Genomic DNA, 72089 nt, shown 5'->3' on the forward strand with positions numbered 1-72089 from the left:
CCTGCTCTAGGACAACCTGCTTTAGCAGGGGACTGGACTAGATGATCTCCAGAGGTCCCTTCCAACCCTCACAATTCCATGATTCTGGGATTCTGTAACAAAACTACAGTCACTGAGCACCCTAGTAACGATTACCAACAAATGTCTGGTCAGAACAGAGCTATTATTAATGCATCAGCAAATTACTTGGAAGCATCACACAGAGATTTACTCTCGTTCGTTGACAGTGTTGGTACTTTTTGATTAAACATCTCCTTTGGAAGTGATAAGGTGGTACATTTAAATAAAATACACTGCTTATCTATGAGCTGCTATAGGAGAGCTGCAATTTACTCCTGAGCAAATTTTATACATAATAAAACATATTGCTAGAGAGGCAAAGGAAGCAGCTTTCTGTTACCTTTGATGCTGAACAAATCTTCTTCTGGAACTTAATAACCTTGATGTTAACAAACTAAATTGGAAAAAAATTCCAAAACCTCATGAATGTGTAACACTTGGGGCATCTAGAATACGCTAAACTTTTCAACATCCCCATTGCTTTGCTAGGAGTTTCAAAGAGATTGTATCTCTGGGGGAGTCCTACTGAATGTGAAGTAAAAAATCATAGAATCATCTAGGTTGGAAAAGACCTTTAAGATCATCGAGTCCAACTGTTCACATAACACTGCCAAGTCCACCACTAAACATGTCCCTAAGTGCCACATCTACACATTTATTTTTTTTTAAATGCCTCTAGGCATGGCGATTCCACCGTGCCCCTGGGCAGCCTGTTCCAATGCTTGACAACCCTTTCACTGAAGAAATATTTCCTAATATCTCCCCTGGTGCAAATTGAGGCCATTTCATCTTGTCCTATCACTTGCTACTTGGGAGAAGAGACCCACACCCACCTCGCTGCAACCTCCTTGCAGGGAGCTGTAGAGAGTGATAAGGTCTCCCCTGAGTTTCCTTTTCTCCAGGCTAAACAGCCCCAGGTCCCTCAGCTGCTCCTCATGGGACTTGTGCTCCAGACCCTTCACCAGCCTCATTGCCCTTCCCTGGACACGCTCCAGCACCTCTACATCCTCCTGCAGTGAGGGGCCAAACCTGGACACAGGACTCAAGGTGCGGCCTCGCCAGTGCCGAGCACAGGGGGACCATCACTGCCCTAGTCCTGCTGGCCACACTGTTTCAGACACAAGCCAGGATGCTGTTGGCCTTCTTGGCCACCTGGGCACACCGCTGGCTCATGTTCAGCCAGAATGTTGCTTCTTGCCTTTATCTAGTGTGCACATCCCTCCCAAAGCAGAAGACACTTAGCAGTAAAGACAACTGAGCCTTGCTGTATAAAAGAGATTCTCAGGAATGAGAAATGTGAAAACTTTTTCCATATCTTTCACATCAGTTACTAAAGCGTGGCTGATAAAGATAATTGTATTCCAGTCTACCTGAGGAAGACAATATTTCATTTATACTTAGAGAATACCCTATAGGTGGGGTTTTTTTAAAATATATTTGGAAATTAAATTTTACAATTGGGAGAGTGAGGCAGATAGACAGGGCTTAAAAGCCCCTACAAGGGACTGCTCGAGAGCTGTCCTTAAGAACAACTTCCACTTTTGGAAGCCACTTTGCATTTGCATGCTGTTTATCTTTCAGCATTTCAGCAGGTAAGAAAAACCTGGTCGAGTTGATAGCTTAGTTTTCCAGACTGCATACCAACCAACCACAATTCAGAGCAAAGTTGTTTATTCATGCTAGAACTGTGTCCGGTAGTGATTTGCATGTTAAGCGAGAATCAGAGACACACAAATCAACTAGTGTGAAGTCAGAACAGAGTTAGTAAAAGAATCCAGGAGCCCGCTTGCAGTCCTCCGTTCTAAGCAATGGAAAATACTTTCAACTAAAGGATGAACTTTTTATTCTGATTAATACAATGGGGTCACAATACCTTGAAAGCACTGCAGCAACATTTAGAAAGCAGTACTGGGAAATAGTCTGAACAGAGATAAAATCTTGATAAGTGGAGAAGCAGAAAAGAGTATATTACAAAAAGAAAAAAAGCCAAGGATATAGAGACTGTTGATTAACATAGGAACTTATTTGTCTGAACTTTCACATCTCCCTTCAGTCTCCAGTGCTTTTTGCTGTGTTTCTTTCTTTTGCCCTTTAGGATGCCAGTTACAGTTGCTCAGATTAAAAGAAGCTCGGAGGTAAGAGAAAGGGAATGGTGTGACTACTGTCAGTGTTCTGCTAAATTTCTGACATCCTGGGTCACAGTGATTAATTCTGCAGCTGTAAAATGTCAGCAACTTTACCGATGTCAGTAAAAATACCTATGGGATTAGGTAGCATCTAGCATTATAAAGAACATTACATCTCCATTCTAGCTTTTTCAAATACACACGTTGGGTAGCCAGAGCATGTCACACTGAATATCTATATATGACATTGATCTACCGATTTCAATATTCAGTTCTTGGTATCACATCTCTCTAGTAATTATAATTTACCTGGATTTTTTGTGCAATTATTTCTGTTACTGTATTCATATTTGTTTACTGGAAGACAGTCTGGAATATCAAAACCATAGTAAGCCTTAGCAGAAGAAAGTACAAGGAATTAACATATCAGTAACTGCTGAAAAAAGCATGTTGAAACGTTTGGGAAGGTCACCAAATGACACAGTTATAATATCGTAGCACATTTGCACACCTAACATGGAACAAAATGCATGGTACCTTCTATGCCTTTTTACCTTCTGTGATGCTGGATTTAATCTCAAGTACGGTGAAAAGACTCTAAATAGATCACTGTATCATGGTCTTGAGCAAACCAAAATGAGATCATTGTTTTACTATGTGACTCCAATAAGAAACTGCAAATGCTACACTGCCCTTGACAGAAGATTTAACCTTTTCAGAATCATAAGCAACAACCAAGTTTCCTTCCTTTTTCCAGGAGGGAGTAAACTTTTATTATCCTATTATGTTAATGGCTACAGCAAAGCAGTCCAATATTGAAGTGCCATTGTGTAACCACATTTCTAGTCGTCCACCTTGATCTCTCCTACAGGGTGTATGGCAGCTCTGCAGAGTTCACTTCCCTTCCAGGTTGTGATGTTTGTGACGCATGGTTTATAACCCCAGTATGGGACCTTGTACAGCTGGGGCTTAGGAGTCAGCTGAGCTTTTACAAAACGTAAGCAATTATATTAGCCCTTAAAATTGGCTAGGGCTTGATCAAATTGTTTGAACGATTTAGGCACAGAAAAATGCACAACTTCCTTCTTTACAACCTAATTAGCAGCACTGCAGAAATGCATGCACATTGTTTGCACCAGCACATACTAATATATATTAACAATAAATTCTGAAAAGCACTTATTTTTGAAGGGGAACCAGAACAGATTCATTCTCAGCAACAACAAGAAAAATTAATCAGCAATTTATTGAGTAAAAAAGATGTTGTACTGAATAACAATTACTTGTATAATGCTATTGCTTTTTTCCTATTTTTTTTAAATTTTAACTACCTTTTAAAAATAAAGAAGCACACAGGTCTCACACCTAAATATCACTTTAACCAAAGATCCCAGAGTCAAATTCAGTTACATGTCAGACATTCTGCTGTGGCTTGGACTACTCTGTTTTCTCCTTCTCTTTATTCAGTTTCACTTCTAAATGCTAGGGACCCTGACATGAAATAATAAAAAATAAATATTAGGGTGGCATGAAAAATGGAATTTCAAAATATTCTGCACAAGAAAAAATTTAAAATTTTATTTGGACAGTTAAGAAGTATTCTTAGGTCTGTCCTGGCACCCAAGAGGCTGCACATCTAGAAAATTGTTATTAAATAGCATTTCCTGGCCAAAGGTTTTTCAAGACCCTTCTGTCCAGCTCAAGTATGTCATGAAGCCCAGCTGTGTTTGGGTTGCACAGGACTGACTGCAAAAGACTGTTGCCACCCTGGAGTTTTAGTTGTCTTCAGTTTCTTCAAAACAAGTTTTCCTTGCAGTTCTGGAAGAGCATTGCTTAGACAGTTAGAACTACACACGTTATCTGTTTCAACCAAACTCAACCTTGATTTGAACCATTAGTTTGCCCAACACCACATATTGTCCGGCAAACCAAACCCCCACCCTTCACTCTTACCTCCACCTCTGCCACCAGCAGTGCTCCACTTCCACGCTTATACCACAGTCCGAGTTGCCTTGGGTCATAGCTGTGTCGGAAAGATTTCCTGAATTTTCCTAGCAGAACTGATCACTTGGTTTATTGGTTCCCACCAATGGGCTTTGGAAGGACCTTCTGACACTACATTCATCTGAGCCCTGGAAAGCTGAAGTTAAATCATGCCAAGTTCCTGGAAACTGAAAAATTCCAGCTGGAATTTAAGCAGTAATGCCTCAGAGCTAGTCAAACCACTCTGTGGCAAAATCAGAAACACTCATATATGGAACACTAATAAATCACATTCTTCATAATTTAAAGATACATGTCCATTAATTGTTAGCTCACCTTCTGGAACTCTTAAAGCTTTCCTCCTATGAAGATATTTTACTACTTAGAACTTCTAATTCTCATAGAGTCAAAATAATTAAAGTGATAATACTCTGTTAACAAGAAAGTACAACAATGGCTGTGAAGTTGGTAACTCAGTTTTTAGAGCTCACTGCTCCATTTTCATGTTACCTTCCCTGATCCCTGTCTCTTCAGGCTCATCAGGGGCAGAATCAAAAAGTTTTTGTGTGTAGCACAAACAGTACAGATTCTGCATACAGAATCAAGGGAAGGTGAAAACAGGAAGCAATCTTCCTGTCTGTTCCGTGGACATCCCAGCAGCACTCTGACCCACACTCAGCTAACATTACTTGCAAAGTTCTCAAAACCAGGTGAAGCAATAACAAGGACTACTGGCCTTCTAAATTGCCAACATGAACTAAGAAATGAGCGACCTAAATACCTAAGTTCCTGGTATTTGCTGTGAGGAGCAAGTGTAAAATTTCTCTGTGTTATACGCAAGGCTATTTCGCTCTGTAGTTCCATTTACTCTTCGAGTAAGAGACTGTACAATAAATTCCCCAAAAACAACTCAAAGCTGTAACCTTTCCGATTTGAAAGACCATCTGCTAACTGCACCAGAGAACTTGAATGTAACTAGAGGGTAGAAAACAGGGAAAGGATATGAAAGATGGAAAAGTAGCAGAACTTGGAGTTTCTCTATGGATTGTTCTGTGACAGTGTAGGAAAAAGAGAACTTCTCCTTGGTAGGCAGACAGATGCCATGACCATTCCTAAACACACACCATTTCTATGGTGATTTTTGAATGAAACAGGGATAAACACTAGATAAACATTAGGAAGTAGCGCACTCCCAGCGTACTCTAAACCGTCCTGGGGAATGACACTGCAAAATGAATGAGATAGTACGGGAACAGCTTCCCTGTCAGATTATTTGGGATCCAGAGGGAATTCTGAACAAAGCATCACACTATATTACAAGATTTCCAGGCTGCAGGACCAGTTGTTCATACATTCCACAGCACTACTTAAGACTACTCTTCAGTACCCAAGCCCATCCACTGCAAATTAGTGTTTTTGACAGTACTTGGATGTCTGCAAAGTGGCGTCGGGGGGGAAAAAAAGAGATTAGGAAATAACTGACAAGAAGCCAAATGCTGCAAAAAGCCAAAAAAACAAATATCAGAGTTTGCATTAGAAGTGATAATTACAAAGCAAAGTTTCAATCCAATTTGAAATGCACACACTTAGAAGAAGATGGAACAAAGGATATATAAACAAGATTGACTTTATTTTTATTTAAATTTTACATACAATAGCTTCTATTCCAGCTACTGGGGCCAAATAAGTCTTGCAGAACAGAACATTTTTAATTCATTACAGCTAAAAATGCAGAGAGAATCTCTGAGAACAGTCTACACCTGTTAACCTTGAAAAGTATATTAGGAACCACAGTAAGGAAGAAGCATATAAAAAGGTATTTTAAAACATGGGCTCATCTGTAATAATGTGGTTACAGATTCTCCAAAAATCCTCCCATTATCAACATTTTTATGCTTCTTTCAACTACAAATTACCCATTATAGCAGACAATATAGCTTAAAAAACAGAAATAAGCAGTCTTGCAAGTAGCTTGGCAGGGTCAGTGTCAGTAAGTGAAATGTCACAGAATACTGGAAACATTCATGATGGAACCCACATATTTCCATGCGTATCAGGGGCATTAGTGTAAGGAATATTCCAAATCCATGGCTGATCTGTAAACCAAAACAAAAACATGCTCACGATAAATTCAGTTATTAAATGTAAAATTTTGATCCTCTTCCTCCCCCACTCCCTTTGGAGGAAGAGGAAGGTCAAAATTCCCAGTGATTTTCACATAACCCCATGTGCAATTTCAGTTTACTGAAATTCTTATTCAGCTATTTTTTAAAAGGTTACAGTTTTCAAAGGGCTTTGCTTCCCCCCCAAGTATTATTTTAAATATAATTTTCATAACCCAACATACTCCCCCACCAGCTATAAAAGAATGGTATTTCAGACAGTATACAAAGAACAGTAATGCAGCCACATTTGGTTTGGCCCACAGGCAGCAAGTTTTGACTACGTATCTCTTAACCAAATGCAATTATAAATAAGTGCTGTAACGTATTAATATTTCTCACACGGACAGCAAGAATTCAGTATCTAAGAATGACATTGTCTGAACTCTGAAATGTTCAAATTCACACCTCACTTCTTCAAACATTACATCTTTAGATGAATAACACGTTTGCAGCTGACATTTCCCTCCCTCCACTTCTCAGAATACAGAAACTATTCCCACTTTTGGGAAGGAGAAAAGGCAATGCAGCACAAGACAACTGCTTGCTCTGCAACCTGCTCTAGGCTCTTCCTACCATGTACATCTTGCAGAAAAGCAGCTGGTCTATGAAGCCAAACTATTATTCTTCCAACCCAAACATTCTATGATTCTGTGATTCTCTCAGGCTATTCCTACTGGAATACAGAGAAAACTCCTTAAATTCTTTCAGTGATTTTTCTCCAATAAGTTTATATAAATCTAGCCTTGCTTCTTTTCTCCATCTACAAAATGAGCCCTGAAGGAAGACAGTGACATTAATCTGTACGATGCAGAGATTAAACCGAAAGTACTGAGGATGATGAGTTGTTCATTTATCAAAACCAAGCTACTCATCTACATGATACATGTATACATGTATACATGACACACTTGCTAAAGAAGATTTGCTACATGCTTGTCAATCGAAATTTTAGATAAGCTACTGATGATTACTGTTGTCCAATTTTAAGTTTACAGGATCCAATGCCAGCTCTCACAGTATATGAAGTGAGAATTACTGTAGCAAGAAGAGGAGAGTAAGAAAGTGACAGAAGCAGTAGTGAAGGGATGTACACACAAATTACACAACAGCGCACTACAAGTACCGCCAATTAAACATGGGGCAGGGAAAGCATTCCTACCAAGTCCTATTAACTTGCTAACAGAGTGCGTTTAATTCTAGTACTGTAGTTCCATATGTTGTACTGAAACATATCCCAACTATGCAAAAGTTGTACAAAAGTGTCTGTTCACAGTAGTAAGAGGGTAATAGGAAAATGCTTTAAATTACAACAAAAGTGAATCTGCTTGACTTGAAGAAAGACTTTCAGTTTAGAGTTTATGAAGGCTGATAGGGATTTTACAAGTCACAGGAATGTGATCACCAGAGAAAGAACAGCCTGTGCCACAAATGCCATCTTTCATATAATGTTATTGTAAGAGGACAATAAAAATAAACATCTGTGCTTTCCCCTGATCTAAAATCATCAGCTTCTAGGTGGAACAAGTAGTTGGCTAGCCTTTGGTTACAGTGAATTGGTGACCTCCAAGCGCAAAACAATAAAAGGCATCAGAAACTGGAAGAAACTATAGCACTTAACTCAGTGTACTGCCAAAAAATGTCTCTAGGTTTCTGGGTCAATTGCATGAATGATCTCTTAAAACCCAAACCAAAACAAAAAAAATGAGTAGCACCATTATTTTCCTAAGCTGCTCCTATCAGTCTCCTGCTTGACAGCCATGGGGTTTTTTTTTTTATTTTAGGTGGATACCTTACTGCATAGTAAACATTAACAGTTATAAGAATGGGTAAAGAATAGAGCAAGTGCTGGAAAAAGCATTGAGGATTTCGAGCACACATTGAGATTTGATCATTGACCTCCATCTATGACATCTGAATAAATCCAGTCCCACTGAAGCATTGGAATCTGTCGCTTGGAGTACATTATGCAGCTTGGACCTATCCATCTTTGTTACCATCTGCAGTAACCATTTAATTCAGCAAAACATACATACAGGCAGAGGAAGACGTGGATGTACAGGAATTATTTCAGTCAACCCTTAAAGCACTCTGAGAGGCTTCAATACTTACTTTAGTTCTTTTTTATTGTGGCTATCTTAATAAAATTTTTTAAGGTAGCTATTAACATACTTGGAACTTTGTTCTATTAATGGAAATGCTATTGTTTTTGTGAAACAGTGGATATTATTTTAATAAGATGTGTAAAACTATTGCTGAAACAAATTATAATTCAGTCATTTTTAAAGTGTCAGATGCATTTAAAAATTATTTATCACTTTTAATAGGAGCTATATCAGCAAAAGAAAGACAATGACTGTGTAAAAATACTGTATGAGCACAGCTACTTACTGTTGCACACTAAAATGATAGCCAAACATTTGAAAATTAAATCCTTGGGGGGGGGGGGGGGGGGGGGGGTAACTTCCCTATTTAGAACCCTGCTATATGTATTTGTAAAGCATCCTCAATGTACCTATCCTCTACACATTTCAAATTCAGCTCCTCATTTCTGATAATGCTAATGCCAAGAAGATGCAGTTGAGACAAAATGTGGGTATCTAGTGACCCAGTACCACTGCTTCCTTCTTGCCTCATAAGCAGCAGAACTCTAGCACTAGTTAGCACACAGTAAAATGAACGGGGCCATTCCTACCCCATTGCTACTTTAAGTTTATCTGAAATCTCAGACAAAGCACTGTTTCAGTTATACTCTGGCAGACTTTTGAAGATTCTTCCACAACCGAATAGACTATCACATTTCATATAAAGATAAAGAAGCCCTGAAGAACAAGACAAGTTATTTTTCAAGTACACCTGATTAATCACTCAAAGAATGCCCCACATTTGGAGATCATGTTACAGAATATGAAATCATGAGCTGACAATGGTACAAGAAGGTTATTTTGCAAATTTTAACAATAGTATTTTATAAATGCAGTATATTGTGTAGGTCAAAAACACCCTAGCAAGCTATCTCAAAATTTCATGTTCTCGTAAGTATGACAGATGGCAGTATGGTATGTACAGCCAAAACCTGAAAAGGCTATGAATTACAGGAACATGCCACTGAATAGTAAAGTATAAAACACAATTAAAGCATCTCCGTGATCCTCTTCCTACAGTTTAAAATGCAAGTGTCTTTTGCATTGTGAGTGGAGATCTGGATGAGAGCTATTCCTGGCTGATTTCTAAACACGGACACTGGAGTCTTACATCATCTTTCACAATATTTCATGAGTCTCCCAAATGAAAAACAGCTTTGAAGTAAAAAGTGTTCACCTATATAGAAAGGTTACTCATGAATAACTGGAGTTCTTCAAGTCATTCTACATATACATTGTAATGCAGCAAACTTGCTGCCTGCTGCATGAGGCTGGAAAGCTCTCCCTTTCAGCGCTTGCAGAAGGTGCACACCATACTTCAGTCTCTTTTCTCCCCTCCCTTTGGATAAGCATGGCATATAGAAAGGAACTCATCTTGTTCCTCTCAATGCAAAAATCATACTTGAAAGATCTCAAAGAAAGGGGAAAGGCAGACAGGGTGTAAATGTAGGGTCTATAATAATATTCACAAACAAGGTCAGGACAACGACCACTTATTGGGGAAAAAAAAAAAAGAAAACAAAACCCAGTACTACAATTTAAAAGCAGCATTTGCTTTGTTTCTCAAAGCATTGATATGATGACAAACACACACACACACACACAAAGACCTTTGCACTTTTCTGATGCCTTTCTCAAGCTGTTCTATAATACATTAGTACATCAAAGGGATTTTTTAAGTTTCAAGTTCCTCCCATATAGATGACTTCTGTATGGGAGCGTACAAAGCAGATGATTTCCTTTACAGTCAGTAAACTGTGTAATATTTAAACCACAATTTAAGTGATAATCCATGACTACAGCAAGCAGCTTGCACCTCTTCCTATGCAAAGGTGCAAAAAAAACCCAAAACCCTGGGGCTGTATCTCTTTGTGTAATGTAAGTCTGTTCTAAGAAACTTCTCAATAGGTTGAAACAAAAATGATAGGGGGAATCAGTTCTCCAAACACTCTAAAAAAAATACTGTGCTTTCATGAGAGGATCAGGTTTTTGATCTTTGCAATTAAATTATTTCCACACACTAAGGAACTGTTTTTCTTTCACTTTGTTACATTATACAATTCTGTAACATTAAGTGTGTCTGGTCCAAGATTTGAATTTGCATGTGTACAGGAAAAAACAGCGTATTTTGGTATACCTCAGTTCTACTTAGAACTTCAACATGGCAAATATATGGCCCTGCACCTGACCATCTATTCACCGTTCCACTTGCTTCTCTTCCCTCCTGCTCCTAATAGGATTTTTCTGATTATATGAAAGTGATGTGTACTTTGTTTTCCCATGGTTAGAGGATCTAAGTTCATGGAAAATCCCCCCGAGCCTTTTCTCCTTCAATTATAGGGATCAGTCAATATGGTTTCTTTAGGGAAAAGATAATTACTTGCATTTCTGCTTCTCAAGACTTTAAAAATACAGTTATCAACTACCAAAGTCTCTGGAGTGATATAAATAGGTTTATTTTGATAAAGACAGATTACAGATTATTTTATGAGTCCATCCCATAACATGGAAATTCTTTAAACAGCTTTTCCACCAGGAGACTGAGGAACTGAAGCAGAATATTCAGGAACGAGATGTGAAAAGGCACAGGGCAGCTGTCTTTGCTTCCATTGCCAAAGCCTAAACAACTTGAATTCTGACATTTGTTCCTATCATGGGAGAAAGCTGAGATCCAAAAGCTGAACTACAGACAAATGAGTTCTCTACAGAAGTAAGTTTTCCATGCAAATAGTGAAAAAACTTATTTGGAAAAAAATCTTAACATTTAGTTGAAACATGCATAAAACTCACTGCCACAGTAGGTTAAATGGAAGACAACGTATGTAACACATTTGAGAGTGCACATGGATTCTACTTTTTAATCATTGTTTTAAATTTTCAACAAATTTACGTATGAACTTTTAGAAGAGCCTTCCAAAAATCATCAGTCAACATTAGTTAACAAGCAGACAGTGCATACGTGTCCCAGAGCACAATTGTTAGTTGCAATGTATCCTTCCCCTTTAGTTAGCTAGCAACCCTGGCACAACCCCTGCCACCACTCCCCCAAACATAAACAGTACTTCAATGGGCAGTGTGTTTTATACTAAATAAAACAGTTTAATAGATCACAGAATCATAGAATGTTTTGGGTTGGAAGGGACCTTAAAGATCATCTACTCCCAACCCCCCGCCATGGGCAGGAACGTGTTTCACTAGATGCTGTTGCTCAAAGCCCCATCCAACCATACGATACATTTGATTGTATTATCATTCCTATATTGAGCCAGTATTTTTTCTCTGGGAAAACTGAAATAGCAGTTAAGAATTCTTTAGGTAAGTAGCAAGGTCTTAAAGCAGAAAAATCATCTTTGCAAGTTACAAAAGTAACATTTAACATATTGAACAAGTGAATGTCTGTATGCAGCCGGTGCTATACTCAAGGTCTGGCTTCTATAATCATGGATCTACCTGTGACAAGCCAGGTTTCTTGGGAGCTGATGGGATTCACCTGACACCAACTGGGGCAAGAGCCTCTTTGCCAACAAGCTGGTCAGACTTGTAAGTAAAGGTTTAATCTAGACTCCTCAGTGGTGGAAGGGGATGGAGTTTTAAGCAACACAGAAGGGCCAGGGGACTGCTGATGCCTTAGGAAACAACAGGGAAACACCTGTGAAATGCTGCAAAGGGATTATGGCTTGTTCCTCTAAAAGGGTGACACAGTCAACAGCCCAGCTGAAGGGCCTCTATATGAATGCCACAGCATGGATAACGAACAGGAGCTGGAAGCCACTGTGCAGCTAGAAAGCTGCAATGTAATCAATATCACTGAAACTTGGTGGGATGAATCACATGACTGGAGCACTGCAATCAATGGCTATAAACTGTTCAGAAGGGACAGGCAAGGAAGAAAGGGAGGGGGCTTGCTCTCAGTGTAGAAAAAAGTAAACTGACTGCACAGAGCTGTGTTTGAAAAACAGCGCTGGGTTGACAGCTTATGGGTAAAAAAATCATAGGACAAGCCAACAAAGAAAAACACATCATTATTTACTACAGGTCGCCTGACTAAAGAGGATGCTACTGAAACATTCTTACTTCAACTACAGGAAGCACCATGCTTGCAGACTCTGATCGTGCTGGGGGACTTCAGTCACCCTGAAATGATGTGTCTTTACTTTTATTTACTATATAAGACTCTATAAATAGTCTATTTACTTCACAGCTTTTAAAAATTCTTTCTCCCCACATCATTCGTTAGTTCAAAAATCTACAGAAAGATTTAAATTGCAATAAACACCATCTTTCCTGAACTCTTTGTTACTCTCTATTATTTCAAACTCTGCTGCAGATGACAACTTTTCTAGATCATGGCTTCTCGAAGAAGTTAGTTACAATCTTTTAGCATTACTCAGTGTATTTTTAGGTTTTCAAGCCTTAGGTTTTCATTACCTCATAGCAGCACTTACTTATCACTTTCCTGATCTGAATGTTCTAGAGTCTCAGAAGCTGAGAAGGTTGAAATTTTTACCATCTCAGCAAGTGTTATGAAATATATCCCCTCTGCCCCTCCAAGGAGGATTCTAACACAGATCTTCAAGAAAATGGAAGTCTGAAACTATGAAATACAGAATAGAACAAATAGAACTCTTCTTTCTTCTGATTTGCAGCAATTCTTTTACATTTGCTCTACAGTATTTCTTTCACACCCCATTTTTTCCTGACACCTGCTCTTTTCTAAACATTCCTCTTTCAACACTCCTTCCCCCATTAGTTCTGCTGAAGAATATTTTGATTCCATAAAGAATATCTATTTTCCTAATGCATACAAGAATCCCAGAAGAGGAATGAAAAAATATTTAGGTTGCTGACTCAAACCTTAAACAACAATACAGAAAAAATTTGAACCACAAGACTCTGTAGTTGCTTGCTTTGAAGTCACAAGCAGAACGTGGGACTGATATAATCTCAAATGGAGTCATGCCACAAAAATGTTAAAGCTTTGGAACATCGCAGTGTTCAAATGACTCAAGAGTTACTCAAATTAGTTTACTCCATATATAACACACCTACTTTTCTTCTGAAGTCATGCCTTACCTTTGCTTCCATACTGTTCTGGTGGCAGGTCATAAGGTACAGGAAAATATTTTGCTGAATCATTACTTTCTGAATGCATTTTCCCTCTCACATGAAAGTAACCTTTGTCCAATCCCTATGAAGGAAGTGAAACATACAGAAGACAGACTTATTAGTTTTTGAGGAAAAAGACAAACTTAATCCACAATAGATTCTTTCTCAGTAAGACTTACTTTAGTAAACAAAATGTTTTGGCTCTGTTACTTAGATTAGATACTTTAGCATCTTCCTGTCCTAAGAACTCAGCTTCTATTAGTGCTACTATTTTAGGCTCTTCTCTTTCTTTTACATTCATGTGTGTGGCCCCACAGTCCCACTGGATATACTTCGTTTTCTCTGTCCCTTACGCATATATCTATCTATTTACATGTTCAATAGGTAAACACACTTGTGACTTTGTGTAAGCAATTCTATATAAGCTGCACAAGTCTTTGCTAGTACAGTATGGGCAGCATATCTCGATACAACAAGATGTTGCTTCTTTTGCATAAACTCTTATGGATGTTGGAATCAAATTTTAATTATTAAACAAAACATTAATACCTTTGGTGTTTAATATTTAACTAAAGGGAAAAGCTTTAAAAAAATTCTCTTTGTTGTTCAGTTTCATCCTGACCATATTAGTTAGATATTCTGCATCTTTCATGAACTGAATTAAAACTCAACTTGTGATACAGACACATGACTTCAGACTTAAGCTTTTTAGATAACTTGGACAACACCATCCATGTACACTAAAAAAATTTAATGAGGATTTGACACTGCTTGAGTAAAGGTTTCAAAGACTACGCTCATATTGGAATGACAGTGAACTTCAAACAAGGTTAAGAACTACCAAAAAAAAGCTGTAATGCAAGGCAATACAAGGGAAGATAGACTTAAAGCTATTAAAATAACTTTGGCAGACGATATTGCTTAGCCACTTCTCCAGAGAAATTGGATCCCATTCATCAGTTGTAATGAGCTATATAAAAGCAAATCTCTAACACTGAGATTTCCAATGGCCTATTGTCAATCAAGTACAATTAGATTAGAATAAACTGAAAGTTTAAAGGCTATCAAGCTTTTATTATTTATTTCTAAGACATTACTGAACAACCATACTTTTCTTTCTAAATTCATAGAATCATACAATAGTTTGGGTTGGAAGGGACCCTTAAAGGTCATCTAGTACAAACCCCCTGCAATGAGCAGGGACATCTTCAACTACATCAGGTTGCTCAGAGCCCCATCCAACCTGACCTTGAACCTCTCCAGGGATGGAGCAGCTGCCACCTCTCTGGACAACCTGTGGCAGTGTTTCACCACCCTCATCATAAAAAAATTCTTCCTTATATCTAGTCTGAGTCTACCTCTTTTAGTTTAAGGCCATGACCCCTTGTCCTGTTGGTAACAGGCTCTGCTAAGAAGTCTTGTTCCCATCTTTTTTGTAAGGCCCCCTGAAGTCTTGAAAGGCTGCTCTAAGGTCTCCCTGGAACCCTCTCTTCCCCAGGCTGAACAACCCCACCTCTCTCAGCCTGTCCTCATAGAAGCGGTGCTCCAGCCCTCCAATCATTTTTTGCAGCCCTGCTCTGGACCCACTCCAACAGCTCCGCGTCTTTGTCGTACTGAGGTCCCCAGAGCTGGACACAGTAGTCCAGATGGGGTCTCACCAGAGCAGAGGGGCAGAATCACCTCTGTCAGCCTGCTGGCCACACTTCTTTTGGCCTTCTGGGCTGTGAGCGCACATTGCTGGCTCATACCCAAATATTAACTTATACTTTATCCCAGCTGTACGATCCATCAGTCCAAATTTTACTGGATTACTGTAGCACAAGCAAGCTTCTTATTCACCACTAAATAATCCCATTTGAATAAAACGGGATACACACTGGCTGAATTGATAGTCACATCTATATATGGTACTTTTACCATACTGTAAATTCTTCTTTATTGAAGTTTTACTTCATCAAATGCTAACACTGTAAGCTAGAGGAAGCAACATTCATATGACCACAAAAAGCACAGGTTACAAAGCAGCCTTACACTTACACCCTTTTCTTTCATGCCCAAGAAGCACAGTAACAGAAAATAGGCAGAGCTGCCAAAGACAACATCAAGCTGTATTACAGCAGTACTAGCAAGTCAGTTCAAGAAACTCCTTTAGAATATAGATGCTTCTTTTGTCTCATGACCCAAAGTAATGGGAAGCTACTGGTTATAATCTACGAAAAAATGTGTATTATATCAAAGACTAGGTAAAAGCCACTGCCTTTTAAATGAAAGAATAGGGGAAACAAACAAGGTCCATGCTAAAGGACTGTATGAATGAAAAGCCATTTTAAACTTCCCCTTCTTATGCCATTAAAGTCAGTGGAATTTTGATTAATTTATTAAAATCAAATCAGGCTACAATCTTCTGTAGAGCTTAGCCTTTAAGTAACAAGCAACATCTTCAAAACAAACCAATGCAAAGATAAGATTATTTTTAAAAGCTCATAAATATCTATGGGTTTGAAATTGACTGAATAGAAAGATAAAAAATTAATAACTTCAGGGAAAAATGGAACAATCTAGTTGTACAGCTTTACTTCCAATTAATTTGAACCACTGATAGAAATTTCATGTAAAAATGCAAATAACCACACTTATGTCTGTAGTGGAAAGAACATGAAATATGCCAAGGATACTACAGCTCAGAAAGAACTGAAACTGTGTAAGTGGTGGTAAGAACTTTCTTTGCAACTCATAGTAGTCAGGTTTCAGCTGGTGGAACGTCTGGGTGGTGTGCAGTCCTAGATACTACTCATAAGGTCATTTTTATGTTGCAGATAAAGTGGCTTGTATGAGGTTTGATAGCCCCAAGCACCTGTGAGCTTTTCCCTTGTTTTCCACATGCTGCTATGAGAGAAATGTGGAATGGTAAAGAAGGCTTCTCTGCTGTATTGAGTTGGTTCTTATTCCATTATGAACTTCATATGCATGCCTGATCAAGGCCACCAAAGCTACACAGCTGTTACCTGGCACAATCTGAGTGAAATTTGTATAATCATTGCTATCAAAACACATAGTGTAGAACACCACCTACTCAGGCCTCTACATACATACATAGTAATCTCAGTTTAAGTATCAAGAACATGCATGCCGTTCTGAAGTTCATGGCAGTGGCTGATTTTCCACACAAGACAAAAAGAAAATCCCCACCACTTGTAGACATTTTCCATCTTATTTTCCTCCCTGTTATCCATCTTTTTTCCAGACCCATAATGTTTTCATTTCTGCTTCACTTCTTCTGTCCCCTGTTACTACTTCAGTGTATTTCTTTGCAGGCATTTTGCTTCCTTCTCTTGCCTTCCTCTTCCTTGTTCTTCCTCAGTAGCCACTAGTTATATTTTCCTCTTCTCTGAGCATATTATTTCTTTTCTGATGCTGTCCTCCAACCCCACTTGTCTCATCAATTGATCCCTAAACTGTTTTATTTGTCTGTCAGAATTTAACCTGTAGAGATCTTCCATTCAGGAAATGCTATTCTAAGATACTTAGTTTTCCTTAAAACATCCTGGAGTGAGAGTCTAGGTTATGAAATACGTTCTTTAATAAGGCCCTCCAAGGAGATTCACATGCTTTTAAAAATAACTCATGTCTCTATCTGCACACAGAAATTACAAGTCACACATTTTGCCTGTTTTGAGCATTTCCTAAGTGTTCACAGCTCTCATTGCTGTTTCCAAAAGCAAACCAGCAGGCTCTTGCCTAAAAAAAAAAAAAAAAAAAAAAAAAAAAATAATTCTGCCTGCCTCAAATTTTCCTCAGCCTTATTCTATTCTTTCAGAATTTTTCCCTCTGCAGCTATATTTTGTTCTTTAACTGCTGCTCACAGCAATACGTTTTGAAATGTCGATACAAATTTCTCAGTTGGGAAAGTATATTTTTTTTTGTACTTATGAAACTTCAGATGCTGTTGTGGGTTCTATTAGTGCCTTAGCATCATACATTGTAAAAGCAGGCACTGGGAGGATGAATAGAAAAAGTAGAACAGCTTTTAAAATTCTGCTTTCCAACCATTTTTGCCCCAAACCAAGGCACACCGCAGACTATAGGAAAGCATCACACAAGAGAGGCAAGAATGGCTATCCCTACATCAGTGGGAATTAATACTGATATCACTACAGTATTTTGTTACTACTGAAGTAACTCCTATAGGAAGCAGCCAATAATTCCACTGGATGATTATGGGACTATCCTTTCCCATGCTAGTAAACATAAAAAAGCCTGCTCTTCAGCAAAACTATTTAAAAACTTAGTAGTTTAGGCAGTAAAGAATTAAGGATGCACACAAACTTTGCAGTGACCATGCTCTTCTGGCCAGGAGAGTATACAATGAAATCCTTCCTCAACATTGAGGCGCATTTATTCAGAACAGTTTTACTCAATTTTATCAGAGCATTTTTTAAAAATTTTTTTCTGCAAGCAGCCCACAGTGCCAAATTCAGGTATCTAAAGCCGAAGTTCCTTGGCATGGAAAATGTGTCTCTGGGTGTCTCTACCACTGGAGTTTGGAAACCTTGTGGCCGTTCTGTGAACACTAAAAGCAAGGTTTAACGTCCTAAAGTCCATACATAAACTCTTGGTTTGCCTACACTGTATTTATTTTCCCACCCACACTCCATCTCATACAGGATAGAAGACTTCACCTGAAACCAGAGAAACTGAAGAAAGTGGTACAAAGAAAAAAATTAATGTTACAAAGAGCTTAACCTATTTATTTCTGTTCTGGTCAGAGTTGAGCTATGACTGAAGGTACTCAGTTCAGTTGTTTGAACTCAGCAAAAAATTAAGCAGTTCAGTTCTAATGATCACACACATATACATTACAGCTAGCTGTTCTCTGAACAAGATTCAGCCCATACACCACCCCCATAGGCAAGTACATGAGTATTTTACTCATTACCAGTGAGTATACACCATCAAATACAGCATTTCAGAACTTTAAATACTATTAGTTGTCTGTGACTGATTATCTAGATATAATTGTAGCACTGATAGCACTAGGTAGGCAAGCATGGGTAAGTTCTCAGTTTAATAGCAGCTACTGTATTTCTCTGAGTTTATGTTACCAAAAGGTGACTGGCTAGTACCGTATTCTTCAACAGATCTTTAAAAAGATTTAAGAATTCCACAAGCTTTTATGTTGTTTTACAGGTCAAGTTGAGTTTGTTACAGCTTCATCAGACAAGGGCTGTGAGGAGGAACTATTTGTTTAAAAATCTTTTCATTAGACACTCCCAGGCTTTTTCAAATTACTGCAACATGCTTCCCAGAAGTTCATTATGTTAGGTGTTTTACATGTTAAAGATGTAACTTATTTCAGCCTCTGGAAAGGAATCCCCAGCAGCTGAACAAGCTGAACATGAGTAAGAGTGAAGATGTAGGAGGTGAGAAATAGAACTGGAGATAGAAAGGGAAATGCAGTTCAAACACAGGACACAATTTTTTTTATAAACATTATTTTTTAATCAAGGGAAGCTTGTGATCTGTCAGCATCAGCTAATTTCTCCCTAAACACTAAAACTGTAAATGATAACAGCTGCTGCTATGTTGAGAACAACCATTCAACACATTCCTGAGAGTCTGCATCAGCACATCAGGCCAAGACCCAACCACAAAGCACAAGTACTGGAAGCATTTTAAAAACCAGACAAAAAACTTGGCAGTCAACAGATGGCAAGTGAAGAACAATTAACTCCCGAATTTGTATTCCACAGAAAACAGAATGCACAAACTGCAGAGCTAGTGGCATTTTTAAGTTTAGGAATATTAAGTGTGTGCAATACCAGTGCAACAGGGTAGCGTGGCCGAGCGGTCTAAGGCGCTGGATTAAGGCTCCAGTCTCTCCGGGGGCGTGGGTTCGAATCCCACCGCTGCCAGAAATGTTTTCACTGTCCAACTCTATTCAAGGTCTTTTCCAACCTGAACGATCCTATGATTCAAAGCCTTAACTTCTACCAGAGTGTCATTAACTTTGTGATCAAAATGTATGAAACAACCTGAAGAAACAGAACTATCAGAAATTGGCAGTATTAAATTGTCCGGCCAATAGCTAGAGCATGCTGTCTCTCGAAGTCTAAGAATGCTCAGTTATGTTTCAAAGCACTATCTAGTTTGTAGTCTATTTTTAATTGCAAACAAACTTCAGAAAATTCGGTTTCTAAAAATGTTAAGTCTATTCCCAGTCCTCCATTATTTTCATGTAAGACTAATATGCCACATAGGATGTTAAAACCACACTGAACCAACAAAACCCCTGACAACTGGACCAAGTTATCAAAAAAGTAGTTTTAACGCAGAATTAACTGCAGGGCATATACACAAGATAAGCACTGCAAAATATCAGATGACTGCGTGCATATAAAACAAGTACTAATATTTGTGTCTCTGACTACCACCTAGTTATCAGGTGTCCCTGCAGTCACTTTGCAGTGTAATGAAAGACAGACACAGTCCCTTTCCCCACTTTGCTCCTATATACACCATATCATGTGACTACTGACAGGTGACTTTTTTTTTCTGGTTGCCAGCCTGCACAATTAAGCATCAATATTAAGGAAACAGAGAGGAAAAGAACTGAGTACTCTCTTCAAAAATATGTATTGCTACACATTATTCATGTAAGTTTTAGATGAGCTTCAATTAAGTTGTGTTCCAAGAGGTCTGAAGCTCAAACATAAGACTGTCTCATACACACTGGCATATTTTACTACACCCACCTGTATATGAGCACGTATTTACATGCTTTCTATAAATTTACATAAGACAAAAGTTGTGAGGTCTGTAGAGAAAGCACTGTACTTACAGAAAGTATCTTTATATTGCATACATTGTCATTATGCCATTTGACAAAAATCAAACTAAATTATCACAACTTGCAACATTAGAATTGTTTCTCATGCTATACACTTCTGTCAATTCTGAATGAACAACTTCCTCATTCACTTGTTGAAAAACAACCTAACCTATTACGTACCGCTTTGTTAAAAAAAACCAAAAAACAAAACCACCAAACCAGCACGCCAGACTCAGTAGGTGAGAACATCATTTGTCACAGGTTTACATCTGGATCTGTTTCTCCATATTTATACTTGCATCTCATGTGTGCTTTTGTCCCTCCACTCACTACCCTCTCAACCCAAATGATACAGAAGAAAAATAGAGAACAGCAGTAAGAATGATCAAACAATCTCTACCCTAGGAGCAACAGGCTAAGGACTCTTCAGCCTAGAAACAGCTAAAGTCTGCAGAAAGAGTGGTGTGGAAAAGGTGATCACAGACCACATTGTTACTGTCTTTCAATGCGAAAAGGAAAAACCATCAAATGAAACCAATTCTCACAACACTCTGCTTCATGTGACATTAAGTTGTTCTAGCCGAGTTCCACACGTTGCGAATGCTAAAAGCTTACAGGCATTTAAGAGAATACACGAGATGCTTGCAAAGGAGGCTTCTAAGTCAGGAAGTCTTCAGGGATAAACTACTGCATACATGGCTGACCACTGTACTTTTCTATAAGCATCTGCTTTTGGTCAGAGTTTTGAGATGTTCCTTTGATATGACAAAGTTAAGCTTTCTTCTTCCCCAACAATGGATATTTTAAAGTAACCACTGTGACAAAAAGGGAAAGATCTGGGGGCTTGGCTCTACCATTTATAATGCGCAATGTATTTTCCTCAGCCAGGTCCTAGCCATTTATGCCCATTTTAATTCAAAACTTCACCGACTGGCCGTCTCCATAGGCTCTGGTTCCATAACCTGGCCAAATGCATGCTATCTCAATGTGATCCTACACTCACCTCCCTGCTCTCTGCCCCCTTGAACCTGCCCTTCCTATTGCTTCCTTGCATTAGCAATCAACTCATCATTTTGTGCTGGTTCATGGAACAACACCTGAAAACTTGTGCCATTTGGTTTTGGCCAGTCCAATCCAAGCTGGTTTAAAGCACAAGAAATGCCAATAAGCACCAGTGCCAGTACAACTAAGGCAATGAAGACAGCCATGCACAGGCTGGTGTCATGGTACAGCCAACTGTTGATGCAGTTCCATGTGATAAGGTAGGTTGGAATCTGGCTTCTCAAACGTCTCAAAGGAACAGACTAGCTTAGGCGTTTAATTCTCTAACAGACTGATCTGCTGAGTGAAACAGGTACAGCAACCTACCTGTCACCAGAATGTGATCTTGAGTTGCAGCAAAGCTTCACTATATATGTATTCTTCCTAGGCTGAGAGTCTAAGCCTGCAGCAGTTGTAGGTTTAAGAGAGGCCTCGAACAAACAAAAATGATTGCCACAATCCCAGTCTTGTCAGCATCCTTTCTGCAAATCTGAACTTGCCCTACAACTACTCAGCAAGATCAAGATCTTGGCTAGGTTTGTATGAGTAACTTTTGTGTTTTGATCTGCTGTACGTATAGAAATGAGATTATTTTACTCTTATGAGTAACTAACTACAATCCTGCTGAAGGCTCCTTCTGTACTGGATATTGTTACAAAATTTCCACAGCCTTTGATGACAAAGGATGGCCCAGTAGACAAAATCTTCATCTCTAGCAGTTAATGACACCTTTGAAAGAATGATTTTTGACAGTTAGACTTCTCAAAGGTCAGATCCTATCACTATAAAGTCTAATGCAGAGTATCATTAGACTGAAACACAGCCTTAGAACAGGTTATCTCAAGTTATGGAAGCTAAATTAACTGTCACCTAAAGATATTTGGAACCACCTTCTTTAAATGCTGGCTCCTAAAGCTGCATAAAGGAAAAACTGCCAGAGGTATTGGTGTCTACTAAAACATTACAAATGTATTTAATTAATGGAAGGCATGTCACTAATGACAGCGGTTTGTATAGATATACCTCAGGAACTCTTATCTACCATGGGCACACCACTAGTACATAACATAATACTTACCTTGGCTCTCTAGTAGCTCCATTTCTTGGACAGTTTTGCCAATTTTTTTCTGAACTCCATTGCTATAACAATCAACTGGCAATTCTCAAGAAAGAAATATCTTGGGTGCATTAAGCTATTTCTGGTTTTCAGATAAAAGATTGTTATGCATGCATCATAAAGGTAAGTTTACAGTGCAATAAAACACCAGCCATTCAAATTCTTGATGCCAACAGTTAATTTGTTTCCAGCAGTACTTAAATCACTTGGTGTTGGTGATTGATCTTGCCAATATGTATGTTTCTTGCACTCTGAAAAGCTGTTTGGGTCCCAAACAGCCCCACTCTACCCCCTCCAATGCTGCTTATTTACACTTCTGTAACTATGTTAAGGGTACAAGTGGAAGTTCAGTTTTGAGAATAGCGGCCCCTAGCTTTTGCATTTGACACTGACTATATTTAATATGTTGTGTTTATTTTCAACTTTAAAAAGAAATTACAAAGCAGCACAGAAACTGTATTTTCTCAAGAAGAAAATTGTCATGAAAAAGGTGGACACTCTCAAGATGAAAACTAGAACTTCATTATTGCTGTAAGGTTGACGGCTACACAAGTGTTACATAAGAGCACAATAACACTATTAAAGAGTCTTAAAGCCTGAAATCTTTTTCTATGGGAAAATCACAACAATCAGACAGTAGGGAGCAGTGGAATAAACTGAGAACAGACAAATCCTACTCCTGTAATTAATACGATTCTACCTTACAGGCACACTGTACAAGATTACAGTTCCTGCTCCCAGTGTATGAAATTATTAATTCTTCCTCCTTTTCGCTACTACAAACAATAAAGCCAAAATAAACATTTTTTCATCTGCTTACTTAATAGTCAAGTTTTCAGCAGCGGCCCTTCACACTGCAGGAAGTTTTCACACTACTTGCTGTTTCAACTAAATAATATAAAGCTATATAGTGATAGGTTAATTTGATCTTTACCTGAACATAGCAGGGATTAGAACAGGACCACCCCTGACTATCTTTGCCAAAACACTGATTAAAAGGAAAAACCAGAATGTCAGAAGTCGAGGATTCTCACACATTTAAAACCCACGTTCTCTGTGGTTCATTTCATGAACAGATTTAGAGTGAGCGTATGACTAGAATGCAGTAAAAACTGCTGAAAAGCCTTTAAGATTCAAAGCAATGCAACCACCCTCCCACACCAAGAATTATCTCTAGTCCCTAAACAGAGGTTTGGCAAAGGAGGGAGAAAAGAGGTTAAAATTTTGCAGTGTTTCAGTGGAACTTTTTCTCTTGTTACAGCAGACCCAGCCAATGTCTTTTTTGCCTCTCACCCTGATGACCACAAGGCATAAGCTTCATTAGGAACTGTTTACCCAAAAGTATTTACCAAACCGTTCTTACAGTTCTCATTACTATTAGAGTACTCGTATTGGACTTATAGCAGAACGTATCTCTAAATTTTCTTGCATAAACCAGCCTGCAGACTTCTGCTAAAAGCTGGAGCAGATGCTTAATAAGTATCCAATGTGTTCTCAATCATCAGTAAACTTAGCTTAGACACTGCATTTAAGTTTTGGTTATTTTGATGCAACAAGAATAAAAATACACTTCTATTTTTAATAATTCTCTATCTCTTAAATGACTAGGTGGATTTTACTCCAACTGCTAAGACTGAACTACAAGCAGAAACAATTTTGGTCTAACACACCTAGAATGATAAAAAAGTCATTAAGAGCAGAAAGGTTAACTAGTTTGCAAATAGGGTAAAGGCTTCAGATTGCTGAAATTTTCTAAGGTTCAAGTGTTTCAGAATCTTTTATATTTCTGATAAGTTAAATGCTCCTGAACAAATAATTCTGTTCATCAAAATGATATTAGAATGAAACTGAGTTATAGAAAAACTCACAACAATGAGATCAAAGGCATTAAGACTTACAGTTTTAGGCACAGGGAAGAAAAATCAAGATCTTTTTACATAGGTTTTGGCCCTCTGAAAATTATTCTGGTGATGCCCCCTCCCCTGCTCCACGTGCAAGAAATCTTGTGTAGAATGCAAGCAAGATTCAGAGTGGAATGCAAGCCAAACATTCTCACAAGGTTTCAGTTCGGGTTTGTTGGGGTTTTTTTGAGGGGCGGCCTTTTTTCCTGTTTGGTGGGTTTTTTTTTTCCTTAAAGCGAAAGTTTGGCAGATTGCTCAGATCTGAAACACATACGGTCAACTCTTGGCAAAAAGACTAACTCAATTATTCCTGATTTTCTATCTATTTGAAGTGTGTTTTCCAGAACTAGCAATGCATGGGAAGTCCAGGGTCAAAACAGGAATATTGAAATTATTTAAAATTACTGTACAATCTGGTGATCAGTTATGTTAATACAAAAAACTTCATTCATTAAGCACAATCACATCAGTACTGTATGTAAAATCTTTGCTTGACAGCATCCAGAAATAACAGTAGCCAGCTTAGAGCATTATTTTACCCCTTGATGTCAGCTGCTGTTAAAAGTAAAGTCTTTTTGCACAAATTTTTTCCTCAGTGCTTCATTATTCTGTTATTAATAGCTGTTTACACAAGTGATGTTTGCTTTTTTTCAGAGCACAGCGATATCAAAACCAATGCTTTCTACTATAGGAAGTTGTTGGATTTTTTTCTTGTTTCAGTCTCTGATCAATGCATTTTCTCTAAGTTTTCTTCCGCATAAAAACCATGCTGGAGAACAATGTCTGAAATTGTCTCTAATGTTCAGAGCATCAGAGACCACACTACTACATCAACTCCTTAATAAATGTTAAAGGAGTTGTTTACAGAAGTAATGAGTTCTTTTAGATACAGCCAGAAACCATCAATCATAATATCGTGATCTTAGGAGACTACAGTTATACAGTTACGGTAGGTAACTTTTAATATCATAATATTAGTAAATTTTCATTTGGGAGTATATCACTAGTCAACAGAAGCGAAACGTTATGTGAATATCTATGAATATTATCTAGGAAAGATGTATTCATAAAAAATATTTTTAAGGACTTATAGCATACTAACATTTCAGAGAAACTTCCAATTTCTCCTCTGGAAAAGAAGAAATTCCACAGGAACGAGTTTGAATGGTTTGTCATCATAGATTAACTGCTGTTGGTAACATTTTGGTACTAACAGGTTCACCAGAGAGAAGGAGGTATCAACAACAGGAACAAGAAGCTCACATCCCCACTATCGGGCAGTAGATCCAAGTACGACAAAAACAATCTAAACAAGAGAAGGAAGCTTTTTGTTGTCAATACAATGCACAATTAAGTCACAGGACTCACTAGCACAGGATTCTGTAGAGGGCTAAAAACCAGCAAGAGTAGTTTAATAAGGAACTTGATGTGTTAAGAGAATAAACAGTGTTGTAGGTACTAGCCATCATGGTCTGGATATAATTTTTATCCTAGAAAGCCTTTAAAGTAAATCATAGGGAACATATACTAAGAGATATTACATACATACTGTTATACCAAACCCCATGGCACCTGCCACAACTGCACTAAGACTAGACTACAAGGTAGATGGACCTTAGTTACCATGAAAACCTTTCACGTCTCCCAGTCCTCTGCTTCACACTAGAATAATAGTTACTTTGGGTCATACTTGTCTTCTACATACTGAGACTGCTGTCATAGGCCTGGAAGATACAGTCCTTCAGCTTTTAAATAGCCTTTTATGAAGATGTTCTTGGAGTTGTATCAGAGGTTTTAGAAGACACATTTGAGAACTCAAAGCAAAAAGTTTGAGAAAAGTCACATGGCTTTGCAAATGCATTTCAGGGAAAGAGCAAGAACAGCAATCAGTGCAACATTAAGAATTGTTTTTCAAATTACAACCCAGACACATCACTTCAATATGAATATGCACTCAGCCTAGTTTTAAGAAGCACAGAAGAGATTTGATCATCCTTTTCAGCAACGTTTAGTATATGTTACAATTTCAAAATATTTTTGTAATTTCAGTAACACAGAGTCAGATCAATACCAAATCCATATTTGCTGCGTAGGAAAAAAGACTGCTTCTATTTTAAAGAAAACCTTGTATAAACTCCACTTGCTATCAGCTTTCTAACCCAGAAATACAGAACCTAATAATTAGATTATTCAGTCATATTTGTACTCATCAATATTTGCATATTCTCAGTACACTCCAGGATTTATACTTCAACTATGAACTCACAAATGCTGAAGGCAAGAAAAGGACTCCGAGTTCGTAAGAACGGATCATCAACTGAGTGCCGTTTTTCTCCAGCGCTCCCCAAGCTGCCTTAGATAGATTGGCACTGCAAAGAGAAACAAAGCATTTCAGTGAGGCATAATCTTCATGGCAGAAAATGTTTAAATACCGCAGTTGTACCAATGCACTTCTGATTGAAGTGAAGCTTTACTGCTAGAACAGTTTTTTCATGAAAAGTGATCTGGGTGTTATTCCTTATTGCTATTTTTATAGCACAGTGGGAACAGCAGAGACAATATGTAGAAGGGTATCCGTACACCACATGGATAATTATAGAAGTCTATGCCATACAGATCTACAAGACAAATTCAGCCTTTTGAATCTTCCCTGCACATTTCAAAAAAGGAGGTTGATACTGGTAAATAGCTTGTTTGATGACTTTGGAAGATTAAAGGCTAGCTCAATTACGACTACCTACATTATAATACATTTAGTACAAAGCATTTTTGCAAGGGTTAAACAGTATCTTTTGCTCCTGGCATTTTGTTCTTTGAGATATTTATGAAAACAAATATTAGAGGTATTCTCGTTTTAATGTGTTATTCAGTACCATGTTGTAGATAATCCTTCATCAGTATCTGCTATGAAGTGTATCAATTTGGGAGTCAAAAAACCCCTGCAATTCTGTTGTCAAGACCTACTTCTACAGCAAAGCACAAAGCTTAAACACTACATTTAAACTGAGAGAAATACTGCATGCTTCTTTGATAGTATCAAATGATGGAATAGAAGAAACATGAGAAAAAAATAAAAGTGAATTTCTGAATTAGGTGGACTCAGCATCGCATCTGAATAACTTAAAACCTTTAAAAGCACCTTAATCACTACTATCATTGCAGGCAACTGTATTGATCAGCAATGAAATTCGGAAAGACAGAATATAAGAGTAAGGATGCAAGACCATCACCTATAGCATACAGGTTTGCACAAAAATCAGTTTTGGCAGAACTGAAACATCTGTATTTTTCATTCACAGTAAGACATTCTCCCCTCATGTCAAGAAATTTCTTGCTCCCTCTTTTGGCTTTAAAAAACAACAACAGAAGTACAAAGCTAGACTTCAAGCTAGACAGCTGAACAGCTCAGTCTAACAAAAGGTCATATTCCAAATACTAGGTATCTACATGTTTCATAATAAGGCAGCACAAGTATAAACTTTGGCTTAATACGCATCTGTTTCGTACAAACTAGCACATTCAAGTGCAGCATGTGTTAAAGAAATTTAACCCAAGGTTTAAAAATACTTATCACTTCAGTTGACGCTGAACCAGCCCAGACAAGATTTTGGTGACTACTGCCAACAGTTCCTGACTTAATCATTTCAACCTGCAGCCCTCAAAGGGGCAATAAAATGAAGAAACATTAAATATGGACAAAAATTCTTGTCACTACTTGTAATAATATTATGAGGATTATGGCAGTAATTCACCTGGACCTGCAATTGACAAGAACCTTATATATGACTTTTTTTTTTTGTGAGAGGTGTATGGTTAGTTGTTTACCTTGTAACTAAGAACCATGCAATCTTCTGGAAGTCAGGAGAGAGTCTCATGTATGTCTTAATGTGAGGCATAGCATGACTTCGACCCGAGACTTCTGCTGACCATTTACTAGAAAAAGAAAAGGAATTGTTTTCATATATAGTTTTATTTTAAGGCCTTAAAATTACCATACTACAGTGCCATGTTTTCAGTGATATTACCCTACACTTGTTGCATTTAGTCTCATTTCCCCTACAGAAAGGCTGAAAATGCTTTAACTGAATTTTTATCCTGAAATCTGATCTCAATAGTAGTCACAGGGCAGGATTTATTTTTTCTTGACAAAGCAACCATTTTCCTCAGGGTATCAGCTCTCCTAACAAGGTTTTCCACTCCTCCACTCCAGCTAGTACTCAAGAAACTGAGTCCAAACTTCCAGCCAGTATTTCTTCTTTGAAGACTACCAATGGTTATGCATTTAAACAAAAGAGCTTAGGAACAAATTAAATCTCACAAAACTCCTCAAGCTTATTAAAATTTGTTACACATGAAGTAAAGGCAGGGAGCAACGAATGAATTCTTGATACTGCCCTTCTTCCCTTTTCTATGCCCCTAAGCCACTGAGAAATTTGGGGGCTTAAGAGAATAGAGCTTGTATCTATATGTATATATAAAACCAGTTTAAAACAGCAAGCCATTGCTGGGGTAGTTCAGCATCAGTGTTACAGATCTAAACTGTAAGCAAGCAGTAAATATATGCACATAACTGAAGGGTACATAATCATGGTAGTATTTAGAAGCATTTTCCATTCGCAGCTCTTAGGTCTGACTCAGTCAGGAAGGAGGCTTTTAAATACATACACCTTCCTCCACCTAGAGACTTCTTTCCTCAGTTTGGAATATAATAGGCTCTGGTTCTGCGTTTCTCTAATTCAGCGTTCTCCTCTAAAAAGCAAATCAAAAAAGAATCAATCAGCTCTGAAAAGCCCTCCTAAGTGAACTGCGTTCATTTAAAAGCTTAAGATGACTGAAGTGGAAGGGCTGGAATTATTTACCTAAGTTGACTTTCAGGACTAACTTGCACATAGCTAAGCCAAGAAGCTTTGCCGTTCAGGGGTCAAGACCTACTTCAAGAACCCCATCCTGTGATGAAGGAAAGAAAACTGTTGCTGAGAACTGGTCCTGTATTCCTAAATGGCAAGAGAGGAAACACTGTATGCATGTTTGGAGCAAACAAGACATTTTTATATTTTGTTGCAAGCCACACTGAAGTCTGTTTCTGAAGAACAGACTAAGATATACATGATACAGAAACCTGTAAACTAAACTTGTGTTCCCCTACAGAACTCCACACTTCCCATACATACAGAGTATAGGGCTATACCTCAAGAATTCTTGTTAACAGCTTTTATCTCACAACTGACAGTTGAGGCAAACGTTATCTACGAGTTTAAAGCACAAAAACCCCTGGGTAACTCCAGCAACATTGTAAAAATGAAAGCCAGGAAAAACAGTAGAATTGGGAACCGAACACAGACTTTCTTTAGATCTATCTTGCTGCCTTACTGAGGGATAAAACTCCTCCCACTATTAACTGCAATAATTTTGAGCTACTGTCCCCGTCTACTGCCTTTCTGCCTCCTTATCTTTGACAGATACAATTAAGTACTGTGTTTTAGCAAGAGTACCACCACTTCTCTTCCATTTACTAGCTACAGTAATCTAATTGCAGTTAGTTTCAATTATAAACTGATTGAAACTGGTATTCCAGAAAGTTAAAATCAGAAAAGGGAGCATCTATTTCGGCCATATTTTCTTTGTAGGACAGCACAAATACATAAAGACAAGAAGGGAAAAGAAAGTGACTATGTTCTCCAACTGGGTTTGGGTTTATTTTTTCATTTGGTTAGTTGGTTTTTTTTTTAAGTCATTACCCCATTGAGAAACTCAGATGCTTTTAGTAAAAGCATTATTAACAAAGAAGTATTTAAGAAATGTTTTCTCTTCAGCCTAAAAGCTTATCTCCAGACTACATAATGACATTATAAACCAAAAGAACTGGAAGGGGTTTCAGATGGGTACAATATCACATTTGATTTATTCTTAATACAGCTAAATTTCAATTTCAACATGGAGCTTTCCTGGCATATTTTAGGAAAAAAAAAAAAAGCCAAAACAGATTACAAAAACCCTAAAGTAAAATTCAAGAAGTTGCAGAGCATATGTCAATATAACAATTTCAGGCTACTTCTAGCCAAATTGACTTAACACATTTTAAGCAGTAAACTTTTCATCAGAATGCAGCTGGCAGATGATGTACACAGGACTGATCTCATGTTGCAGTAAACCTCAGGCATGTTCAGTCTCAAGATAAATACCGTTAATTAAATGAAACTAGCTTTGACAAATCTTACAGAGCAAAACTACAGCTTGAGGTATGTTGGTTTGTTGGTTTAGGGTTTTTTTGACAGTTAGAGGTCATGGTACCATGTAAACTAAAAGCTCAAGTGTGGGGTAAGGAAAAGGAACTAACAAAAGCAGCAATTAACAAATCATTACGCACTGCAAATCTCTCCTTATCAATTAGCAATACTGAAAGGAAAAAACAGCAACCCTATCAGAGAGAAAACTGAACAAATTGCACCATTTACACAGTAGCTAATCTAACAAAGCGATCTAGTAATCATTTGGTACAATCAGAAAAGTAAAATCAACATTATGTTTAGTTACCTAATTCTTCTGAGAAATTACAGTTCAGAGCTGCATTATAGGTTAAATAGACTCAGCCAGCAGAAGAGACAGACAAGCAGCCCACACACATTACAAAAACTGTTTGCCTGGGGCAGAGGTTCTACCTCTTTGGGTGAGACTACAGGACACCACTTTCCAACTCCATTACTCTCTCCCTGCTTGTAACAAGGAGCTATTCCTTCTATTTAAAACAGCCCTTTTGTTGCCAGAGCAGGACCCTAGTATGCCCAATGAGACAGGTATGTGGGTGTTTTCTCATTAAACAGGAATAAATCAATGAATGATCTCATCAAGTAACATTCTGTACACTAAATAAGAGACTAACTGAAAAAAGCTGTATTTTTCTTCCAACAAGATTCTCATGAAGTATATATAGAAACTGAATTAAAACTGTATGAACACCCCCAGTTTTACTGTCTCCTCACTTTTTTAATCGTAACTGAACAATCTTGAAGTCTTGAACATCTTTGTAGCTTTCTTCCTTGCCGAATGTGCTCATAGAGCACACTTCAAAGGCAGGAGAAACAAAGCCTCACATGCTTTCTGTTCCAGTTCCATTCCTTGGACATGGATCAGCAAGGCTCACAGCAGCAATCACGTTCAGTCCAGAATGGAGAATGCTCTCTGCCACTAGCAATTGTATTCTCAGCCCTCTGAATATATACACAACTTTACATGCTATTACTTAGATATGGGGAAAGTATCTTACCAGAGCAACTCCCACCTGGAAAAATTAAAAGTTTCTGCTGAAAGGAATGGGGAGCTGTGGTCTTATAAGAGGTTACCAAATTATTATTTTTTTTTGATCTGTGCAAAACAACTTTTCCCATTGTTCTCAAAACATGCTTAAGTTTTTAAAAATTCAGCCTCAGGGAGACATCTGGCATGGAATGTGCTAGATTTAGAATTTGGCAAAATTAGTAGCATGTGAAAACAGAATTCTTAATGGAAAACGTCAGGCACCTTTAAGAGAAGATATTACCATGAGAGACTGAGAATTTTTGCACTTAAAAAGAACCCAAACACAAAAGCCTTCCTAACCCTGTCGTGGCTCACTTGAAATCCTGTTAATACTGATGCATAAGTGGGAAAGTGAAATACAACTGTAAAAAAAAAAAAAAAAAGAAAGAAAGAAGAGTAACATTATTCCAGTTCAGAGAAGGAAAGCTTAAATACAGAATCCAAAGTCTGGTAGTGGTCTCCATTAGCAACAGGTAAATAGCATGTTTTGACTGTTTTAGAGATAAAACCAGCAGATAAAAAACTAACAGCTTTTCTTTTAAGGAGTTGAAGAATATCATACTCCTGAATGCTTCCCCTTAATTTGCTTTTGAAACTCAAACATTACAGCATTGTAAGTTTAAACATACAGTCTAAGGAAAAAAAGAAAAACAAACAACAAAGCATTGAGCTCTACTTACTGAAAATAGGAATGTAGCCACAGCTGTTTCTGTGCTGTCTGTATACTGTATGGAAGCGAGCCACCAGCTTAAGGAAGAAATAGAACATGTACATTTGTTTTTTGAAAGACATACTAGAAGCAGCTTATTCCTCCAGATGCTTGCTATCTATATTATCTTCATTGCTTATTTTCAGAAAATGGTTAAATGCTCAAGTAATATAAACTAGTATGTAGTTGGATGGGGATTTTTTCCTCATTCTTGTAGTTTAAGAAGTTTCTAAACACTACACAGCAGATTTACGCTAAGAGAAACAATATACAAGCTATAGAATTAAGTACTTTTATAAGACAGATATTTATGGGTAATTTTTTGTTACAATACCACTTGATATCAACAAATCAGAATCATTACTCATACAAGCTAGAGGGAATAAAACAGGCAACTTTCAGAAAAACCCCAAAACAAAGTAGACCACCAAAAAACATTTTAAAAAGCAAGAACTTCTCTGATGAAATTATATTTGTATTGATTTGGTCTTTGGCTAAGGCACGTTGTGATTTCTCCAAATGGATTTAAAGAAAAAAAGTCAGCCATGGCATACTGAGTTATATTAGTATTGTTTATTACAAACATGATGCAAAACCTACTGCATTCAACCTGTCCTAGAAGATACCATTGAGACCTGTTACAAAAGCTTTACGACTCTCAGGAATGCACTAACTGCACGAGTCCATGGAGCTGTTCATGTGTACAAATACAGAGTTAAGTAACTCACCAAGTTATTTCACAATGTGAAAGAAATTACAGTAAGAAGTCATTGCACTTCTTACCATTTTTTTTTCCTAAAAGTTTGCTAAACAGATGCTGAGACAAGCAAAAGTATTTCAAAAGACCCTAACTAACATCTATAAATGCACTGGCTGCAGTTTCTACATTTGTCCAACCACCACTCAATTCAGATGAAAAAGAGAGCTGAAAGCATGCCTGCTAGCCCTGTGTTCAAATTCTACCAATTGTTAGAAGAGTTCAACACCTACTCTACTTCATACTACACAGGAGTACAGGTATTCAGCTTGGAACAGGAGCACGTGTTTATGAATTCACCAATGCCAAAGAATTACTGAATTGTTGAAGCTGGAAGCACCCGCTGGAGATCACCTAGATTAACTCCCTGCTCAAAGCAGGGTCAAACAGAGCATATTGCTCAGTACAGTGTCTTGTCAGGTTTTGAATATCTCCGAGAATGGAGACTCTACAACCTCTCTCTCCCAGCAACTTTAAACATCAGAAAACATTTTTGCTATAAGATTACACTGGAATCTCCTTTATCTCAATTGATGTCCACTGCCTCTTGTTCTTTCACCAGTCAGCATGTGAAGAATCTGCCTCTACTTTGCATCTTCCTATCAGGTATTTATACACATTATCAGATCTCCCAGGAAAGTTCTCTTCTCCAGGCTGAAGAATTACCCAGCTCTCTCAGCCTTCCCTTGATGCTCCAATCCCTTATTCATCTTCGTGGCCTTTTGCTGGGTTTGGTTCAGTATGTCCATGTCTGTCTTGTACTGGGAAGGCAACAACTGGACACAGCACTCCAGATGTGACCTCACCAGTACTAAATAGAGGGGATGGGTCACCCCACAGCAAAGTGCTTCCTAATGCAGCCCAGGATGCTGTTGGCCTTCTTGCCACAGGAGAGAATTGCTGGCTCATCTTCAGCTATGTGACCAGCAGCGCTCTCAGGTCTTTCCCCAGTCACCCCTCAGCGTGTACCTGGAGTTATTCTTGCCCCAACACAGTACTTTGCATTGCTCTCTTTGAACTGCTCAACATTCTTGTTGGCCCATTTCTCTAGCATGTACAGCCCCTCTGAATGGCAGCACAGTCATCTGATACACCAACCGCTCCTCCTGAGTTTCTATCATTTGCAAACTACAGTGTATACTCTGCCCCACCATCCAGGTCATTAATGAAGATATTAAATGCCCCAATATCAATGCCTAGCACACACCACCACTACCGGCTGGCCTCCAGCTAGCTAGCCTTTGTGCCACTGATCACAACCATTGAGGCCTGGCAGTTCAGCCAGTTTCCAAACCACCTCACCATCTACTCATCCAGCCTGTACTTCATCAGGTTGTCTGTAATGTGTTAGGAGACTGTGTCAAAAGCCTTAAAGTTAAGACAAACAACATACTGGACACTCCTGTCATTCATCAAGCCAGTCACCTTGTCATAGAAGGACATCAGGTTAATCAAGCATGATTTCTCCTATATAAACGCATGCTGACTAATCCCAATCACTAATCCTCATGAACCTCTTCCAATTGCTTTGACCTTTTGCAGACTAATCAAAGACAGCTTCGCACTGACATCAGCCAGGTCCCTTAGGATGCAAGGGTGCTTGCTTTTGAGAAACAAAAGCTTTGCTGCATCAGAATACTACAGTACTTCTTCCTCTTTCAGGCTGGCTGGGGCTATGCTTTCTATACAAACTACTGACTTTATTAACACAAACATGAGAGGACTGAACAACTGCATACTGCAATATTAAAAAAATTACTAATGAGTAGTGAAACATCTTATTCTCTATTGTATCTGATGTGCGGGATGGCACTGCAAAGACATCACAAGGAGAACTTGGCACACTCAAACCTGAATTTTCTGTCAAAATGAAAGTATGATTAAGTTAGAACAGTAGGCAAGAGCTGATTTTTCCTTACAGTGACATATGAACATGGTTATACAGACAAACATTTTACAACAATGCCCATAAAGCTTTTTCTATTCAATCACAATAGGAGAGCTAGAGTCAGAGCTCCAGCAACAGTAATAAAATGATTCTACTGCCACCTATTCTACCAGCTTCTCAGCAAGATGACAACTTCAGGTTCATTCAAAATCAACCACTGAAGTGATTTTGCAGGACATTATGACCACAAAATGCTAATAAATGGGGGTTCATCTGCTTACCGGGATAGCCTTCCAGACTTTGCCTCACATTGTTCACGGTAGGATAAACCTTGGAGAGGGGTGGGGGGTGGTGGGGGGTGGGGTGAGAAAGAATAGTTTTGATGACACAGCTCTAAATACACAAGCTCTCAATTTTCAAACAAAAAAAAATACCTTGAGGAAAACATTAAAAGCTTCATTTTTCAGAATAAAATGACAATGCAGCCTAAGAGAAGTTGTGTGCCAGTAACACAGGAAGTCTGTAATATCTTTACTGCTTTTGCACAGCTTACCAAAATTAGCTAGCAAGACTCAAACAATCCTGCTTCAACCACTTCCACAGTGTCAAAGTAAGCCCTTAACATTATTTTATGAGATTTTAGACTCATCTCTTAAGTATCAGTATGCAGGGGCAATTAGCATATGGTAAGGTCGTAGTTTGACAACATTTTCTCCTTGATTTAACAAGCTCCTGCTACAAACTTGTTTCTGCACATGCCCTTAATTGTGCTAATAACCAAATAACCAGGTTAGAAAATAATTTGGCTTAGGTATTAATCACTCAGGCTTCAGTTACATCTCAGTAGCAGATACAAGACTCAACGGAAGACAAAGATAATATAATGATAATGTAACACTCTAATGTCATAGAGATGGAAATTACAGTACGTTTCTATAGTATTCCATATACAAGTTAGTATGTAAACTAAAACACTGAAGTGGCATCCTTATGACTTCACAATGGAAAGTACATCAATGCCTTCCAAAAGGTAAAAGCAAACCAATGACCAAGATTTAAACAACAAATGAACAAGTGTTAAGTAAAGGTCACTAGCATCTAAAAGACATACCAAACGGAGTGGAACATCACATTTAAGGAGAGCTGTCATACTGCTGCCTGCAGCCACCAGGCTCTCCTGGAACTCTGAGCACAGCCATTTGGACCCATCAGCTCCCATTGAACCAATGCTTGAGAACTGTCCAACGACAGGCCAGGATTCTTGTGCTGGTATTGACAAAGCATGCTCTTTCAAAAGCTAGTGAGGGAAATCAAAACATTGTTAGACTTCAACAGGCAAAGAAAACCTTAATTAGTGGTTTGACATTGCTTCTGATATAATAAAGCCCCTATAACTCACTTCTGACAACAAAAAAAATTAACATTCAAACTATCTAACTTTGCAACAGAGAAGTCATAAGGCTCTCCAAATAAACCCACTTTTCCTTCAAGAGAAGGTCAAACATTGGAAGTTTTATCCAAAAGCACTGAAGCCCACCATTAAATAATGAGTAAAAAGAATACTAGCAGCTCTTCCTAAAAACATGAAACATTAGCTTTGGAATCACAGTAAATTAAACAACTAAAACTTTTTATATTTGGTGGTTGCAGGCCATAAAATTCCTCTCATATCCTAAAGCCCCAACTACAATAGAAGCCTACAATAAGATGGGAAAAAGAACAGTTGGAGAGAAAACTGAAATAATCCTTTTAGAGGAGTTCTTTAGCTGTGAATGAAATTTAAAGTCACATTAAAACCAGATGGATATAGGCATATATTAAATTGGATACAGTGGCTACCTTTTCCCTCTGCAGAGAGGATACAAAATTAAGTGACCTCAGTCACTAAAAACACAATCTTTTCAATCACTTAAGCATCTGCCACAAGACCATCTTTATCCTTTACAGGATTTTTCTGGTTTATTTTGCTATCATTTAGTGTCTTGCTAGGCAAAAAAACCCATGCCAACAACACATGAGAATGGGCAAGCACTTTATGAGCAAGGGGAGGTCTAAAAGAGTAGACTTGTTTTGGAAAGCACTACGATATATAGGTATTTTTTGTCACTGAAATTTGGCATGGACAGAATTAGAATGTCACATAAAATTCATGAGGGAATTTCAAATAATGCCACTTCAGCAGGAGGTGGAGGTTGAAATTTCCCCAGTTCTGAGGCACTTAACAGATGATATGAAATACCTTACCTCATTCTAAACAAATACAGAAAAGGAGCCCCATAAACCTGAGAAATACAGTCTTGTATGAAAATTAAGCATTATGGCTTGCCTAAATAAACATACAATTGTTTAGGTTGGGAAAATGCCTTTAAAATTATCAAGTCCAAACATTAACCTAGGACTGCCAAGTCTAACACTAAATCGCACCCCTATATGCACCCCATCTATAAGTCTTTTAAACACCTCCAGGGATAGTAACTCAACCACTTCCCTGGGCAGCCTGTTCCAATGCTTGACCACCTTTTCTCAGTAAAGAAATTTCACTTAATAGCTGAACTAAATCTCTCCTGGCACCAGTTCAGGCTCTATCGCTTGTTACTTGGGAGAAGAAACCCACACCCACCTCGCTACAACCTCCTTGCAGGAAGTTATAGAGCACACCAAGCTCTCCCCTGAGTCTCCTGTTCTCCAGGCTAAGCAGCCCCAGGTCCCTCAGCTGCTCCTCATGGGACCTGTGCTCCAGACCCTTCACCAGCCTCATTGCCCTTCCCTGGACACGCTCCAGCACCTCAGGGTCTGTCTTGCAGTGAGGGGCCAAAACAGGATTTGAGGTGCAGCCTCACCAGTGCCCAGTACAGGGGGACGATCACTGCCCTAGTGATCCTAGATCCTTTTACCACTTTGAGACAGGTGTACCCCATCTGTTGCCAACAGACCTGCTATCATGTGAACTGATTCATGATCAAAATACCCAAAATTCTTCCAAAAAAACAAATGGGGGGGATGGTGGCGTTTAAAAAAAACAAATAAATCTATGTTCCTAATTATTCAGTTGATTTAAAAAAAATAATTTAAAAAATCAAGATCTTAGAAAGATAACAGAACAAAACTAAAGACCTGACTGAACTGATGGCATCACCTACATGCAAATTTGGTGTTAATGTGATTTTTTGTCAGGTCAATAGGAAAGAAGAAATTGTAATAGCCCTCTGCATTTCAGTAAACAAAATAAGCCTGTTCCCTATGTGCAAGCAAGTCCGTATCAACACATCTTCACTCAGTGAGTGCCTTTGAAAAAGGCTGTATTTGTTTCCCAGTCACAAAGTTTTTATGGTGTCATACCTGTTAGAAAAACCAACAGCAGACAAAGACATTTGAGTCATGGTGACGCCTCAGATATCCATTAGTACATTCAGACCACAAGCTGAGCATGGTAGTAATTCCCAGGAATATTACGTGCAAAGTCTACGCTGTGATAAGTTGGAAGCTTACGTTATTGCTAGCAAACCGTACCAATGTATTAAAAGATTGCTGATCATAGCTGGAAAAATTGAACTAAAGAATGCTCCCCAAAATTATATTTACAGTTAAAATTATATTAACAAAAAAGATTATAGTTTTAGTACCTTCCTGAGCCTAAGATGACCCCACTTCTCTTTGTCACTACCTTGATATCGTCCAGGGGTAGAACCAAGCAGATATACTCTACAGAAAGGAAAAACACAACGCAAAGTTATTTGCAACTCTGAAGTGTTTTGGTTTGCAAAGTATTAGGGTATTTATGTAAAACCTATCAGCAAGGCTGAACATAGAAGTACAACTAGAAATAGTTAATCTTTCACATTTAAGCTTTATAATATAAAGTGGATTTTCAGCTGTGTAATTTATTATTAGCATCCTATACAGCTGTCATGCACCACCAGGCTATTCTATAGCCTACACAAGAACTGCATCTATTCCTGTGTACAAAAATGCAGAAGACAGATCATGTTAGCATAAATGCAAAGAGCTCTTATTTGGCACAGAAATAAATATGTAATTTTGAGTAAAGCCAATCTATTGCTACATCTAAATTGGAAGATTCATTCAGTATGAGATTTCATTTGGTCACCTAATAGTTCAGATGCAAAGTACACCTTCTTCAACTGTCTTCCTAGTAATGGTTTAGTATCCTGTTTGACTTTACCCTGAGAACAGACCTGCTCAGATTCAAAACAATGCTTTAAGCAGCTGTTCTTTACTGTACTCATGCCTAGTTTTATCCATAAATGAATGTCCCCTACATATTTTATCTGGCAAGGAACTGATCCTTATCTTAACAACTGACTCTTCCCTAACCCATGCATAAACGCACATCAGTTAGGGCTCTACCAACCTCTCCAAGCTCATGTAGATGACAAAGTGAATAAGAACAGCAGCTCAGGGTGTTAGCTCACTTGATTAAGACAATTATTTTTATTTTTTACCCCTTCCAATCTTCTAAGAATCCACATAAAGAAAAAAGGACTTTTTTTTATGTATTAAACTAGACAGGATTTCAGTCTCTATTTCCACCAAATTTTTTGCCAGCTTATAAAACTACTATTAAGCAGCCAAGGAGATTTACACTCTCTGAAGCAAATGCCACATTTCAGTAGAAATGTGGGATGTATCTATTAGAAGTAAATTAAGCATCCTGAATTATTTTAAGTTATATCAGCAATGCAATATTAGAGAAGACCATTTCAAGACAGAGTTATTATTTAACATAACATTGCCTACCAGACAAATCCATGCCTGTAATGGACAAATATCTATACATATGTATACAGACTGTACTTATATGGTAAAGTTCAGAAACCTATTCTTAATAAAATCCCCATTACAGTAACCTTGGCTTGTATGATCCCTCTTGCACAACAAACTAAATACAATGCAGTTTTGTCTACTGATAATTTTATTGGAGCAAATATTTAAGCTAGACTGACTTAAATGAAACCGAGTATCTATTACGTATATCTACCTTGTGTCAAGTTATTGCTGATGCACCTTTTTTCATTCCTTTAAAACATATGTTTATAAAACTAAAAGCTGGTCAGTTCAACATAACTTACATAAGATTTAAAAAACTGCCTAAAGTTAGACTCATGTTTGAAGACTTAAGTCTGTAAAAAGGTAAGCTTACAAACCAAACCCATGGTCTAATAGATCCTAACAGAGATGTTTAAATTTTTTGGAAAAGCAGCATGCAAGTTATTATAAACACAAGATAACTTATACCTTGTTTCTGATAAATCATGTTCTTGAATCAGATCTATCCATTCCTTGAGCGTAGGAGAATTGTAAGCCATCAAGTAACTTATTAGGTCGGATTTAAAATTAGTTTCAGATTCACCAGCAGAACCAGTTGTTCCCTGAGGTAGCCTTGGATATAAAGGGCTTAGCCATATTCTAAAAACAAAGCCACAAAAATAAGGACACCACACATTAACACATGGCTTTAGTAAGTGATCAAAGCACACCTGAAGGTCCCAAATGAGTACTAGACAGATCTATTGTGATACTAACTACAAAGTGACTTGCCTTTATTTTACAATTACAGAATCACCAGGTCTTATACTCAATACCATAGAGCTAATACTTCCAAATGAAGACAATCTCACACTTATCCATGCACCTGTTTACAGCTTTCACCACTGTTAAACAGGCCAGGCTCAGACTTACCAACGAACAGTCCTTTCAAAGATTTTCTGTACGATTAGAACACTGTAATGAATTCTTCCGAGGTATTGGCTTCCATAATGATATAGAAAAAATGACCAATTACAGCATTTCAAAGTTCTGCACAGTTTGAAGAGTAACCCACAGTGATAACTCGCTTCTCCAGAACTTCCAACAGAATAAAATAGGGTGGGCATTATGCAGGGAAAACATCTAGCATTTCTTTCTAGTCACACATTATTGTAGCCATGGAAACCAAAGGTTCTGCATTATCAACTTTACAACACATTGATATTATCCTCTGTAATTCAGAAGCCTATAAAAATAAGAAGCCAATGAACCATCACATTCGTGATACTGCATATTATTGCAGGGTGCAAAAGCTAAAAAGAAAAATGGTTTTCATTTTTGACAAGTAGGGCAACTTCTTAACCATCCCAAGTAGGTATTTTCATGCCTTCTTCACTTTCTGAAAAGCTAACTACCAAAAGATACTAAAGCCATCCTTAAGTAAAAGATCTGAAGGCAAAAAAATCAGTGGTTTTATTTTGCCACTCAAAACCCTTGAGACCTTCCCCCAGACAAGTGAGAAGCATCAAAACCTTGCCACATTTAATGGCAGCAAAATGGAAGTCAAGGTGAGAGTAGTTTCTGAAAAGCCATTTTCAATCACAGATTCATTTAGGCTGGAAAAGACCTTTGGATCATCAAGTCCACCTGTTAACCCAGGACTGACAAGTCCATCACTAAACCATGTCTCTAAGCACCTCATCTACATGTTTTTTTAAACGCCTCCAAGGATGGCCATTCAACCACTTCCCTGGGCAGCCTGTTCCAATGCTTGACCACCTCTTCTCAGTAAGAAACTTTTTTCCTAGTACTCAATCTAAACCTCCCTTGGCGTAACTTGAGGCCATTTCCTCTTGGCCTGTTGCTTGTAATCTGGGAGAAAAGACCGACCCCCACCTGCCTACATCCTCTTTTCAGGTGTTAGTAGAGTGATAAGGTCCCCCCAAGTCTCCTGTTCTCCAGGCTAAACAGCCCCAGGTCCGTCAGCTGCTCCTCATGGGACTTGTGCTCCAGACCCTTCACCAGCCTCATTGCCCTTCCCTGGACACGCTCCAGCACCTCAGGGTCTGTCTTGCAGTGAGGGACCAAAACAGGATTTGAGGTGCAGCCTCACCAGTGCCCAGTACAGGGGGACGATCACTGTCCTAGTCCTGCCAGCCACACTGTGTCTGATACAAGCCAGGATGCTGTTGGCTGCCTTGGCCGCCTGGGCACACTGCTGGCTCATATCCAGCTGGCTGTTGACCAACAACCCCAGGTCCTTTTCCGCCAGGCAGATCTCCAGCCACTCTTCCCTAAGCCTGTGGCATTGCGTGGGGTTGTGACCTGGCACATAGCCTTGCTGAACCTCATACAACTTGGCCTCAGCCAGTCAATCCACCTGTCCAGATCCCTCTGCAGAGCCTTCCTGCCCTCCAGCAGATCAACACTCCCTACTAACTTGGTGTTGCCTGCAAACTTACTGAGGGTGCATTAGATCCCCTCCTCCAGATCATCAACAAACATATCAAAGAGGACTGGCCCCAACACTGAGCCCTGGGGAGCACCACTTGTGACTGGCCACTAGCCAGGTGTCACTCCACTTACTACCACTAGCTGGGCTTGGCCATCCAGGCAGCTTTTAACCCAGCATAGAGTCTAAATAGCTGCTTCAGATTTGTATGAAGAGTACTTCATAGCTAGGCAATTTTTTCACAAAGGGACAGCATGGCATAATAGAAGATCTTAAATCAGCCAGAACAAGTTTAAGGTAACAGCCAGCTCAGGACATAACTTTGTTTACAGTAGAAAGCAAGTAGAGTTCAGGCTTAGACACCTACCACAATTTTAGGCTTGATTTTTGGTTTTGCAAGATAGCTGTATCTTAGGAGTGTAAGACTTGTAGCACTGGATAATCCAACCTAGCATCTTGTCTCCAGCAGTAGCAGATACCTACTGAAAGTATTCAAGTAAACATACACCTGCTAGAGATTGTTGCTTACCCCTGAGTTTTCTGGTGCCAGTCTTCAGCAATAAGATTGGATGTATGTATCACAACTCGAAGACCTTCTTCATATAACAACAACATCATTTTCCTTTTAAAAGAAAAGGATACATAATACTCAGTCTATTTCAAGTGTATTGAGTGTAGGAGATAAATTAACAATTCATTAAAATGCTCCAAGATAGTTATTATCAAAACCTTGTTCTGCACAGTGAAAACAGTAAGACTTCAATCCACGTGCATGCCAAACTCATGGCAGTTATTAGACCACCCCCAAGTACTTTTGTCAGCAGCATCTTACAATATATTCTGGAGTACAGCTTAATATCTCATGCAACTGATTTCCCCAAACAAAAAATTAATACTTGCAGAACACTTTCTATATTTGCTACGTTCTTTAGATAAAATTATTCCTTTGCAGAGAGTTAAAAAATTAAGGAACACTAAATGGCCTGTGCTTATAGCTGAATTAAAACCTAGTTCTTTTCTCAAACAGAACTTTCAAAATAAAAGAAGGTATATAGGTAACTAACCATTGGGATAGCAAAAAAGGCTATCTATCATAAATCTAAACTCAAGCTACAGCACAAAGGCATTTTAAAATTAGTAATAGAGTTAAAAACAAACATCTGTAGTTTTGGTAACATAAATGTTCAAATTTTCACATACAAGTTTTCAATAGTTGTGTAAATACAGCATATCCATGTGACCCTGAAGGATGAGATGGTTTTCATAGAAACCAATGCTCAAAAATGAAAGCTGTAAGGAAACACACTTATTTTCATTGCTGTCCCATAGCAAGATAATGCTATGCAAATCATATCAGGCTCAAGTTTAGACAATGATTTATTCAGTAATTTCTGCTTTTGATGTTAAGAGCTCAGCAAACTAGTATTCAAGTACCTGCACATTTTTCCTGTGCTTCCTGCATAGTTTATGCAACATGCAAGACTTCCTAACTATAAAGTAGTTCCCCACGTGTTATGCCTTGATCTAAGCACAAATAGAGTTGACAGTAAAATAAGTATTTTACAGCAAAATAAAGATTAAGGTATATAAGTGATAACTGATTAAAACATCACTACCTCAAAAAGGTCACCAACTTGTAATTTAAGTTTTACATCATACAACAGGAATGATGTGAATTTAAGTCTTTATATTTGATGGGGTGGAAACTGTCAAGCTTCTCTTCAAACAAAATTGTTTCATTACCCAACAATATCCAGATTTACTGGTCTGCTACACACCTGATGTTTTCCACCTGCAGTAGAACATGCATTCAGAAATACTACCCAGAACAACCCTTTAAAATATAGAGCTAAAGAACTGTAGCATTACACATCACTATCCATTACTTATCCCAAAGCGTGGTAGAAGAAAAAGTTTAAAGTTGGGCATACAAGAATGAGAGCTGCTGCTTAAACTGCTTAAGTGAAAATAACCTAAAGCTTTAAAAACAATCAATTTGAAAAACCACCTCAATTCCATCCATATACCTCACTAAACCTGAGAAGCAACATTCATTTTTCAAATGCTGATTTTTCCCTTATTTGCATATTCTTCTCCAAGTAGGCAATGAGGTCAGTTTGCTTTCTACCAGAAACACACCACAAATGGCTCTTTAAGATCAATGTTTTAGCATAATATTATGTTTTATAAAGTGAGTTTATGAAAGGATTGATTAAAAAAATACTGCAGTGTCCTGAATCCAAAGATCTTTGCTGTAAGATTAAATTTGTTCTTATCGATAGCTTGCAATCTACAAAATCCCCTTTGTGACACTTCTACAATACCAAATTTAAGTTTTTTTGAGAAGACCTCAGAATTCACTCTTCCCAGATCCTCCACATTAATTGCAAAAACTGAGTAAATCAGTGTTATGTCTGACCTGCCAATGACTGATCAACTCTGCATTACCGTTTTGGTATTAAGGCACGAGTTAAGAGCCAGGACCTGCACTTCACTGACTTCAATTTTCTAACTTGTACATCTCATATATACCCAATAAACTGATTTGCTTTCTCAAACTAGAGCAAGCCTATAATCTATAAATACAAAATAATTATGGAAATTTTTCTTCAAGACTCAGCAATTTCTATGAAGGCCAGTTTTATGGCTTTACAGTAACTTGCAGATAAATGAAACTGATACATATAGAACATGAAAGGTACTACTTTTAAGTTTCATTAATATATATCAGGCTTTCAGAATTATGTTTTCACAAACAATAATCTATCTTGCTATGCTATAAATACTGTGGACTACTAATTAGTCTAGAGTCTTAATCACAGTAACTGCATGTACCAGCTCCACTTCTAAAGATGGCCAGTTTTCTGCTTCATAGCTGTTACTTACGTATGATGAGTTCCAAATGCTATATCCAGCTTCGCCTATAAAATTAAGAAGTTGATCATTAAAAATTCCTATTGTGCATTCCTATATGCAAGAATGTTAAAGGAGAGGCGTTTCTTCATTTTGTTTCACTTCACTGCTCTCTAGCGGACAGATCACAAAATACATTTCTTCCCCCCCCCGCCCCCCCAACACCTTTAAACATATTCCCTAATTTCTAGAAGTTAGACTTCAAACAGCCACGCAACTCTTTGCTGGAACTGCTCCAGCAGAATTTCTGGTCTCTTACCAGCAGTATTTTCAGAAAGAGTCAGCTTTGCAGAGAAGGACCTGAGGTTCCTGCTGGACGCCAAGCTGACAGAAGCCAGCAAGGTGCTCTTACAGCAAAGATGACTAACAATGTCCTGGGCTGCATCAGGAGGATCATTGCCAGCAGGTCACGGCAGGTGATCCTTCCCCACTGTTCAGCACTGGTGAGGCCATACATTCAGTGCTGCGTCCACTTCTGGGCTCCTCAGTACAGGGAAGACATGGGCACACTGCAGGGTCCAATGAAGGGCCACCAAGGTAATTAAGGGACTGGAGCATGTCTCCAATGAAGAGAGCTTAAGAGAGCTGGGCCTATTCAGCCTGCAGAAGGCTCAGAGAGGATCTGACCAGTGTGTGTAATACCTGAAGGGAGCGTGCAAGGAAGGAGCCAGGCTCTTTTCAGTTGTGCCCAGTATCAGAACCAGAGACACGGGGCACAAACTGAAACACAGGAGGCTCCCCCTAAACATCAGGAAACACTTTTTTACTGTGAGGGTGACTGACCACTGGCACAGGTTGCACAGGGAGGTTGTGGAATCCCCATCCTTGTTCATATTCCAGACCTATCTGGACAAATGGATCTGAGTGACCCTGCTTGAGCAAGAGAGGTTAACCAGATGACCTCCAGAGGTCCCTTCCACCCTCAAGCATTCTGTGATTCTGAAGTATACAATGGCTGTTACAAGCAGCTTAATGGCTAACATTACAAAGAAAAGCATAGAAGCCAGACAGAAATGCTTTTTTATTAGTGCTTTGCTCTTATTAAAGAGTATTTACAGCACAATTTCTAGGGAGAGAACAAAACATGAGTTACAGATGTTAAGAAAGTACTTTTAGCCAGTGACAGCTTCAACATTGTTCGTTTTGGGGTACTAGCATGAAAGAACACATGTAAGTCTACCAGAAGAATCTGAAGGAGTTTTCCTGTCTGAGAATACCATCACAAATGCCATTTCCCCCTTCTTCCTTAATAAGACTGAGTGCAACAGATGGCTTAATTTCAGCTAAAGGATGATACAAATTTCAATTACCTGACAAAAGCTAATGTTCTCATAAGGGCGAGCCTGTGCAAGCAGTTCAGCTTTGGATTCTCTCTTTTCACCATGAACTATCAACAATGGCTTCTTCCTTAAATAAAAGGAGATTACTGTTAAAACATAAGTGAATTAGTAATCAGTCTAAACCACTCCTTAATGTAGCTATGATTTGTGGCCCCTAAATCTGATAGCCCAGCAGGAAGATAGCACTAAAAATCTATATGCCTTATTAACTAACTCAAAAGGGCAGTTAACTACAATAGAACCTGTAAGAGAAAGATACTAGAAAACTTTAATGGGGAAAAAAAGGAAAACAGGGAACACAGTAAATTAAACATCACAAAAGAAACTAATAATACAAGATCTTGTAAGGAACTCCTGCCTATACGGAGGGAAACAAACAAATTAAAGTTCTCAGAAGTACTGATACACACACTGTGGATCTAAGACAATGTAGTAATTGTTATCTTACAGAGAAGGTGGGAAGGAAGAGGGAAAAGGAAAGGGCTAGGTCTACTGCGGCAATAGTTTCATGTTCACTTCCTAATGCTCCATTATACTGCATTTCCAGTAAAAAAAAAAAAAAGATAGAGAGAAAACTGTACATCATACACTTACTTCATCTGCAGTAGGTTGCAAATACCAGAAAGGAATTTCAAGCAAACATAAAACCTGCGTTCACAACAATATCATACCCGTGATATATTACTCCGATCACTTTCACAGTTTTCTTGTGCCCTTCCCACATTCCCTCCTTTCTCCTGCATTACCTTGCTCTTGGCTCAGTAAACCGTATGGCAAAAAAGTTTGTTATTCTGTCTTTATTGGTCATCTACTGCATTGTTATCATGGCCCACAATGGGAACTCCTAGGTGTTAATTAATAAAATGGTCAGAGTTCAATATGGCTAGTTTCTGATTTAACAGTCTTGAAAAGAGTCAAGAAATCAATAGAGAACTACAACTGTGGAATAAACTTTCAAGGAAAACCAAGAGTCTACACATACACAGCTAGTAACAATTTGCAAATGCAAACAAGTGTTTATCATTCACTTATAACAGGAACTTGCATGAACAGAATGATTTGGAAACTGTATCATTTCATCTTCATAAAAATACCTGAATTCCTGCGGATACTGTCTCACAAGCCATCCCACATCTATACAGTAGTTAAACTTGTACATAAGGAAAAGAAAGCAGACTTATTAAAAAAGAAAAAGCAGACTTTGCCAGAACAATGAACTACAGCAAAAAAAGCTTCCTACACAGAGTCATCAGTCAATATTACGTATCATACATAGCATGTTTTCAGAACAGGTGTATTTTTGAATTTGACATGCTTTCTTTCATGTCTCTTAATTCAGGAATAAATTTAAGTTATTAAAAAATATATATTATTTAACTTGCAGAAGAACCATCTCTTTGCCACATACTTATATCATGAATGATAGCAAAAGCTTCTATGCAATAACAAAAACATCACTCCTAGATCACAAGGTTATTCTCTTTAGAAAACATATTTACGTGCATTTAAATATGCATTTTTCAGTTGCACACTCCCCCAATAAAGGGGAGAATGCCATCTTACAATTGCCTTAATTTTAAGTAGAACATGGAATGATTTTTGTATTTCAATAAATTGTACAGCTGAAAAGATTTATAGTTTCCTCTGTATTTTAACCAGGTTCCCTGCTAATACCAGTTACAAACAAGTGAGAAGACATGAAAACATTCCCTCAGTTTAACAATCCTGGGTATCTTGTGTGAACATGGATTATGAAGTTTAAAGTGAAGTAAGAAAGTGAGATCAATTTGGCAAACAGAAAACTCACCTGGGCAGAAGATACCAGAGTCCCAAAAAGAGGAGACAAAATATCTATTAAAAACATTAAAACATAATTGAGTCAAAAAAAAAAAGTTCAAGTAAACTTCACATCTCAAACAGTTTGATAACTACCACAAGTGCCAGACGGTTCACAGACTTGGTCTAACAGAGACATTCACACTTAAGTTCACTATTCTGAACACACAGAATTCTCCTGTGAAACTCTTATGGTCTTATGTTTATAAAAAGTATTAATCCTCTCAAAGTAGAAAACAAATTTTAAGAAGATGGAGACCAAGATCATATGGAAAAAAGGACATCAAACTACTCTCTCCCCTATAGAGAGAGCTTGTACAACTGTGGCAGAGTAGAGCAATAGGGGCACAGGTAATACTTAAAGACTTGTTGCAGACTATTCTTAGGATATGTGTATCATTAGCTCAATCATGGTAACACAGAAAACTAATCCAACTGAGGATTTATAACCCCAGTAACAGAAGCACAACAGCAAGTTGAGAACAAATTACAAATATGTTCTAGGATAGACAAAATATCTCATACCCTATCTCTACAGAAACCAGGTTTTGCAGGTTAAACTTCTCAGCCCCTTCACCAGCTCAATTAATCACCTAGTGGGACAACTACTGCTAAGATAGAACAAGTCAAAAGCCACAATGAATTCACAAAGCGGATACACACAGTAGTAAAGCAACTGAGGTCTCTGACACAAGGCTGCCATCAATAATCAATGCTCATAGGGAGCACATGAGGTCAAGGAAGAGTTATAACCTACTTGTATAGGTCTTCAGTCATTTGTTCTCCTTCAGAGAACTACTTTTTTTTTACTACAACTACACAGCATTCCTGAAGCATCAGTACTGTACACCAAAGACTTCATCTTGACTTGTGCTCACTTCTAATTACATTGAAATGGGCCTACGAATCCAAGCCACAGAACTTCAGCTGTACTGTCTTGTACTGCACCATATAATAGTGAACTACTAGGTCCAAACCACTCAGCAGCATAAAGACAAGTACAACTACTCAGAGATGGTTAGGCACCCAAGAAAAGCACCCCTTTAAGAACCAAAGGCATATGGTCTTCCCCAGATTAACTGACAGAGAAAGCAGCAATAAGCAGCACCATATGATTTGCCTTTGCTAAGCGCACAAGAGATTTCTAGAGCACCGTTCCGAACTCACAACAGACTCGGTATCAGCAAATTAATGCTTTATACATTATACATCTAAAAGAGACAGACAAAGATAACGGAACCAGTTCCTACAACTTGGACATTTAGAATATGAAGCTTCAGCTACAACAAGGAATACATGCACCTAAAAATAGCCACAAGCTAAAAATAAGCACTCTCTTGCAAACAAGTCTCCCAAAAGCCCACTTCAGTAGAAGCCACTTGTTCACCTTTTATGTGCAGGGCTCCAGAATTATAGCTCTGTTCAATTCCTTTGACTTTCGTGAGAAAAAACCTGAAAGGGTTCCCTCCATTCAACAAATCCCAGGTATCTTGGGCTTCATTGGGTGTTTCATTATACTCCTCTGCTTTCTCATCCTCTAAGAGTTCATCATCTTTGCAAAGATTCTGAAGATGCTCTTTGGGTGCATCACATTTTTCTTCTTTCACTGTTTCTTTGTGGGCATGGTTTTCTCGATCTTCAGGCTCTTCATCACTACTAGAAAGACACCAACCTAAGCCTTCTTGGCTAATTCTCTGTTTTCCTGCTGGAGGTATTTCTGTAGAAAAACTTTTATCACTGGGCTTCAGGGGAGAAGCTTTTCTCTTATGAGCAGCCTTCCGAGCTTCGGAGCATGGATATTGCGGCCCACTTGCATTGCCACATGCGGCACCCAACAGTGAAGATGTAGATGGTTTTTCACTGTCTGAATTCTCCTCAGTACTTTCATCACTGCTAGATACTGTCCACTTTCCATGTGCACCTTCCTGAAGCATGTTCCTAGGGATTACAAAAAGAAAACCCCGAACAAAAGTTGTGCATTTTTCCTACGCTTAAGCCTATTTCCCTTCGCAGTTTCCATTTGCTGATTACCATGGAATCTTATATTTAGCAGAATCTCCATGCAACTTCTGACTCGGGAATATTTCATAGTGTTCAAGGGTTATTTGTGTCAGTGCCCAGGAAACAAAGAAACACGCGCCATGGGAGCAACCATCAAGCGGGAAGCAGCTAAAGTGGAAATCTGCACATGGAAAACGGGCTAGGAGAGGGGCACGTACAAGAAAGCACTTCGAAAGTCAAATGAATAGTTTGCCCGACGCAGATCTTTCTCACAGCGACCCCACCGCTCCGGGCTCCGGCGCGCGGAGGACACGGGAGCACGGAGCCGAGCCAGCGCCGCTCTCTCCGGGACCACGGCCTGGAGCCACAGACCCCCGCCCCTGCCAGGCCCACAGCCGCGCTTCCCCCCTTCGGCCGAGTGCGGCAGGAACGCCGTCCGCCGCCGCCCATGTGGACGGCACCGCTGCTCCCGCCGGCTGCGACACCGCCCCGCGGGGGAGGCGGAGCCCGCGGCCGAGGGAGGCACCGCAGCGGGGCGAACGGCGGCCGCCATCCCGCCCGCCTCCAGCTGCCGCCGGCTGAGAGAGGGCGAACCAGCGCGCAGGCCGCGGCGCCAGGGGCAGCTCCCCCCGCCCCAGGACCCCGCCACCCGCCCCGCCACGGGAGGAGCGCGCCTTACCGCCCGGCGCGGCGCCCGGCAGCGCGCCCCACGCCCGCCGAGAGCCGCGGAAGGCCAGAGCCCGCCTTCGGCCCGCCCCGCCCCGCCCCGCCCCTACTCCCGAGCCAATGGCACGCGGCTCATTTCAGCCAATCGGCACCGGCGCGGCGCCTGCCACGCGGGAGGTGGTGGCGGCCCAGCGGTGAGGCGCGGGGCCCGGGCCCGGGCGCGGGCGCGGGCACGGGCACGCGCACGCTGCGCGCCCCCGATGCCGCGGGGCGCCCCCTGGCGCGGCGGCGTGGGAGAGGAGCTGTGGGGCGCCCGGTGATGCCTGAGGGGTTTCCCGCCCTCCCGGGGGCGCACGGGCGTCAGGGGGCACTCGGGCAGCTCTGGTATCTCTAAGGCTGCTAAACCGGCAGAAACAGCCCCGTCTTAATGACCCGAATTAATCTAATAAATTTGTACTTGACCTTAATATTAGTTTAGGGAAAGTGCGGTATTTGCATAATCGCTCATTGAGCTCGGTGTTAATGACTGTGTCTGAAGTGTCCCGCTAATGAGGTAACTGCCTGACGGCTACAAGAAGGGAGCGGGAGGAAAACAGGTGTAAAATTAATCAGGGTAAGAGCACAGGGGACATCAAAGCTTCCTCCCTCTGCCAACACGAACTGCCTCAGGTTTGGGGCTTGTTACTCCTGATTCACCTCAAGCTTGTGACTGCAGTTAACAAATAACGTGAGTGTCTTATATCAGCATGTGATAAAATCAGCAAGCTATGCCAAGAAATACGTTAATAAAATTTCAGCTTGGTGGTGTAATTTTATTAGTACTTTTCTGCAGAGTTGCGTGTGGTGCCTCCTGAAGCAGCCTGGGGATATACTCTTCAGTACTACGGGGTTAAACGTTTTATCAGCCCTTGCTGAAGGTGGTCTGTGGGTAAAAAGCTGTTAGGAAAGCTGCATGGTTTTGTATGTTATGTGTGTAATCTCTTGTCTAAGTATAGCTCTGGAAAGAGTATTTGTTTTCTAAAAGTACTTCAGGAAAATCTGATGGCTTGTGATGATGCTCGCATGGCAGTCTCTCCTTGTAGTTCCTGTCTATATAGCGACTTAACTGAGAATTAGAGATGCCTGGTATTTTTCAGGAAAAAAATTCAAGGTCTTGCAGAAACAAGTTCAGTTTCTAGAAGTCTGTACTATATATAGTTTGCAAACAGCTTTCTAGTAATAAGCACGTGAAATGTAGAAGTAGGAAATCTTTAGTTTAACCCAACAAAAATTCAAAATTAAATGGACTCAGTCCATTTTCAGCTACTGTAACAGAGTAGATGAACAGGGCTCTGCCAGAGATGCGACTAAACTTCAGCAGTTTATAACTAGCACAGTTTCTTCAGCAAGTGTCTATTTTATTCTTCCCATAACAGTTATTCAAAGTAAGAAATATTAGGTCAGGTTTATTGGTTTTTAATGCAAATCACTTTCTGTAGGTTTTTGAAGCATGTGATGAAGATAACAAAGGCTGTTTAAGCAGAGAAGACTTGAAAGTTGCTGTAGTGATGTTTGGTTATAAACCCTCAAAGGTATTTATTTTTTGATTTATATTCTGAAGATCCAGCTTATGTAGATGTCTCACTATTGATGTATCTCTGTATTGACTGGTCTGCACTAATTGGATTACTGTATGTTTGGTAAACAAAAATACCTACCAATTCTTAAAGTAATTTTCTTATCTGGGGGTATTTATTTCAAAAGAAAATAATCAAACCTCTACCTTTCCTATTACAGACTATGATGAGCAGAAGGATGCGTGTGGTATTTCAAATGTGTACGAGGTTATGAAATGTGACTTACTGAGCTTGTTATGGATCAGTTACTGGGTTTTATTAGTGGTACACTCCATTTCTTTACTCAGTGGTTTCGGTAGATGTGAAACTACTGCATGTCCTAATAATAAACATGTGTTCTCAAAAATATAGCTATTTCTGGTTTCAAGTAATAGCTGGGCATTTTTAGTCTTGACTTTTCTAATATAAATCTACAGCTGTACAAAAATCTTAACAAAAGAAAGGTCTACTGAGAGAAATCCTGTGTTGCATGCTCACAGGAAGATACAGAATAAATTGTATGGCTTAATGTAGGTCTGAAGGTTGTTCCTACTGTAGTGCTGCAAGCAACTGCAAAAGGAGTATGAAGAAGACACATGCAAGATTTCAGAATAAATACACATTTGTTTGTCTGTGAGTTTGTCTTTCTCATGGCATGTTGATACAAGCTTGACCAATATGCTATAAAGTATATTTAGCATAGAAATTATGATTCATCTTTCTTCTGCAGTCTGAGCAATCTTCTTCCTCAAGGACCACTTGTGACTAATTTAATTTTTATTTTTTTTTACTTAAATACATCTTCTAGGAAAATAGTCTTAACAAGGTCATAAATAAAATTTTGTCTATGATCGTTTAAAGTAAAAACCACAGAATTTTTTTATTAAACTGTGAAAATAGTCATCTCTACACTCCAGCTGGTAAACATTTTCTCAGTAAACTAGGGTCAGATCTAAAAACAATTTAGACTTCTAAAGCAAGTCTTAACTGCAGAATTATGAATCTGAAAATGCTCAGTTTCTCCCTTATATATCTACTGTCTATTTTTACCTTCATGCAAAAATTAGCTATTTTGTTAAATTCCACGAATGTTTCTTCCAGTAAGAGTACTCAAAACATGCTTAAGGCATTCAAACAAGAGCAGGTTCTGTGTGTAAGTCACTGATGCCTCCTTCTTGGAAAGAGACTAGAAATGAAGGACTCCTGTGAATAAAGGAGGTGCAGGTTTAGTTATTTCTTCCTGAGAAGGTGCCAAGTCACACGTGCTGTGTCTCTAGGCAGTGCCACGACCACCTGGCTGTAGACCATTTTGTCTGTGCAGCTGCACAAAAATTAATTAAAAACGGTTGTTCCAGGGCTGATTCCGATGTCTAGTAGTTTTGCTAGCTCCTTAAGTAGGCACAATTTTTCTTTGTGGCTTTTGCTAATGTGCATTAAGGATGGCTTGTGGCACAGCCACACCTTTTCCTTTTGCTGATGGCTAGGCTTTGTAAGTGTTCCTTTCAACATCTGGGTACTTTTTAATCTGGTTCTGAGAAACACACCTTTCTCTGTGCACCAGATAGGAACGAAAAGTGGTAGTTACAGTCCTAAAAGCTGCTTTTTAGGATCCTGTTCTTGAGCATATTACTGTGCATTTTACTTTGTTGTCAAAATTATTACAATCAGATAATTTTATTTCTTCAGAAGTCACTAAGAACAGCCCTGGGAAGGAGAGTACTTTCAAGAGCTTTCCCAAGAAATAGAGAATGGTGTGCACACGTTACTACTTAGTTAAGGTGAAACCGTTTCCTCAGCTACACTACACACTAACATAAATTTTTTAGTAGAAATGGCAATTACTTAGCATCATCAACTGCAATCAAGCAACTGCATTTTTAGTAAATTGTTGCTGCATCTGTTTTTTGGTCATGTTTTCATTTATTCTGTAAATTAAAAGTAATACTAACTTACCCACTAGATGGCACTAACGAACTCTTTTACTGGAGAAGCGACAATAATTTGAATCTCATTTCTACTGTTTTTTCAAAATAATTTGTTAAAACACTTCTATGTTATTTTTCATAAAATATTGTTTTTATGTGGTTATTCATAGAGATTCTGAACTTACTACTGTTTAAAATTAAGCCTTCTGAGACAAGTACTTGGGGAAACATGAAAGTAGAAAGAGATTAACCTGATTGTTGCACTGATCTGTATGTATATTTGATGTATTTATCAGCATATAAAAATCATCATTTCTGGGAACTAGCAATATTGTGGGAATAATGTCTGAGATTTATCCTTTTTTTTTTCTCTGAAAGTTTGGTTCAATGATCCTCTTTTCCCCAGAATTATTTGAACTTATCCAAAATGCTCTCATAAGTCAACAACCATTCAGCTGGCTAACTGCACATTCAGGTGTTATGTGTTTCAAATGAAAAGGGTACTGCAGGAATAGTAGTCATGAAAATATGTAGTTTCCCCAGCTGAAGTTTCATTTCCAGTACTGTTACATTTAGATCTAACTAAAAGCATTCTACATTGCCTAGGAGGCCAAGTCCCCCAAAATGTCCAGTGTTTTCCCTGACCCTGTCACATCAGGACACTGGTAGGTTGGCATGTGCTGCTGAACAAGATGCCAGCAGCAGGGCATCCTGTCATCCAGAGTACCGACGGGCTGTCTGAGCTCAGAGCTGCTTGCAACTTCCAGCTGCTCTCCTGGCACATCTTATCAAAACTTTCTGAAAAGGACTCCCTAATCTATTTGTATGCCTGACACAGTCTATGTGAAAAGTGTTGCAGGCCAAATGGAATGCGCAGTCGTCGGTTAACCAGTCACAGTATGTTTGGCTTGTCCATTCCCCAGAATGGAGTACACTTCGGTTGCACTCGAAGCTGCTAATGTGTCATCTCCTCCCCTGTGAGTTGTCTCAGTGCTGCAGCTATGTGCAGTCTTATATTCTAATAGCACAGATGTGAGAGTTTGGACTCATGAGCGCTCAGTCATGATAAAAAGCAGATTAAATATTACCCAAAGCAGACCTCTGTGCTTTCTTGGCTATACGCTCCCTTTCTGTTCTTATATCGTTCAACTATCTTTTCCGGTGATCTCTTGGTCACCTCCTAATTCAGTTCTGAATAGTCAATTTTTTTTTTTTCATCATGTCATTTAGTTTTTTGCTTTCGTACTACTAATGAATCTTGGTAACACACTAATATTAGTGAGTTTTAGTGAATCTTGGTAATGCACTAATCAACATGCAAGTGTCACTCATGTTCCTATTAAATAAAATTGTGAGTTAAGATGCTATTGAAGGACAGTAAAGGAGATACGTAGTACATAAAATGATATAGTTTTCAGGGTAATTGTAGGAGCTGGATGATGCAAACAGATTTTTTTTCCTTCTGATTTTCTTCTCAGTTGCTTATTCTCTGCCTTTTTGTTAAAGTTTTTATTTTAGACAGATTTACCAAATGAATTTTGATCAAAGTAGGTTTCAGGAAATACTTGGTCTCCAATTTATATATTGAAAGAGAAATTTCTTTCATTGTTTAAAGGAAATAAATTTGGAGGCTGTGTGTTCCTGTGTGTGCATCTGAACTCTAATCTGTGTAAAGTTAAACATGTTTGTTTAAGCGTACCTAGTTTAAGATTTGGATTGACTAAGATTCTGTTAGGACTACATATATACTTAGTTAACTGGATGCAAGAGAGGTGGTTTTAATTAGAACAAATTTTTTTCTTACTTAAATGCCATAGGTGACACTGTTATGTAATATGTATTATTATGAGATCAGTATTTTGTGAAATTGCATACTATTGATATCAAATGGAAATCCTACAGGAATTCAGATTTATCATTTCTGTAGAAAACTACTGTGGCATATCTTCTGTGTTCCAGGTAGAGGTGGATTTGGTGATGTCTTCTGTGATACTGCAAAATTCAGTTAATATGCAAACAGCTATCAATGATTTCTATTCATTTTCATTCATAAATTTTAAAATTTTAAAGCTTAGACTCAATAATTCTCAAGAACCCGATGTATATTGATGATAACGTATCCAACTGTATGAGGTTCAACAAGGCTCAGTGCTGGGTCCTGCCCTTGGGTCACACCAGCCCCACACAGCGCTACGGGCTGTGGGAAGACCTGCTGGAAAGCTGCCTGGTGGAAAAGGGCCTGGGGGTGCTGGTTGATGGGTGGCTGAACATGAGCCAGCAGTGTGCCCAGGTGGCCAAGGAGGCGAACAGCATCCTGGCTTGTGTCCAAAACTGTGTGGCCAGCAGGACTAGGGAAGTGATGGTCCCCCTGTACTTGGCACTGGTGAGGCCGTACCTTGAACACTGTGTCCAGTTTTGGCCTCTCACTGCAAGAGGGATGTAGAGGTGCTGGAGTGTTTCCAGAGAAAGGTAATGAGGCTGGTGAAGGGTCTGGAGCACAAGTCCTATGAGGAGCAGCTGAGGGACCTGGGGCTGTTTAGCCTGGAGAAAAGGAGACTGAGGGGAGAGTTTATCACTGTTTACAACTCCCTGCAAGGAGTTTGTAGTGAAGTGGGTGTTGATCTTTTCTCCCAAGTAACAAGCAACAGGACAAGAGGAAATGGCCTCAAGTTGCACCAAGGGTGGTTTAGATTGGAGATTATGAAAAATTTCTTCACTGCAAAAGGGTTGTCAGTCATTGGAACGGGCTGCCCGGGGAGGTGGTTGAGTCTTCATGAGGTGTTTAAAAGGCATATAGATGTGATGCTTAGGGACATAGCTTAGTGGTAGATTCAGCAGTGTTAGGTTAACAGTTGGACTCGATGATCTTAAGGGTCTTTTCCAACATAAATGATTCCATGATTCTATTCTGTGATTCTGTAAATGAGTTGACCATGGCTATTAAAGAGGATCATATGATTTCATTTAGTTTTGTAATGTTTTTAGTGCTCATATGTTACATTTAGGTTGAACTTACTCTTGCTTCTCAAAGTGATATTTCTTAATAGCAACATTATATAGATTAGGGATTGAGAAAAAGAATTAGTAATTTTTAGTGTTCAGGTTGGAAGTGATGAAAAAGGTTCTGTCAGGTTTTTTTTATCCTGTTCCACTGTTTACTTGTGCAAATAGCGGAGTCTTACACCCCAGTTCAATAAATCTCTTTTTGTAACTACCCTCCCATTTATGTAGCGCTGCCTTTTTTTTCCTTCTTGTCCTTGACCTTATCAATTATGCCCATACATCTGTTTTTGGGGTCATGTGGCAAGTCTTATTGAAAAAACGATTCATATAAAAACAATGAAGTGGCAAAAAATATAGTTGCTTTTATCAATAAATTCCCTCATCCCTTTTGCCATGTGGCCCCACAAGTACCTGTATCAATACATTTGAAGGGTATTGTGGAGGTTGGTACTGTTTGATCTAGCATTGATGCCCAACCCCATGTTTATTAAACCACACCCTCACTTTTAAATCTTTAATTTAGGCAAGAAATACAGAACAAAGAATTTACTCAGATTTTTTTTTTTCAGAGAACAGCCACCTATGAATGCCTGAACCAAAAATAGCGAACTAAGATGTAGAGATAGATTATGGGCTTATTAATACCTAATTGGCTTGAACAGTTTTTTAAGATGACCTTTTTGTGTGTTGAGATAGCTTTACAGCCTGTTCTAGTAGAACATGAATTGCCAACTCTCCAGATCAATGAATAGGCGGCACTTTATTATAGGAGTCATTTTGTAAAAGAAAAAATGTATACTATAATTTTCTGGGCTCGTATGTTACTCTGAAAGAAAAAATAAATGGATGGACAGCTTATATTGCTTTTTATGGTTTCAGTTCCATAGTTATCCAATTCAATGGAAAGCTGTTCATGCAGGCAAGTTCAGTATGTTTAGGCAACCTCTGTTATTAAAGAAATTGTGCATGTACAGAACCTAGCAGTTGAAAGCAGCAAGACTTCATAATCCTGGAAACCGAGACTATAACAGTTCTTAATACATGATTTTTCAAGAAGAAATGAAGAAAATAACCCCAGAAATCCGTAAGCTTGTCGTTTAACACTTACATTGAGACAGCAGGTGGAGCTGGAGGAGTTGTGCTTTTGAACCACTGCAGAAAGAATAAGATGTGAATGAATCACAAGAAATAGAAGTGCAGAGCTTTTGTTAATGTATTTGATAAAGGAAAATTCCAGCAGGATACAGTCATGTTGCCTTCTAAAGGAAATTAAATTGTTTAAAATAAGCGTAAAGCATATATTAGAAAGTTATGGGAAAAGAGTATTTGTGTTTAAATACCAAGCTGAAGTAGGATTCCCACCCACCCACCCCCCTCAAAAAAAAAAAAAATGCCCCTGCAGAATTTTTATTTCAAGACCTTTGCATGTTTCATGGGGAGGTCTGAAGATCTGTGGGGCAGATTTTTGTTTCTTAATTTTTATGATTTACTTTGATTTAGAAGAAATGGTCAATGAAGAACTTACAAACTATGTTTGCATTTCAATTTTTTTCATTTTTAATTAATTAAAAGCATAAGGTAAATGTTCAAGTAAAGACTTTCATATAGTATGCAGGGGAAAAAAAACAATCCAGTTTTACATTCAGTTTTATTATGAATTTCATAGGAATCTATATCTGAGGTTATAGATTATATCAGAGTTCTCTCACTGCTGGGAATGATGTCAGATAGATTGTTTATGCAGCATGAATCTTTATCCATAGCATGCAAGTGCTATTGACATAAAAAAGTCCATGTTTCTCTCCAGTGTAAAGAAACATGAGATGACAGGTAACAAGTAGTAGTAGTAGTAAACAGAAGCATTATATTTAAGTATAGAAAATATGTGAGAAAATTTAAATGATATTGTTTGCATGATCATGAGCTAACTTTGAAGGCTATTATTTCAGTTTTGGTTTTCTGTTTATTTATATAGTTAGAATTCATAATTAGTAGACCACAGTTATACATATTTTTAAGGAGAAAAATAAATCTGACTTTATTGAAGGGAGATTTATTTATATTTTAAATTTTTCTAGGTCTATTATTTGGAAAGTTTTTAAATCTCATGAGTGAGAAGAAGGATGCACAGTTATACAGTAATGAAACAAGACAAAGTTTTATAGCTTTTGATGTGCAAGGTAAGTTTTTTCTCCTATTTTGAGTATTAATTTAATTCTAAAACAATTAGGCAAAACAGAACATATGAAGGAAATGAAAGAGACATTAAGATGAGATGTCCTGGATGCTACAAAGTTAAGTATAATAGTACCAGACTAACAAAAAATCATGATGATATTGCTATAAATAAAGTCAGGGTTAGTAGGCTGCAGCATTTGATGGTAGCACTGGATTGTCTTTTGTTCTGTGAGCTCCTCCAGCTGTGGAAAGAAAGAAATATCTAGCCATTCACTCTATCTACTTGCTGTTACTATCTCTCATTGTTTCTCTATTACTCATACATCTCCACTTGCTTATTTGGGCTACATATTTTACAGATTTCGGTCCCTGGTGATGGCTACAGATATATCTTACTTCTTATGATAGACCAAGGAAGGGAAAGCAAAGCAACAAGGATTTTTTTCTCTTGTTCTTGTTGGGAAGCATATGTGGTGATTCTTATTCATGCCTGCTAGGCAGCAGAGGATCTCCCATCACAAACTGAAAAATGGAAAAGTTCATCAGGAGCCTGTGAACTGATGGACATTCAGATGATCCTTTTAATTTTGCTTCCTGACCTGAGGATAGGTCTATGGTCCTTGAAAAGAGGGAAAGCGAAACATACGGCAGATCTGATGTTGGGATGATCAGATAAGCATGAACTGAGCTTTTTGCATGAGCTAAAAGTGACTTTTGAAGTGTTATTTTTAGTGAATTATTTCAAAGGACCTGAGTGCTTCAAGCACTGTGCTTTTGTTTGTCTCACTCTCTGCTGTACACAATCTGTGATAGCCCTGTTTGAGATGCTTTATTTTCCAGTTGTATCTGGAAGTGAATTCATAACCTAAGTGATTGATCAGTTGGTATTATTCTGATACAATACAATGTATTCAGGATCTTAAGTCTGCAGCAGGATTAAACTGAATAAGACATTTTTTATGACAGAAAAAATTTGACACACATTTTGCTCAGAGTAATTATGTCAGTAAAAATGATAGACTTGAAATGTAATTTTGCATATTTTAGAGTCTGTATTTTCAAAGTTTTACAAATCTGAACTTTGCAAATCAAAATGTCTGCTTCTAAAGTTAAAATAAGAGAGTTGTAGATGTTGTAGGCACAGTACTTCTGAAACGGGTTCACAGTGGCAAAAAGGATTAATCTTCCTTAGACTGTTCGTCTATATAATGTAGCTATCCTAAAATATTTTGTGACTACAGTAACTTAAAAAGTATATAACCATTTCAGAAATGTGAATCGATAGCTCACGTGCAAACATAATTGTATTAAGTATTTTTTTAAAAAAAACTTAATTTATATTATTTTTCTCTTGTCTAATTTTGATTTAAAAGATGGAGGATTTTCTACTTTTGAGGACTTCAAGAGAGCCTGCAATTCTTTTTCTCCTAAGCTGTCTGAAAAAATCATAGTTGAAGCCTTCAGGTAAGATTAACAGAGAGATCCTTATTCCTGGATAGCAGGCTTTTTGTTGTATGCGTTTCAGTTAATTGAAATTATTTGATTCTATCATGCAGCTGAAGATATAAGCTTCACCACTTTACTGTTTCAATGCCTTTAATGATAAATACTATAAATTTAAGTAATGTGTAAATAATTAATATAAATTATATAAATAGAAATAATAAAAATAATAGCTATAATTAAAATAATAAATATTACCTGATACATAAAGTAATTTGTTGCCTGTACTGTTTCCTAAGAAGCCTAAAATTATTTGATTTTACATTTTCCTCCTGTAATCAGGAAATCAGCATTCAAGAGCTGTCTCTTGAAAAATTCAGTTAAACTGTAGTGCATATTGCAAGACAGTAGTGATGAGATTTCTTGCAAGGTGAGATTGGCTCCAAGTGAAAGGATAAAATTTTGAGGCTAATTTGCAGCTCATAAAAAATTGATCTTCTGCAGTTGCTAGTAAACATTATTTTAAAAATGTTTTGGAAAACACTGTATTGCAAAGGGTAGAAATTTCTTTTTGTGATGTCAATGGTTTGTTTGGAAGTAACTGAGTTATTGAAAGAAGTCCTTCACTTTTGTAGACATGGTGTCAGATAGCTTGCTCAGAACCATCTTTAGAAGGCGGGGTTAGATTTTAGGTTGTTCTTCATTTTGCAGTATCTGGAGCCATGGTACAAAGCATTGTAGCAGGACAAGAATTGGTCTGTACATATGTCAAGCCACTGACATACAGTCATAAAATCAAAGTGTAGCATGACTCATGAATGTCTTAGATGGTAATCTTGCGGTTTTGCACTAAAGATGTAACACATTTTGGGGAAAGTAATTATTTTAAGAAGGTTTGCAAAGTTGTATGGTGTGTTTTTCTTGATGTCCAAGAGATTTTACTATCACTTTTTGGTATATTGTCAATAAATAAGCAGGAAAATGTAGACAGAATAGCTGTAGGTTTTACCTTTTAAAAATACTTTATTTTAAGGACTTCTATGAAGACCCTAATGTCCAATTTTTCTGCCCTGTGAGTAAAATGTTTTTCTTGAATATTAATGCTTTTTAGGTCAGAAAAGCATATGTAGTTGCTATTCGTATTGTTTTATTTTGCATTTTTACATATATTTTTTCATTAGCTTTCTCATTTGAAAAATTGTCAAATAAATTCAGACTTAGCTTCATATTGTCAAATAGTTCTGAAAATTTGTGGCCCATTTTTCTGTCAATGAAACTCCCCAATTTCAATTTTAAATCCTAATCATGATAAATTTAATAAATTAAGGAAAGTTCAATCAAATATTATGGTATACTATGTATCTATTAAAGATGACATCCCATGATCAACAATAGCTCTTAATGCTAGCATATTAGTCTGTAAATAACCCAGTCCAGCAAATGAAACTTGTGATTGCATATTTATGAACAAGGTATGGAACCTGAAGAGAAACACACAAAAAATTCTTTTTCAAGAACTTTGCATGTTTTTTCAGCTACTCTTGAAAAAAATTTCACAATAGTGTGGTGTAATACAGATCTCTTTATGACTGAACAGGCCAAATCTGCATGGATCTCTTCAGAATTGTAATTTGAAATTAGAGTCCTCAATACTCTTTTAGGTACACACCCTTTTTGGACAGTTCTTTTAACTGTTGGTGTATATGTTGAAATTTATGTAGGGAAACAGAGTGAAGACTTTTGTCCTAAATTGAATTATATGATTAAAACTGTATGAAAAGAAAGCCAGAGGAAATACTTTGGATATTAGGTATTTGTCAGAAGCTTCAATGTATTTGTAGCACAAAATCCACATCACAATGGATTACTAAAACAAACAGAAGATATATAATTTCATATTTATAGCTATGTTTCTTGTTCTTCCCTCTTTTTAGTACAGAGATCAAAATTAAGTTTTGCAACTGAACATAGTTTTGAAATATATTTTTGCATTAAGTGAGATAATTTGCAATTCATATACATTTGAGATGTTTAGCATCTTTAGGTGTGATGACTCTGATCAAGTGTGAGTTATAAAACTGCATATAGAGCACACAGAGATCATGTCTGTTGAGCAAGAAGTTTATGCTGGGGACCCAGTATCTGTATGACATTTGTTGAGGGAGTTACTTGGACTAATTCTAGCCTGGTCAACAGACTGAATGATCACTAGAAGTTTGAGTGCTTCGGATGCATGCCGGGAGCACATCTTTCAGTGTAATTTCATCTGGAAGGGGTGCAGTTTATATACTGTGATCACTGTGATGTTAACCGTAGTACAATCAGTGGGGAAGACTGGGAGTCTTCAATGTTCAAAAAGAGCATTCCAAATCTTAAGTAAAACATAGTGACATATGGAGATGAAGAAAACAAGAAAGCTTAATTGGTGTATTTCAGAGCTTTTTGAAATTGTTATATGAAAAGGGTTTTTAATGTTTATAAAATTTTCACTTTGGTGGAAATGCTTTCTCCAAACCAAGTCAGGTATTGGTGGGATCCTTTAATTTGGAAGTTTGCATGTATTATTTTCTTATACTTAGAATGAATAAAAATGTTACAGCGCAAGCTAGGTCTCTGGTTAGTGCCAGAAAGACTAGAAGGAATCGAAAGGAAAGGGAAGTAGGAAAAAAGTTAAAGGCAAGTACATAATACTTAGCTTCTCTACTTACCATAGAGAGCAGAGAATTATTTTCTGCTACAGAGTGTAATTCTCAACATATTCTTACACGTAAAAATGAAAAAAAGTGTAATTCTACACTTGTAGAAATATCAGTAATTGATTTACTTAAGAATGAAGGGCCCCACCAAAGTAATTCGGCTTTCAGATAAAACAGGCTTGATTTGTAGGCGTTCAAAATGCTCATAATAAGGCATCCATACATGTTGAACTGATTTTAAGAAACTTGAGCCTTGGTAATGGAATTGCATCTTTCATTCATGTATTTTATTAATATTAAAATAGTCTTAAAATATTTAATATAATATAGTAAGAAGCTAAAGAATAACAGATTATTTTTCTAACCTACCGGTAAACAGCTGTTATGCTCAAAACCTTTTTGTGACTACAAAGGAGACACAACTGATACATAAAGCCAGTATTTGTTTTTACTATATAGTGAAATCTTAGAAGTCTAGTCAAAGAATTATTGTTAGTACAGATTTAATAATTGAAAAAAAAAAAGAAGGAAAATAACATACTAATAAAAGGATACTATGCTAAAAAAAGTCTCAATGTGGTTAAAAATATTATACATCTCCTATCATATACCCCTCTTCCTGTGGTTATTCTCAGCTTTCCACTGTCCCTCAGTCCTGAGGCTGACAAGTTCAAGACAGGCATGGTAGGGTGAATTGCCATTATCCTGAGTTCTTCACCAGAAGGAGTATGATATTCATATTGATGTTTTCTTCTCTCTCACTCTAGCATCTGCTTTGGGTCACTATTATATGTTTTCCAACACAATTTACACCTTCCTCTTTTTTGTTGGACTACAAGCCCACATTGCATCATTTTATGTATTTTAGATAACTTGTTCTTTGCTCTCTTTGTTATCCATAAAACTACTTCTGTCCAGCTCCTGTGTCTGCATTTCTTTAACTGACAATTGGCGAGTTGTTTATAGTCTTGGTCCTCCAATGTCAGCCTGTGCCCTGTATCTTAACATCCTGTCCCTGTACTCCTTTACTCTATATGCCGTGTCTTTACTTCTGAAGGCCGCTGCTATCATGCCCGGTCCATATTTCTCTACATCATTATCTTAAACTCATAAATATTTCATTTTACATAGAAAAAATTCTTGTTACTACTGTTTGTATAAAGGTGTTTATACTGTATAAAGGTAAGAAGAACAAATTAGGCATAGCCACCTGGTCCTTAAAAGAACTGCTGTTAAAGGTAAAGCGAGTAAAATCTCCAGGCAGGTCAAGCAAGTTCAGACAAAGTCTGACCAGCCTCAGTCCTCAGACCTTGCAAACTCAGTACAGAGTTTGTGGTCTATTATTAGCAATGGCTGTACTGTATTTACTGGAATACAGGGCTATGAAACATACAGTTACTATCTCTACTGTACATTAACATTGTATATTCCATTATAAATGAGTAAAGATGTAGTGAGTTAATCTGAATTGGTAATAGAGCTTCAGGATGGAGTGGTTGTGTTAAATGCTCAGTTTTATGAGAGAAAAAAGATACCTCATTCAGTAGTGTTTCTAAGTGTAGTGAGTGAGTGATTTAGGTTTTGGTGTGTTTTGTTTTGTGTTTTTTTTTTAAATTCCATGGGAATAGGACCAAACACAAACATATTTTCATCTTATATTGACAAAATGATATTTAATGTAGACATTCTTTCTCCTGAGGGATTGTTTTCTTAAAAATGTCAGTAATATACTGCACTGAGCTGTCGCTAAATTTTGCAAAATGTGGGTAAGTTTTCAGTTTATATTTGATTGTATCAACTGTCCATAATCTTGCCTGAACCATAGCGTAACATTTATTATTTCTGAGCTAATATTGCAGTTATATTGAACAAAATGCTCAAGTACTTATCATGCACCTGATTAAAATGCCGTCATACCGTAAAAAGTCAACATTCTTCTCACAGGAGTTGCAGAAATACCTGCTAAGGTAAATGATGTGATATGTTCTTTCATGGTGGGGCCCTTTGTAATGGGTAACACACACAAGAATTTCTATAATGCTGCTGTTCTGCTTGTAGCTACATGGATATGAAATGTGACAAGTCCTCTGCAGTAATAATTTGTGATAAATGGCTGTCTGTAAGTGAACATGATGTCTTTTAAAGTGGGATTCAAATTCTTAAAAAAAATATTTCAAGTACTGTTTTCCTTTTTTGTTGAGAATATGAATGTCATATTTGAATTATACAATATTATTAATTACTGCTGCTGAGAAAATATTTGTCTTAGCTGTACCATTTGTTTAGAAAAAATAGGTTATTTGTATGCTAAATCCTGAGACCATGATAATGGAAATAGTGACAGAAGTAAGCTGAAAACCAATCACATATGAATGTGAGTGAACCTATAAATGATGAAAAATGTCTTACAAACCAAAAGTAGACAGAAAAGTCTCATACAGTTTTTAAAGCTAGCAAGCATAAATCAGATCTTAAGGAAGAAAAGAAGACGTTCATGATCTGCATTTTATGCTGCTGTGCCTTTAGATTGATAGGATCACACACAAGAGGTATATTAGTACTTTTGTATGTATTGGTACTTTCCATACAAAAAGATGACCTAATTGTCTCGTATTTCTTTCATGTAATTATCTAGTAATGAGAAAATAACCTGTTTTTCAGAGCCACCCCATGGAAGAAATCTTATGCTCCTTTATGCAAGTTTGATTTATAGACATGTACTGCAGAGCACAGTGAATATGAGACATTATTCTTCCTATGGCTAGTTGCCATGGAAACATAGTACACAGTACAATGTCATTCCAGCTCTAGTGATGCCTGCAGTAGTTTATTCCTTTGTTATTCTTGTTTCTTAAGCAACTGTCTTGCAGCCTTTCATGTTATCACACTTCATCACCTATACAAGTCCTTTTCCTTATCTCTTGAGAACCATCTCTAATAGAAAAGATCCATTTTTTTTGTCTACTCATGCAGCTAAGTGTATGTACCTTTTCTTTTTTCAAATCATGGGTTAAAAGCTTGTCCTGTGCCCACAAATAATATACCATTGCCCTAAAACTGGTAAAAGAAGATGGTAAACCAGTCTGAACATCAAAGTGTAAAGGACGTGGCTCAGCATCTTTATTTACTCTCTCCTATCAGGGACTGGAGTTGAGAATGTCTTTCTGTAACTGGTATCTCACTCCAGGAAGACAACAAGTACAAATAATCCAACAGCTCCTAGCTCTCCTTAGCTGGCATTTGTGAGTTGGACAAAAATCCAACAGCTTTCTTATAATACCCACTGTGTTTCATGCTTGTGAGATGAGAGGAACTGGAAAGGGGAAAAGGAGATCACAAATTAATCTAAGAAAGTACTAAGTGTTCAGGAGGAAAAGAGTCAAACTGAATGGTTTTTATATTGAGAAGCTGTACCCTAACACAAGTTCTTTTTCAAGGCAGTACCTATTTCATGATGCATTGCACAGGGAACCAATACACAATTAAGGCTGTATGTATCCCAGGTACTGCCTAAGTGGGGCGATACTTGGAGAGAAAACACACATGGTTGAAAACATTTTCTAGAGAATTCTGAGTTAACACCTAAAGATAGATGTATCTTTTGGGTAATACTAACAATGAGGTCTGCGTTGTTTTTTTGTATCTAGAACCCTGTAACCAATTTTGTAATCCAATTACTTAACGACGTACTTTGCTACTGATGGTGGGTTGACCCTGGGCAGCAATTAAGCACCCGCCCAGTCACTCACTAACTGCCCCCACAGTGGGATGGAGGAGAGAATCAGAAGAGTAAGAGCAAGAAAACTCGTGGGTTGAGATAAGGACACTTCAACAAGTGAAGCAAAGTTGTACCTGCAAAAAAACCCGAATATAGAATTTATTCACTACTTCTCATTGGCAGGCAGAGATTCAGCTGCTTCCTGGAAGCAGCATGCCTAATAGTTACTTGAGAAGATAAACACCGTAACAACAAATGTGCCCTCCTTCCTCATCCTTTCCCCAAGCTTTTATTAATGAGCATGTCGTAGAGTCATAGAATGTTTTGGGTTGGAAGGGACCTTTAAAGATCATTTAGTCCACCGCCTCTGCCACAGGCAGGAACATCTTTCAGTAGACCAGGCTGCTCAAAGCCTCATTCAACCTGACCTTCAATACTTCCCAGTGATGGGGCATCCACAGCTTCTCTGGGCAATATGTTGCAGTGTCTCATCATCATCACTGTAAAAAGTTTCTTCCTGATAGCCAATCCAAATCTACCCTCTTTCATTTTAAAGCTATTGCCTCTGTCCTGTCAATACAGGCCTTGGTGAAAAGTCTTTCTATGGTTTACTTATAAGCCCCCTTTATATATTGCAAGGCTGCAAAAGGGTCTCCCTGGAGAGACTTCTCCAGGCTGAACAGCCTCAACTCTTTCAGCCTTTCTTTTATTGCAACAATAGGTGATGTAGGTCTCTTTACAGCATGAGCAACAAATTTCATATAGTATGGAACATTTGTTTTGTCAGTTTAGGTAAGCTGTCCTAGCTGTGTCCCCTCCTAACTTCTTGCCCTCCTCCAGCCTACTCACTAGGGGAACAGAGTGGGGAAAAAGAAAGCCTGGAGGTTATGCAAGCACTGCTCAGCAATAGCCAAAACATTGGTGTGTGGTCAACATGGTTCTACTCACAGATCCAAAACACAGCACCATTGGTGCTACTGTAAGCAAAATTAACTCCATCCCAGCCAGGCCTAGTATACTACTGTAAATTCAAATTATTAATTCGTTCTAACACTCGTCTAATAAAAACCATCGCTAGCTAAATACTGCAGGAACTGGGCATACTGTTCCTATGGATCAGTAAGCTGTTATACATCTATTTCATATCTAGTGAAAGCACAGAGCTTTCATATTAAAAAAAAATCTGACACCAAATCATCCCAACAAAAATTTTAAATAGAATTTCTAGCAGATATGACCCTGGTCTTTTTGTTTTTCCAAACCTACAGAAAATTAATTTAAAATGTTGAAGTTTTTTGTGTATCACTTTATCTGAAGAGAAAGGGACTGCTAAAATAATTGATATAAGTACACATATGAATTTTTGCATGTTTGAGAGCAAAACCTAGCACGCAAGTGTTATACAGTACATGCACATTTATATGCCCATTCCTTCTAAATAGTTCAATCATATTAATCATTGGCCAATGCTCCAATCTATCTAGATCCTTCTGCAAGGCTTCCTGTCCCTCAAGAGTCAACAGCACCTCCCAGTTTGGTGCCATCAGCAAGCTTGTTAATGGTGCATTCAACTCTGGCATCCAGGTCATTGAAAAATCTATTGAACACAACTGGCCCTAGAACTGAACCCTGAGGAATGCCACTGGTGACTGGTCACCAGCCACACGTAGCTTTCACTACAACACTTTGAGCTCTGCCCTTCAGCCAGTTCTTCACCCAGCACACCATAAACCCACTCATCCCACAGCTGGATAATTTTTCCAGAAGGAAGATGTGAGGGACAGTATAAAAAGCCTTTCTAAAATCCAGAAGAACTACATCCACCACCTTCCTTTCATCCATATCATACCATAGAAGTATATCAAAGCAGTTAAACAGGACTTTCCCTTTTTGAACCCATGTTGACTACCTGATGATTGCACTATTTAAATGCCATTCAATACTACATAATTTTTCTAGGAACTGAGGTTAGACAAACAGGTCTGTAGTTCCCTGGGTCTTCCCTCACACCCTTTTTGTGGAAGTGGAATAACACTGGCTGGCTTCCAGTCAGCAGGGACCTCCCCAGACTCTCAAGACCTTTGGTAGATGATAGAGAGGGGTCCTGATATAACATCTGCTAGTTCCTTCAGTAGTCTGGGGTGAATCACATCAGGCCCCATGGACTTGTGAACATTAAGGTGAAACAGCTGATCCCTTACAATTTCAGTGTCTGCAAAGGGAAAATCGCTGTTCCCACAGTAGTGGTCCTCTAGCTTAGGGAACTGGGCAGCCCAAAGTCTATCATTACTATTAAAGACTGAGGCAAAAAAATGCATTGAATATAGTAGAATAATATAGTATGAGTAGTAGATAATATAAATAGCAATAACTCTTTGCAAGAGCAAAGGAGGTTTGCAAAGCCTAGGGTCCCTTTATAGTAGAATAAAACCGTGACAAAATAAAAAAGAGCCAGTTTACAGCATAATAAAAGAAAAGGCTTCTGTCAAATTGTTAGCCAGTTTTCTTTGGGTTTAGATTTTGTTCTTTTTTTCTTACAATTTCTGCTGCATTTTGAGAAAACTAATCATCATCAGAATTGCAACACAATTGAAAAAGAGATATTGTCATATTACATCCTAACAAAAATTAATAGCTAGTTTAAAGAAATACCTGATGACAGCACTTGTTTTTAACATGACAGACTAAGTTATTACTTGATTTAATAAATGCTTTTGAGTTAATTGGCAGCATGTACTGTTTATTACATAGCTGCACAGTGTCCATTTACTTCATCTTTAGTATTTTGTTTGAATTAAGGATGAAATATTATTGATAGCATTTAAATTATGTATGTGCTCTTACCAATACTTATATTCCTTAATTGGACGAAGTTTATAAAAGTGTTCATGTTTCAGCTTTACAGGAATTTCTGTGAGTTTTTTAACTGACTTCTTATAAGGCTTGTAAGATAATGGGTGTCCCCTCGCTGATACCTTTGGAACTTAGAGACTGGTTTCAGCGAAATATCACAAAGAGCTGAGATCAAATAAATAATTGAATTTCTGGAAATTTCCTAAAAATAGGTGAACAAAGAAGAAGAGAGAGATGCTGTAAGTACCTCCAACAGAGGAAAAGGCTGTTATGTGAGTTAATGAATCTTAACAGTCATCACAGAGTCTACATGGAAGCAAGACCTCATAAAGGCCCAACTGCAGAGAAGCTTCAGACAAAGATTTTATCGTAGACTCTGAAGTCAGTCAATCATAGGGTGGAAATCTACAGGAAATCAGGCATTGTTAGCTCAACTATTCACAGAATTATTTGTTTCATATGATTTATAACTGATGTATTCTTCTGTTGTAATATTTCCCTTAGAAGTTTGAGAAGTACAATGCCATAAATCCTGAAAGATAATAATCTAAGATGATTTCTGAATTTTTAAAATGTATCCATTGAATTTTTCCTCCAAATTTTGTAAATTGTGCAAATTTTCTTAAAATGAATTTAATGGTGAGAAGATTCATTTTTAATCATGGAATCCTAAAAAAATAAGTTTACAGATACCCTTGAGCATATGCTGGATCTTGTGTTATGGTACATTGATGATACTTGTCCTGGTTTCGGCTGGGACAGAGTTAATTTTCTTCTCAGTAGCTGGTACACTGCTGTGTTTTGGATTTGGTATGAGAATAATGTTGTTAATACACTGATGTTTTAGTTGTTGCTAAGTAGTGCTTATTCTGCTCTGCCAGTGAGCACGTGCACCAGAAGCTGGGAGGCAACATGACTGGGACAGCTGACCTGAACTAGCCAAAGAGATATTCCATACCATAGACTGTCATGCTCAGTATATAACGTTGGGGGACAAAGAAGGAAGGGGAGGACGTTTGGGGTAATGGCATTTGTCTTGCCAAGTAACCATTCACCTGCTTCCCTGGAGATGGCTGAACACCTGCCTGCCAATGGGAAGTGGTGAATAAATTCCTTGTGCTTGTGTGCCCAAATTTTGCTTTACCCATTAAACTGTCTTAATCTCAACCCAGGAGTTTTCTCACTTTTAGTCTCCCAGTTCTGTCCCCCATCCTGACACGGGGGGAGTGAGTGAGTGGTTCTGTGGTGTGTAAGTTGCTGGCCAGGGTTAAACCACAACAATACTACAGAAGAGGAGTCATCAGTACACAAATTCACATGATCATGAAAAAGGCCCCCGCACAGCACAATGATGTACCATGGCAAGAGGCAATGTATACAAGTTCTGGCATGGGAAATTCTATCTGCATATGCGAAAAAAGTCTTCATTGTTGAGGGGAATTATCATTGCAATAGGTTACCCAAAGAAGTGGTGGAATCTCCTTCCTGGAATAGACAGGACCCTGTGTAAGCTAATCTGAGGCCCTTCTTTCAATATAACCAGGTCATGCCCAGAGATCCCTTCCAACCCAATTGTATGATTCT

The 72089-nt window shown here is 38.2% G+C and overlaps 1 protein-coding gene and 1 non-coding gene across 2 annotated transcripts; one reads left to right on the forward strand and one right to left on the reverse strand.

Moving 5' to 3' along the window:
* Positions 1-5778: 5778 nt before the first annotated feature.
* On the reverse strand, positions 5779-51181 carry TDP1 (tyrosyl-DNA phosphodiesterase 1). Its single transcript, XM_037395220.1, has 16 exons — positions 51108-51181; positions 49815-50365; positions 48399-48442; positions 47686-47741; positions 46562-46658; positions 45225-45259; positions 42868-42960; positions 40376-40546; positions 38743-38821; positions 36231-36416; positions 35401-35449; positions 32446-32512; positions 28295-28402; positions 26736-26838; positions 13549-13663; positions 5779-6265 (listed from the first exon to the last, which is right to left on the reverse strand). Exons 2-16 carry the CDS (start codon positions 50359-50361, stop codon positions 6192-6194), a joined length of 1824 nt encoding a protein of 607 aa, XP_037251117.1. The 5' UTR covers positions 50362-50365; positions 51108-51181; the 3' UTR covers positions 5779-6191.
* TRNAL-AAG lies at positions 19412-19493 on the forward strand. The gene has a single exon. It is a non-coding gene; the product is annotated as a tRNA-Leu (tRNA).
* Positions 51182-72089: the final 20908 nt, after the last annotated feature.

This window comes from Falco rusticolus, chromosome 7 (genome assembly GCF_015220075.1).
Source record: "Falco rusticolus isolate bFalRus1 chromosome 7, bFalRus1.pri, whole genome shotgun sequence".
NCBI classification, from domain to species: Eukaryota; Metazoa; Chordata; class Aves; order Falconiformes; family Falconidae; genus Falco; species Falco rusticolus.

What these genes read in the sequence shown, in the direction of transcription:
- TDP1 (XM_037395220.1), bottom strand. Translation starts at nt 50,361, where the DNA reads ATGCTTCAGGAAGGTGCACATGGAAAGTGGACAGTATCTAGCAGTGAT. An exon ending in GCATGGTTCTTAGTTACAAG is followed by an intron (nt 26,839 to 28,294) that starts GTAAACAACTAA and finishes TTCTCTTTGCAG; the next exon opens with TGCCAATCTATCTAAGGCAG. An exon ending in AGAACAGTATGGAAGCAAAG is followed by an intron (nt 6,266 to 13,548) that starts GTAAGGCATGAC and finishes TTTGGTTTACAG; the next exon opens with ATCAGCCATGGATTTGGAAT.